We start from the raw sequence: 72,089 nt of genomic DNA on the forward strand, positions 1-72,089 counted from the left end.
CAGCCTTGATGGCAGCTATCCAAATGAAATGTTTGCATAATCAATTTGCCATTAATTCATGAAATTAAAAACATATTCTAAGAAATCAGCATACAAAATGAAATGTTTCTGAGCAATGGGTTCAGTGCAGCAAAAAACAATCTACATGCAAATACTGCAGGGGACAGCAAAAAGGGTAACAATATAGGACAGGCTAGCAAATATTCTCCCAGTGCCATACAACTGAAAAATAAACAAAACATCTCTCTAATATTTTCCTAATAGAAAGCAATTATCAAAATATTTTCCTTTTTTTCTTTTCCTTTCCTTTTCTTTTAGAAAAAGTTAACCTTTAAACCCTTAAAAGTTGAAAGGAGAAAAAAAAAAAAAAAGAGAGATATGTTTTTCACACTTTCTTGGGTAAACACTATTGTGCTACCAAGTGGCAGCAGTGGATAAAGTACAAAATCTGAGTCTCAAAAGAGTTCTTAGGTGTTTTAAAGGTCACTCCCTTTTTGGAGAAAGATGTTTTCCAGGAAATAAAATTCTTACAAGTCCAACTTTCTCAAAAATAAAAGTTACTATTGAAGCTTGTAAGAGTTTTAAAATAATGCACTATGCACTATTTCACTGAAAGCTTTGAGCTACTATTCTCCTTGTAGCCTAGTAGGTTTCTCTCTTCATAGACGAAGAATATGTTTTGTTTGTTCATTTAAAGTTCAGTGCTTAGGAAGTTCTGGCACTGCTTTCAACAGCTAGAGATAGCCAGGCATCATTTTTAGGTTGACTACAATACAACACAAATGTAAACAATAATTTCAAAGCAAAGCTGGAGTAGGGCAGAAATTTTCTGAATAGGTACCCACACGAAGTTGTTTAGAGCAATACAGCCTTAGGAGTATCAGTGCTCAAATATGTATTCAGCCCATCATCTCCTATAAATATTCACAAAATCAAAGCGAATCACGAGGAAAAAAAGATCTTTCAATTTAGGATATGGACCCTTAAATATTTTCTTTTAGTAACTGTTTTAGCTGCTGCTTCCCATCATGCTTCTATGTTGTTGTACTGACTTTGTGTAAATATAAATGCATTTTGAAATAGATAAAACCACGTCCAGAAGCATCTTTAATAGTTCCAGCCAAGAAGGAATTTTTTTTAATGCAGTTATAATCAGTTTAGACATAAGTTAATTGATACTGAAAATACACTGAGTAACTGAGCTCATTTGGCTTGCATGTCCACCTATCATCTAAAATTTTCTTTTCTTTGCTGAAGAAACAAACAATTGAAACCATGAAAAAAGGGTCCCCAAAGCTGTAATGAGCTGTTAGAACAGATTGCTTGCTCTCAGTCAGTACTGTGTCCAGTTCTGGGCTCTGCAGCTCAAGAAAACCAGGGAATTTGTTGTGAGGGTCCAGTGGAGGGCCAGAAGGATGATGAGGGGCCTGGGACATCTCCCTTACGAAGAAAGGCCGAGAGATCTGAGACTGTTTGTTCTAGAGAATATGGGGGGCAGAGGAGAAATCTTATCAATGCTTATAAATATCTAACGGGAAGGAGTCAAAAGGATGGGGTCAGGCTCATTTCAGTGGTGCCCAACAACAGAGCAAGGGGCAACAGGCACAAATAAAAACATAGGAAGTTCCGTATGAATGGGAGAAAAACCTTCTTTACTTTGAGGGCAGCAGAGAACGGAGCAAGCTGCCCAGAGAGGCTGTAGAGTCACCTCTGGAGATATTCAAAACCTGCCTGGATGCCTTCCTGTGTAACATGTTGTAGGGAACCTGCTTTAGCACAGTGGTTGGACTTGATGATCTCCAGAGGTCCCTTCCAACCCCTGCGATTCTGTGATTTGCTGTAACGTTTGGATTATGCATTATGTTTTTGTCAAAATTTATAGCCATAAAGCAACAGAACACTTGATATTACTTCCACCTAATATAATGCTATGCACATATAAAAAGATTACTATTATCACATTACTGTACATGAGTATTTTAACACATTATCTTCATGTAAAGTGTTTACAGATCTGCACAGATCTCATACAAACATATCTTGCTCTTCAAGGTATTACCAATACTACTACTAATCCACATTAGCACCACTAATTTCCTTTACACTGTTATTTCCTCTGTTTTTAAGCTGAGATCAGACAGGGCAGTCAGCAAGTGGGCAACACTTGTGACACCTGGAAGTGCTCTGAGACAACTACAAATTGCTTCTCTAACATGTAATTAGCAGCTCACTAAGAAATTCTAATAGCTACATTAAGACCCGTAATCATCTGATTTTCCCAGATCAAACTTTCATGCAGATTCTATTGACGGGTTTGGTTCCATGACCTTTTCTGTCTTGAGATTTTGTGAGCAAATTTCCCCAGTTCTGAGAGGAGAGCATACTGGTTGCTGCCAAGTGTAGCTGAAAGCTTCTGTCAGTGTGAACATGCTAGCAGCCACAAAGTGAAATGTAATACGGCTGGGTTTTAGAGAGTATTGCAGTCCAGCATTTCATTGTTTTGCCCAAACATGACACAGAATGTCCAATGCCTTTGGCTCTGTTTTCTTGGACCAAAATACTTTGCTATCCTGGTAAGATACTTCATTCATTCTGCAAATCTTTGGTTTTTCACAGTTCTTCCAAAACACAATTCTGTACATTCCACCTTACTTATATATAGAGGATTCTACATTTTCAGTAACTAGAGCAAAATAATTCAAGAATTATTGCACTAAAAACTGTATGTGATTTCTACTATCCATAAACAAAGTTGCTTTTAGCAGAATTGTAGGATTCAGCTCTAAGGTTTATTTTTTGTTTTGTTGTTTTTTTTTTTCTATTCTGAAACCCACTTTTAGCACTTGTGTAACTTCTGAAGAGTAGGACAAAAGAGGTACTGCAGAAATGACATGGAACAGAGCACAAAACTGAAAGATTATACAGAATACTAGACCTTCAATTTCTCAAGTTTCATTCCAAACTGAACTGAACCAAAATACATTTGGACTGTCTGTAGCAGAATATCCCTATACATAAGCAAACTCATTTTCTGCTTCTTGCATTCAATGTTGAAAATACTCAACTCCCATTAAGCAAAACTTTTCAACTGCACTACTTGATATTGCAATTTTGAGCAGAGAAAGCATACTGAAGATTAATGGCAAAAATGGCATTTATCCACACAATCTGTAGTACCAAGGGAGTTAAAAAGGTAAAACTCAGCATCACTTCAGCCCAACAATATAAAAAGCATGAATCAGTGCAGTAAAAATATAGCAGAACTGTAAGTAAATAAATCCTACACAAACTAATGACAGTAATTTCAAAGCCTAGTTTATGTTTCTAAGCACATCGTACAAGGATTCCCTGGTTATTTGGGCCTGATACATACCATGAGATTGTGCCTACTTCCAGTGTAGAAGAGGGAGCAATCATTTCACATTATCATTTTTACTAGTACAAATAATTCACTCAACTCTGCTGAAGGATAACACAAGAAGTTCAAAGTCATAACTGACAAGTTTATTTCAGTTGCTTGTGGGTTAGAGTTTTGTCCTGGTGATTTCAGTGAGGTAGATGATGGTTCCAAAAAAGTTTAAGCATAAGGACATGGTATGTGTATTAAGCTGTACTAATCACATAGTATGAAAAAGGGTCTTAGATGATTTAATCAACCATTTCTTATCTTATGACTCAGAAGTACATTTGCACAGCCTGCTCTAAAAGACTTCCTAAACTGTTGCTTTCTCAGGTTCCCTAAAAAAAAAAAAAAAAAAAAAAAAGTCAATGCTACTGCACTCTTATTGTCAAGCTGTAAGTACTCAAGTCATCCCTTGATATTATACATGTTTTTCATCTTCCATATAACCACTGACAAATCATCTTCATTCCTTGTTGCAGTGAATACCATAGATCTAAGGAATTATCATGAGTCCACTTAGCTTCCACTGCTTTTGCCCAAAAGAAATACTGGTTTTGCTACCTCCAGGCATTCATGAGTTCTATTCTGGACTTTTTCCAATTGATCTTAATCTTTTTCAAGTGTGATGACCCCAACTGAACAAAGGGCTTTTTACCAAAGGTTTATCTAGGTTTTCATTCATGTTCCTATTTGACAGTGTTTTGTTTATGCACTTTTGCCTTTCTTGTGAACGCATATTGTATCATTCTTACCTACTCTCAGTTTCCAGAGCTGAATTCTCCCAATTACTTATGTTCTTATCCTCACGTCCAATAACCTCACCACAATGAATCCTATTCCTGTCAAAACAACATAAAATTCTTCTCTAGATCATTGAGATCTCCATGAGATCTAATCCTATCCTTTAACACTTCAACAGTTAATTCTAATCAATTTGGTATCATCCAAAACATTTAGCATCTACGTTTTCTATTCCATTACACAGATGATTCTGGAAAAAAACTGAGCAAAAGCATGGACAGGACATAAGTTTGGGAAGTCAACTTTGAAATACCCTCCAACGTAGACTCTAACAACTTCTCTTCATCACAGAAAAAGGACAGAAAAGCTTAAACTGATTTTTACTTGAAAAAACTCCCATCATCAGTTGCTTGCTTTCTTTCATCGTCTCCTTACAAACAGCTTTGTGTGACAGGCACTCAGGCAGTTTATCATTCACAAGTATGAATGTTCTTCCACTTCTCTTGCAGGCTGGCCCTATAATCCCCAACAGAGAGGGTTCTGCATTGAGCCACCATTATTTAGACTACAGCATTTAAATTTAAGATTATAAGTTAATGCGTGAGTTCAGAGTCCAGGTAACATGCAGCATAACTAGGCTCTCTAAATTCAGTGCTACAAATAAAAACTAGTTCAAAAAGATAATTTTTCAATATTATGACCATATGAGCATGCTTTCTGATCTATTATTTCAAAACTGATCATTTTATTTACATTAGTAAGTAAGATTCATGAAACATTTTAAGCTACAAGTTTTCCTGCCAATATTTTTTTTAGCACTTGTCAGTTATGCAGATTAAAAACTTCAGGCCTGTGTGAATTGTAAACATCTGAAGAACCAAACAAAACAAACAAAATAATCTAAAGACCTTTAGGTGGTCAATTTTTTCCAATTACACACTTAAAAGTATGATGCAAACACCTTTGCTTATAACAGCAGGAACGCACTCTGTACTGCAAAAGCCAGAACAAGTTATTATGACTTGCTGAGGAAATGGAGGGATATCACAAAACAATCAACTTCCTTTATTGATTTTACACTTAGCTCATACTTGCTCGCTCTCTAAATGTAGTTCAGCTAACACTGGGAAAAGGGAATGTACTTCCGTGACATCATTTTTCACTGGCAAATGCTCATTTGCTGAAAGGTCATTTCTGTATTAAAAACTTGAAAGCAAATAAAAAAAAAACATGATGAAATTTGACACTATCATAAAAACATGCTCAAGGATATAAATGAAATAACGTTTTGTTATTTTTTTTCCTACTATTGTTACAATAAAGCAGAAATTATTAACGCTTTCAGATAAATAGGAATGCATTCTTTAAACTGCTGCAATGGACTTTTATGATTGTGACACATTATTGACAACTAGAATAAACCGGAATCATTAGAGTTAATTCTCCGAATGATAAGAGAAGTGATGATGATTTATCATGCCTTGTGGCAGTGGTGTAATCCAAACCTCAGCCAGTTCAGGGCTATGGAATGCCTGCAATCTAATAGGCATTATAAATGTTCAATATAAAGTCAGTGCTTTAAAATTTCTCAGTGATATTTTATACACAAGCATACTTTATTTTTTTACTCGTCTCGCCAGAGCTTTCTTGCATATAATGGCACTGTTTATAATTTCTTAAAGACATTAAGAAATTCTCTATATATCCCCCAGTTTACCTTTTAACAGCAGTTTGCTAGTAAGTTACTGCTTTCAGGATGGATGATGCTTGGAAACAGAGGAAACTGAGAAAGACTTGGGGGTCTGGTGGATGTAAAGCTTGATGTGAGCCAGCAGTGAGCGCTTGCAGCCTGGAATGTCAATTTATCCTGGGCTGCATGAAAACAGGGGTGGCCAGCAGGGAGAGAGAGGGGATTGTCCTCCTCTACTTTGTATTCAAGAGGCTCCATGTGGAATATTGTGTCCAGGCCTAGGGCTCCAACATAAGGAGGTCACAGAGCTGTTGAGTTGGTCCAAAGGAGGCCATGAGGACATCTAGAAGGCTCTCCTCTCCTACGAAGACAGGCTGAGGGAGCTGAGCTTGTTTGGTCTGGAGAAGAGAAGGCTTTGAGGAGACCTCAGTGAGTCAGTACTTAAAAGTAGCTCATGATCAGAAGAGAAAAAAAAAAGTCTTACATCAGCAGATAGTGACAGAAAAGGGAAGAACAGCTTTAAACTAAAAGAGTGGAGACTCAGGGTAGATGTTAGGTAGAAGTTCTTTACTCAGAGAGAGATGGGACATGCCCCATCCCCAGAAATCCCAAGACCAGGATTGTGGGGCAGCCTGATCTGGTGGATAGTAATATGAAAACAAGACTCTTTCAGAGTTCCTAAATATTAGAAGTCTGCACTTGTTTCATACATTGTGAACATCAGGGCACGAACACATCCTCATTACAAATATCCAGGCAGAGAGTCTGTCTTAGTTCTTATACAAGAGCTGCAGCTTGAATAAGGGCACAGAAACATTTCACAGCAATTCTTAATTACATGCAAACAGAAAATTGAAGTACAGTCAGTAATTCTGACAAACTATGGATTTTTGAAAGTCACACAACTCATTATCCTGTTTTGAAAATCCCATATTGAAGTACCATTTCTGTTTTCTGGTGAAGTCCAATTTATCTCAGCAAAGAATATAATCAAGGAGTGCATTTGATCTGCTTTACTCAGAGAAAAAGTACCCATCTCTGAATATCCTACTGCAGGGGCAGGAGGGGCTGGAACAGGAAGAGCGATTTTAGGCAATAGATCTGTGTGTTGGGCAGTGATTAAATGGACAAGAATCAAGGACTAAATTGTTACGCACTTGCACTTTCTGCTGTCACTGTCCAGTCATCCCTTGTCTAAATCCTTTTGTAAGAGTTCTCTTGTATGTATTTATACACTGCTACTTCTGTCATTTATTTTCCATATCTACTACAGCATACTAGATGATAGTAACAAGATGTAGAGTCTGACATTATTTATTTTAGATACACCATAATAAAAGGAAGCATACTGTATGTCTCCCCAGCCCCTATAAAAAAAGTTTAACATTCAGAGAACTACGCTCAAAATCGTATCCTTAGCTCAGTAACTGGGACACCAGAAATGTAAAAATAATAACAATAATAATCTGTTCCAGTTGTCTTCTATTTTTACTATTAATTGGAACCTATAACCTGCATTGCAAGTAAGAATATGAAAATATTTACCCGACCTTAAAGAACAGCTAAATGAATCAATCAATATATCCTCATCTCCGAACTGTCAAAAGATACAGAATTTCCTTTATAAAATTAGTACTTCAAGAAATAGAGTTTGATCTCCATTTTACTGGTTTTATACTGACACTAGTGCAATAGGTTCAGAAGAGTTATCCCAGGTTAACAGAACCATGAGATCAGAATCTCTTCTTCAGTCTTCTGCAGATATGATGGGAAGTGAAAAGCTTACCTGCGTGGACCAAGCCTGGAGCTAGTTCTTTATCGTTGCAAAGAAATACCATCTTGTATCCAAAGTGTCTCAACTGTCTGAACTATAATGGTGCCAGCAAAAGCTTCTGTATACAACAAAGTCTTCTACATAAAAGCCATAATCTCAGTCCCAGAGGGAGAGGGTTGACTTGTGCCAGCATTTGATGTTTGAAAGAGTAAGAAGGGTTAACTGAGGTCAACTGGAGGAAGCATGTGGTGGACTTGAGGGTTGAGCAGATAACTGTTTGGGATAGACTTCATGCTGACTGTGAGATAACCATCAGCAGCGATCAATAGGCAAAAGCAAAACCACAAGAGTTAAGAAATCATACAGCAGGAGCTTAAAAAAAAAAAAAATCAATTTTTTTTTTTTCCTCCCATCCAACAAACTACTAGCAAGATTATATTTGGGTCAATGTCACTCAAACTTTTCAAATCACTATGGTTTCTTGGACCTTCTGTCATACCTACTGCTCAGGTCCCTGTCATACCTATGGTCTCAGGCCCTGCCTAAAATTGAGAAAAGTTAACAAACCAGAACCAAGCGTAACTCAGTTTTCTTCTCCTCTACCACAGGTTTCACACTACCCTTCACACAGACCCTGACTCTGAAAATGTTTAGATATTTAAGCCCATTTTGTTATAGACAAGATTGCAGAACAAATATGTATTACATTATTTTTTTCTTTGACTTTGTCATTGGGATTGTTACTAGAACAAATTGGCCACTCTCATGCTATCAAATTAAGTAGTTATAATACAAATTGACAATGTGATGTGTCTTTGGAAGAAAAAGTGGTTAGGTCAAATGACCTATGCTAATATAACATGAAACCTCTACAAAGTTCATCTTGTATTCTGTAGTTTCCCATTTATTTCACTCTTCATGTGGTTTAGTAAATCTAAACAAAATACAATACTGGTAAGTTACTAGAAATACGGATCGTGGAAGACTACAGAAAAATAAAACAGGCTGAAAAACATCACGGCTGTGGTGTTCTCCACAATTTCTACATTTAATTCACTAAAAAAAGAGAAAAATTGTTATTTCAAAAGCACTTGTTTTTTCCCCACCAAAAATAATCAGGAACATTCATCATTAAATCTAAGCTGATAGCTGCGTTCACACTGGAATTTCTTTCCTATAATTAAGCGCCTAATCCAGCTGAAATGTGCATGAGAATGGAAGGGGATTTAACCCACGCTATGCCTGAAAAACATGTATGGACACAGAAAGGCCCCCCCAAGTGACAAGAAACACATAGCATATGGTCTTAAAACTTAGAGCTGGAGGCGCTGTGACTCAGGGCACAGTCCTACTGAAGAGCTTTGAAATTTCAGCTGCAGTTGAGACTTTTTCACTGAATTGTGTTCAATATTAGGGGGCATTACAGAGTTCATAATGCACTGTGTAGAAATACGGCTCCTTCAGACAATACCTACATGAAAGGAGAGTGTTTTGTCAGTAAGTCAGAGCTTTGTTTTGCTAAGCGGATCACATAAACCAAGACAGTTTTATTCCTGAATCCACTAAACAAAGAAGCCCTAGAAGGACCTCCTGAGCTCTGGTGCTCACACTCAGTACATGTTACCTAACCATTACTGTAAAACTTGCAAATATCATTTGTTCAAGCATTAGGAAGAGAAAAAAAGATAAAGAAATAAACACCAACATTTTTTCCTTTTCTCTGACTTTTATCCAGATGAAACGAGAAATACTCATAACTCAACTACAGTAGTTTTATCCTACACACACTAAACTTAAAAGATTTTGCAGACATCTTTTTTTTTCACTGAAAATACAGTCAATATTTTCTTATATGCTGCATACAAATAAAAATTCTCTTTACCATACTCATTTATCTTTCACTTGCTTCTCAGATGCTACCCAGAGCACCAGACTCATGATTGGTGGAAAACAAGTTATTCATATATATTATATATATATATATATTTATATATATGATAGTGCATAAATACTCCCTCCCTCAGCTATTACATTATATAAATGGTATCTTTCTGTAAATCACATGTAATAAAAAAAAACCTTATGTCCTGCATTCAGATGTCAGGTATCTCTCAATTCAGTCTCTCTTATTTGATTGCCCTTAGCACAGAAATCATGTTCATGTCCTCTCCTCCACTCTGGCCCTGGTCCAATGGTTTTAGGACAATATGCAGCACAAAACAGGCCCTGAAACAGATGTACATGTACGTGACTAGCTGCCAGACCATCCCCTTGAGATCATGTCTGAACCTCTAAAACCATGAACAGCAGCAACCACGAGTTTCAGAGAAGTCAGTTAAGGCTAGAAAAGACCTCTACAATCACGAAGTCCAACCATCAATCAACACAATGCAATTAATTCCACAAAGATTGTGATGAGATTGAAGTTGCAAAGCAATAGGCCATTTACTTCAGAAAAGTATTGTGTTGTTTTCCCCTAATTAACAACACTATTAATAAGCATATAATGAATAATTAAAAACTAAAAGCCTTTATTTTACTGGGAAAAAAAAATAGTAGTTCTATTTCAGGTATATATTGTAAGCTGTTTTTTATTATTATTATTACTTTGGGAGATGGGGGATAGGGGGTAGCTAGGTTTCCTTTTCTCCTACAATTTTTTATCAGACCTTCTGTAATTATGAATGGTCATGTGTCTGTTAGCTGTATCTCTGACAAATGATTTATGGTGCCTGGAGACCGACTGCAGGTGACTCTCCTCTGCGTGATACTTACTTATTAAAACATAATTTTGGTTCTTTCAACAATTGCAGAGGAAGAGAACAGAAGTGATTTCTCATTTAATTGTTCACTTTGTGGTGAAACTTTCCGTTCTAGGAAGGAGCATTACTTATAGCTATCTGAAGCACCCATATTTCCAAGAGTAGAGGATAGATTTTAGAGTCGTTGCTCAGCTGATAATATTAATAGCATTTGAGATTGAAGTTGAGAAAGCTGAAATAGCTTATACCTCTGATGAAACAGTTGTATGAAGGAGCATAATACTGTAGGAATTTATGCTGAGAAAGAAGCTTTATATACGTGTGCAGAAAAGGTATTAAAAAGACACTGCTTTCATTGGTATTTTTCTATCCATATTCTTAAAATGACTAGCATTCAACTGGCACTGAAAAATAACCATTGAACTGATCACCAATTACTTTAAAGGTTGCTTTCTTCTGATACTAGAAATTTTCTTAGGATCAGTGACTTTAGATCGGTAGCGTTACAAAAGCAGCTTTCTCAGTCTGTGATTAACCATCTCAGCCTGCACGTATTGACAATTTACACTAGCTCATGTTCTGAGGGACATCATCCCTGTAGAGCTGTTCAATAAACTGTTTTAAGGGAAAAAAAAAAAAACCCTCTCCTTAGAATTGTCAACCTACTTTACCTAATGGGGTCCATTTGGCTGCAAAAATAACATACAAGTTTAGCTGGCTGGTAAACAGATCACCAATTTTTAATGCATTCTGGCAAGAAAAAATGAAACAACAACTCAGCACATCAAAAACTTCACAGGAGTTTGTTGGATTAAAATAATGCAGAATAGAAAAGACAGTTGGCCTGGAGACATCTGACCTGGCTACCTGTGAGGTTTCCAGCTCAAGAAAAATGAAGCTGCATTGAATTTATGCCAGGTCATACTATAGCAGCCAGCTCAAACGTAAATGAAATCCTTCAAAAACAATATTAGTAAGGTGGCATATTGATAGCCAGTTAAGGTGGGCTCAAAACATGGGAGACCTTTCATCACTGTGAAAGTGTCACAGATGTACAAATGCAGAAATTGATGCACAATTACACCATAAATTTTTATCCTGAAAGCTCACTTTTCATGAGATTGAATTTTTTTTTTTTTTTTTAAACAAGCAAAATATTCACAAGCAGTTTCTGCAGTAATAAACTTCATTATCTCTGGAAATTGAATATTGAGCAACACGCTTCTTTTCTTGAACTAGCTGACCCAACAAAAATTATGGTTATTTATCAAGTAATTTTGTAATGTTCAAATGAGCAGAAGCTTAGAAGATATGATGCTAATGAGAGAAATTAATAATTTTCTCTCCTTGAAACAATTTTCTTCTAAATGCATAAAGATGCATAAGAGAGCATGTATACACATACATACATTTTCCAACTCTCAGGAGCAGCTGCAAAAAATACTAACACTCAAAACTCAGCTTTGTTTTTAGTAAAATGGTTTGGTTTTAGTAAAATCATTCGAAATTGATAGAGCTGGTGTCAAGATTGCTCTTAATAGGTAACAGTTCAGAAAAGTTACATAACAATATCTCATACATCCCACTAAAAATGTGTAATACTTATGCAAGCATAGGCTGTAAGAGGCAGCGTTTATCAAGTGCACACATGCTATTTCTTGTCAATAGATCAAGTAGAATTTTTCACAATGTTCTTCTTGCATATATATTCTTCACTCACAGAAGTAAAATTGTAACTGCATGAGTTATACAGTCTCCCTTCCCCTCTTTTCTAATGGCCAAAGGAATACTGAGCTCAGTACTGAATGACAGGTGTAACATACATCACCAGAAGGCATTTTTCTAAACGTTTTTTCTCCTAGAAGAGATAATTGCCATGACTATCTGCTGCCAAATTTCTTTGATGTAAAAGGTGGATGGTTTCACCTTTGTTTTGTTAGATTTTTTTCTGGATGGGGTGGGGAATGAAGCACATTGGTTGGAGAAATCGAACAGCATGAAACAATTATTTTAAACAAGTGTTTCAGAAGGACTGATGCCGATCCTAACAGGAATTGTGAAATTGTCCACTTTTCCCACCTTTACAGATATTCAAAGCCTTAACACTTTGTCTAAATCAGTTCATGTTTTGAGCACTGTTGATTTTACTTAAAGAGAGGACCAAGAAATAAATTAGTCCTATGCTCTAGCCCCCCTTCCCCAATTGCTCATTTTGCCAGACAGCACTTCCTAATGACATTTTGGGATATATTGCACTTGCTCATCTTCTTTGCTGTGCAACCTGTACAGACTTCATTTGCCCTCGAAAATTCACGTTTCTTCCAGTTTGAGGCTAATAGAGCAATATAAAGGTCAGTTCAGAGGAAGTTTGCTTTCACAATATTGTAGATCAGAAAGATGTTGACAATGACTTAAGTTCAATTTTATTTCTGAAGGTATGCAGATAAACCTCTCCTTTTAGACCTTACGAATTCCAGCAAATGACCAATATGCCAATCTTACCTGTATTACCTCCTCATGATAGAAAACAGTATTTGTGTTGACCAAACAGTGATAATAAGAGTTCACTCTACAGGGTTGCTTATGGCAAAGTAAACACTACGTATTAAAGAAGTAGATACAAGGTGCCAATTAATTAAAAAACTTAACAAGGGAGCTGAGTAAAGCAATTTTCTCATCCTTTGGGGTCAGGAATCCTTTGTGGATTGCTCACTGGTTGCTCTAGTAACCAGATTGTTGCTGATCACACTTCTTTTCTTCCCTGATTATGTAAGTGGTGATCGCTACTTCCCTCGGTCCCAGACAGCTCAACAAGCAGCACCCACTGCACTACTGCTGTCACAGTCAGGTTTTCCGATGGCAGGAGATACCAAGGGGAAGCCCACCTATGCTCCTGGCTCCCAGCTTGGGAAAAAACTGCCCCAGCAAGAGACAGAAGTGTTCTGCCACTTCTTTAGCAGGGATGTGAACTGGGTTGTCCTATGTGGCTGGAAGATTTGAGAGCCACAGGCATCTGATTTAAAGCTGTCATCTGAGCTGTAAATCCCCCATTAATAGGGGGAAATAAAAACTCAAAATCTCTTTTCGTACATGCAGACAAAGGCAACAGTTAAAAACTTATTAAAATGAAGCACTTAGTCTCAATGTCAGATGGAATTAATAAGCTATGTAGCCATCCTGCATTTCACAAGCCAAGGAAAAGATTCTGACAGCTTCTGGCTGTTGTGTGATGCTATCATATGAACTGAAACACACAGGTCTTGACAAGGTTTGTTACCAGAAAAATCAAGATGTCAGATTTTAAGATCTGATCAGAAGAAAGATGCCATAATCTGAAGGAAATTGATCTACATTCAAGTCAGATCAAATTCTTGACTATCCCATTACAACGACTTCATAGACATGCATTGGTAAATACAACCACAACAAGGACAGGATATTGTTTCTAGCAGAATGTGCTTCAGCTCCAAAATGGAAATAACACTGCTTCTGGTTTTGTTTTTTAAGCTAGAAGTAAAATCTTATTCTTACTGAATGCTTCCACAGAGCAAGGCTTTTTTGGAATTACTCCACATTACAAGGGAAGTTTTCATTTGAACATTTCAGATTTATCCTCTGAGCTTCCACAGACAATCAATTCTCATGTTCATTGCAAGTCAGGTGCTTTTGTTTCATTTGAGTACAGTTCTCAAACAGTTTGCTATATGAATCCTGAGAACAAATAAACATGAAAGGTTTCTGTTCACTTATTTTTGGGATTCTACTTTTGGTAACTGTAGCAAAAGCCATGAGGAACAGTTCCTAATTCATCCCATAATCTCAAAAAACAAAGAGAAGAGAAGATGCACAGACAAGAGTTGTAAGCAACTTCATAATACCTGAGATAAATAATAGAATAGAGTAAGCATTACTATAAATGAGCCGAACAGTAATATTTCATGCTTTTGTGATGCCTTGGAATGCGCAGCATTTTTTTCTCCTCATACACGTGCTCATGCATGTGTACACATCAGCTCAAAGAAGGCTTTCCAGAGGCTAATGATCTTGCTTCAGAATAAATATTTTGATTCTGGAAACTTTTGGTCCACATCTAACTTCTGCAATTCTGTGACTAGATAAGTATAGCACACCAACTACGGAACACCTTCACCCTGCTTGCTAAATCAAGCAGAAAAGACAGTTAACTCTTAACCATTGTGTTTGAGATAAAACTTAGTTCCAATCTAGATATTGTAGTTTCAAATCAGGTACTGCTAGGAAAAATCTAGAAAGATAACATTGCAAGAGGTATCTCAAAAGTAGAGACAATTTCACTAAGCATTTCCTCAGCATTCCTTTATTATTTATTATTTCTATACTAACAGACCTCAAGAAACTGGAGAATTTAAAGTTACACAAAGAATACAATCTTGCAGTCAGAGAAAACTACTACACCTAAATCAATTGCCATGAAAAATAGAGATCACCAGCAACAAAAAAAGAAATTTAATTTAGCTGTAAGAATTAAGGCCTAATGATGATCTAAATTTGGAATAATTCTGATTGTAAAGCACAGAAGAAATAGAAAAACATTTAATCCAAAAAAATTTGCTAGCACTACTGAACTGAAAAAATTGCATTCATATTCCTAAGTCCTGATTAGTGAACACAAAGTAAAGCATTGTCTTATCTTTCCTCAAGGGAAAGTGAATAGCAGCAGCATCCAAAAGTACACCTGTCCCAAATCAACCCCTCTGAATTCCTTGAGTGCCTCTTCCCCATCTCAAGGCTGGTTCAGGTAAGTCACAACAGCCACCTTGATAAGGGAGAGCACATTTACGCATTTCTCTAATCTCTTTAAAGTTTTTCAATAGTCCTAAATTAAATCCCTTTGACCCTTATTGCTTTATCCATCAGAAAATCCAGAGGATATTTGGATTCAAACATCCACTGCAGCAAAGATCTTTCATTACAACACACAAACAAGCACTTTTATTGAACAAGAACCCAATTACTTAACCCAGCTTCAAGTTTCATTCTACCCTGCTGCTTGCACTTCGACATGGAGCTACTAATCTCTTCTGGCAGGCATTGCTACATATCAGTTCTGATGCACAGAGATGATTCCTAACCTCCCTTGCAGTGAGCTACTGATTAAATAAACTGAGATGCCCATCTCAGCTGTTTTGGACCAATGAATAACATCGAGGAAATAAACTTAGAAGACAGAGCCCTTTTTAATATAAGCTGCACTCATAATTAGAAAATAAGGGGGAAACAATTCAGCTTTAAAAAAAAAAAAAAGCATAAATGGATACAGCTAAGTGTTTATATTACCTTATATAAATGATTTATTTATTACATCAGCTACAAGTTAATGTTCCTCCTTTTGTTTCTCTGTTACAAATTTGTAAACAATTTCTTTGCTATTGTAATGGCTAAGTGATGGTATAAGTTCTAAGTGCTTATTTATAAGCACAAAAACTTGAGCAGGCTCTGCGGAACTCCATAGCTTAATTAGCTTCAGTGGTATATGACCTCTGCGTTTTATCTCTTCCCCCAAATGCTGACAGAATCATCACATTCTCAAAGTATAACTACCCTTCATGCACATGGATGAAAATTGGTAGCTGATGAAGTTGGGAAACTAGATTTCAAGTTTGAGTGAAGGAAAGAAAGGAGAACAATCATACAAACAAATGATATGCAAGTCAATTCCTAAAAAAAATAGGTTATTAGATCCAGACTTTCATTAGCTTCAATAGACCCTGGACTCAAACTAGTTGTCATTTTAAGCACTCTTGATAAGGAAAGTACGCAGTATGACCAATTGTATATGAAGTACACTACTGAACAGGAGAGCGTATTCAAATAAAACAGGATCTGAAAAATGAAGAGTCACTGCAAAATGTTAGCAATAAGGAGAAAAATATGGAAAGGTTATAAACAAGAAGAGCTAGGAGAAGAGAAAGCAACAAGAGGAAGATCAAAACAAAGCAAGCAAGATGATTAAATATAAACAGCCATAAAGTAATTATATTGAATATGTGGAAGAGAACTGGTATCACCCAGGCTTCTCAACGCACAGGGAGTTACGAAATATGTACTGGGGACAGCAAGATCAGAGGCTTCTGCAATAACATCTCTACAAACAAACAGTTTAGGATTCGTATTACTACACTGTTTCTTTCTAGTTAAAAAGAAAGAAACAAGACTATTCCAAAAAAATTTAAGAAAGTTTCCAAAAGGAACCCAAACTTAAAAAACATTGCAAAATGACAAGACACGAACAATTAAAACCTAAACTATTTTACCTGCAAAAATTTTTTTTCTGCCCAACAATGCACTAAATACCTATAACATTTTTCAGATGCAACTGTGTATTTCTAATACAACATCATGAAGAACACTTCTAAGAGTTTGTTTCCAACTTTATTGCTCACAACAAACCAGCAATTTGACTTTTCCTGCCCCTATTTGGCTATGTGGTGCAGTCCTGCTCCTCTAAACAATGGAAAATGAATGAATTTACTTAGAGTAACAGGCAAATGTTTTTCATTTAAAAAAATAATAATAATTTAGCCATAAACTTCAGACTGCTGTTTTCAGAACACTCTGCATTCAGTCTGCCTTCTCAGGCATCAGGCCACAAATGTAGCAGCTTCCCTGCCACACCATTTTATTTTTCGCTGCCATGTATAACAAAAAAGTTTGTTATAAGTTCTACTTGCTTCTTCTGTCACTGAATACAGAGCACTAGATTTTTTTTCATTATTTTTGGAAACAAGTGTCAGCACTGGATTATATTAGTTAGATGGAGGTTGATTGATGTCATCAGTGCTAATTAATTATATCAATGTTTCTGTGTCAGGTTCCGTCAGCTAATGCTATGATAGCTAAATGAAGTGTCAGAAAGAACCATTTTCTTTTATTTTCAAGGTTAAGATGTCAATTACACTTTCACATAAATCCATTGGACAGGAGAAAGACTCTCTGAAGGAGGTCTTCTAATTGTGTTCATTACTTTTGACAGCGTAAAACAAATTAAGAAAACAGGGCAACAATCTTCAGAAGCAAACATGAAGCATAAAACAGCTTCTTATCATTACTGCGGGACAATGTGGGAAGCTGCAGACCTATTGGTGTATTTACATCAAAGATGTAACTTCTGTTTGCCCGTGTCAACCAATACACTGCAAAGGTAACCAAAAGTGTCACCCATGTTTCATCTGTTTCTGCAATTAGAATACTTTGCTAATCTACATGGAGCACAGCTGATGTCCATGTTGGGTGAATGCTAAGTGGCTTTACTGCTATGTCACACTCAGATTTTTCCCTTGCAAGAGGCAACTTTCAGTGAAGACATAAGTGAACTGAAAAGTCCTAATAGTAAGATGGATGAATAGGTTATAGTTCATGCAAATGATTTTCCCCTCCAATACAAAGTATTCATTAGCAAAGATCCTGCAAGAAGCCAATCATCTGGAAGCGTATGCACATAACAAGTTTAATTTGGAATTAGTCTCTTTACTACATACAGTAACACATATGCTCTTCAACCACTTCTTCTAGGAACATAAGATCATACGAAACAGAAAGATAAATGCTCTTCCCTTCACAAGAGAAGCAGCTGGCTTCAGAACTTCTGCCTTGCTATAAAGCACAAGTAATATGATAAATATTATGCCTTCTATTTCTATAAGGATGCACAACTTATTTCAAGTTTTATAAGTAATAGGTGATAAGAAAAACTTACTTAAATAGAATTGCTTTACTATAGAATCCTAACAACATCTCACAGCACTGGAAGATACAGCCAGAAGGTTACACTGAAAGACGTGCATGAAATTCATTACACAAGTATGCGCATTTATCACAAAAGCATGGCCATGTATCATAAAAAAATAATCTTCTTTCTGTCTACCACGATTCTAACAATGACAACGAAACATGAACATTTTGGGACTTGCCTTGCATTCTCTGTACCATACACCTAAATATGCCTGTTACACTAAGAGGTCAAATGAAATACACTTTCATAATACAATCACCCATTAATAAATAATTAACACTTTTGAAAGAATTGCAGCTAATAAAGATGTAACATGCCCAAACAGGAAAATCCCACTAGACAGTGTCGACTGAGCGCTAACAAAAAGACAGAAATTCTCACCTAACTACAGTCAGTACTTTAAGTGCAACACAAATACATAAATCAGAAGGTGTGATCAGATGCTCACTTTGGAAACAACCACTTCACCAACTGTCACTGCGGCTTCTTCCAGAGAGCTGGAGCACTGCATCACACGACTACGTCCCGCTCATTTCAGTGGAATCCGTGAGTTATCCTACCCTACTGTGGCAGGCGATATAAATATCAGTCCCCAGCCTGAGCATGTGGCCAATCACACACTGCTAACACAAACACTGTGTTCTGCAGCAGGCATTAGGAGTAAAGCAAGCTAAATGCTACTTCTATTTCTTGTGAGCCGTTCAGGGAAAAGAAAAGGAAAAAAAAGCTATTGCACATTTATAGGTGGTAGCCCTATGCCCGCATATTTGAAAGCTAAATTCCTCTGGATAGAGTAAAGAACATACACAATCATAGTTTGTTTCATAACAATATTTATGATTTTTCTCTTAATAAAAATATTGGTATTTGGGATATTATTTGCCCCAGGTACTAAGAAAAAGTCACAATCTTCCTTGCTTTTTAGACTTTGTCATTACTTTTTGATTAGAATTCAGCTGACAATACAAACCGTAATAGAAAGCACACACAGACGTTGCAGTACAGGGATGTAAAAGAGCAGAAAATAAATAAATAATTGGAGAAAACCTCTCACTTTTGAGAGAAGAAAATAGAAAATGCACACATGCAACTCCTGGAGGAAAAAAAAAAGGCTAATGTTACACAATGTCATATAGTTTTTATGCCATTCAAGCAGTCTCATTTATGTTTAGTGCAGCTCTTTGATTTTCTAACCATCCTATAGATGTTCTTTGAGATGACCCTGTTAGGAATTAATAATTCACAGAGATATCAATGCTTGTTATAGTTTTGAGATTAGATAGCATTAAGAAAATCTATTACAGTATATTGTAAGAAACAATAAATGATTAAAGCATCTTGCTTGTGAATTCATGATCTCCAAGACGCGTGTTTATACACACAGCATTTTAAGAAGGCACCAAGAAAGCAAAAAAAAAGAAAATCAGAATTGGTTTTGTCACTTGAGTAGATTTTAACGTGTAAAAGCTTCTCCAGAAAAAGCATATGTATACTGATGTGTAAGCTTTTACAATCCAAACACAAACTAAATGTTAACTTCTTACCAATATCTCAGCCCTCCAACTGGTTCTAACAGAGCTATGAAATGAATACAAGACCAAGTTGTGAATGAACAAGAAGAAACAAGTATTTTCACTTACGTATTTGTATTAAATACTAGAACAATTTAGTGTTACTACCTACAGGACTGTAATAACAGAAGGAGCTTTGTCCAGAGGCTGACAAGCTGAATACACTTCTTTGTTGTTTAATTTAGTTATTTACAGCTTGAAGTGTAGAGCAGTTGAGTAGAACAACTCATAAACCTTACTAATACCTCCCCTGTGTAGTTATAGCTAATGGCGTATTTTCATCCTTAACAGGAAAATTAGAGGGAGAGAAGATCACATTTACTTCATTCTGTGCATTTGGAAGAGCACAGATATCACATTTAAAGCCTTGCTATTATTAACCAACTGTGAAATAATACCGGTATTCCTAAAATTACCTTGATTTCAAGTGCTTGACTACAAGAACAAGCCTGTTGAAAAGGAAACTAGCCAAAATGCCCCTCGTAAATAAGGACATGGGACTGTCCTTTTATCTTACTCTCAGTGTTCCCAGAGAAATATAAAAAAAATGCTGAGTTGCCCTAATGCCAGGAAGGCTAAACAAACTAGAGGAATCTCCATGCAATGCAACTGTGTTAGCCATTATGCTTCTAGATTTGCAAAACTATCACAGAAATGTCAGAGCAGATTACTACATGCCATAATCACATCTTCCTCCCTAGTTCTCCATTTACTGACATTGAAAAATGATGTTGTAATTGTAGTAGATGGAAGGTAATGTCATTAGCATGCTTGGAAACCAGCGCAGAACCAAACAAAAGAGAAAATGTTTAGCGTTTATTAAAGGATCTACTTGTCAAACACCACGGCATCTAAAAGTTGCATTTTCTGTGCTCGTGGAAATGTGCACAATTCTTCATGTACCACAGGCTTTCCCCGCTGTAGCAGAGCTGTTCAGTAAGCAGCTGTCTCTCCATACAACGCGTGCCCTTCAGAGCAGCTATTTCCACAGCTCTGGTGGGTACATCCAGCTGAGGCAACTGCCATCTGTGCAGGTTGGTGGACACAGAGGAAGTTTTCTTTTGAGTATTCATTGTTCTCTTGAAGCACACTTAATAAGCATCGTTTTTACTTCCTCATCTGAGACAAACTCTAATACTGCGAATTTAGCTAAAGACAGAACAAGCCTGTTGAGTTCATTTCTCCTACAGCTCACATTTACATCACTGCTTACTGGACTACATGTCCATCTGTGAGTGCCCACTTTGCTCTATATGCCTCTTCTCCACAAAGGTCGTTGTGTGAACGCAGCACTCATCCAAATTGATTTGTCTGCACCTATTTTGTCTTCTGATGTTTCAGTACTGGCTTCATACACCTACTGCTTGAGCTCATTGGCAACCAATAAATGCTGAAGTATACTCAAAAGCTCCTAGAGATGCCAAAAGGATGCCAAAAGACCTTGAACAAAAAAACTGAACCAGAATATTTTCCTCTGAAGTGCAAACAGTGGAGAAGCAAAGCAATTTATCTTCTTTTCTTGACTAGACTGATACTGAACTAAAAATGAAAGATTTGCAGTAAATGTCCATTTTAATTAGAAATGGATGCTACAAATTCTAACTTGCCCCTTGTTCTCATGTCTGTTAATACTTGCATAACTCCAGAAAGGAAGGTGCAAAAAGTACCTCTGTTCTTGGAGATACTGAAATCTGGAGGGAAAAGGCCCTGGGCAGCCCTCTGTAACACCAGTGTCAGTCCTGAGAACAGCCAAGGACTCGGCGAGATGAGCTGCAAAGGTTCCTGCTGTCACAGTGCATGGGCAGCTGCCCAGCCCCAGCCAGTGCTGAGCCACCAGGACTACCCCAACAAATAGCATCACAGCAGGTCAAGCAATGCAAGGAAGACTGGTCAGCCTCCAGCCTGCACTGCTAGACAATGTGACCTTCGCATGGAAACGTGCTGAACACTGCAGATAGGAAAAGGAATATACCAGGGACTCGGCTTACAAAAACAAAGAAAGAAGCCCTCAGGTCTTCCTGATTTATTTATTTTTGGTTCTTTATGGTACATTGAGTGCATCTCCTCAAAGAAAACCAGTAATCTAAACAACTGACGATGGTATTTTGAGTCTGACTGAAAATTTGGATGCTGTGGTTAAAATATTTTAACTTGAAGGACTAATTAATATTTGGAAAGGGTAAGTTTTTTTTTTAAGGTTCAGTGCACAGCTACTCATTAAGCACAAAATTGCATCTTCAGTAATTGCTTGTAAAAGCTGAAAAAAATGGTAAACATTTTCATAGTACAAGCAAGAGTACACTGCAAAGCAGGATATGAGATTCTCTCTTCGAAAAAGAAACAAAAAAAAAATGGAGCCAACTATGCAAGGCTTAAGCTCTTCCACAGTTCATTAAGATCTAGTTGTTCTTTGTAGATTCCCTAGCTGAGGCACAAAGCACACAAACAGACCAACAGCTACAAATTTACTGTAGGACGAGGAGGAAAAGGAACCCCAACTTCTTCCCAAACTGTGAGCAGAGGAAGGAGCTCTCCTGCCACACAGCCATCCCAGCCTGCCGGCAATGCCAAGCCCTGGCACCCATGCAGAGAGCCTGGGGTCAGGGAAGGCAGAAGGGGATTCCCACCAGGGCAGGCACTGGCACTAGCAGGCAGAAGGGCACTGGCTGGTGGGGAGGTGAAGTACCTCGCTCAATGTGCCAGGTAGAAGCTCTGCATCCACATTTCTAATGCAGGGCTTAGCTGCAAGAGTTGAGAACCATTTCCAAGAGAGCAGAGACTGAATTCAAAGAAGATAAGCTTTTTGATACAGCCAGCCAGCATATTTGCATGCAAATCATCTCAATCAAAGCTGATTATCTACTTGTATGTATAAAATAATTCCCATTTCCTCATAAGACGTTCTGAAAAAATATTAATTTAACTATGAAATATCCTGTTCCAGAGGGATTTTTTGGCTATAAAAACAAAGTGACCTTTCATATTAACATTGATTCAAAATGATATTTTTATTTCATTTTGAAATGTCATTTTGTTTCTTTTTTTTTTTTTTAAACTACCAAACCAAAATGAAATGACATTTTAACTGTAAATTCAATGAGAAGAACTATGTATTCAAATGCCAAACTAAAACAGGAGTCACTTCTCATTACATTATATCTCCCCAAAACTTTAGAAACATGTTTTGTTGGTTTTGGGTTTTTTTTACCTCAAAAAAAAGAAAAAGTTTTCCGAGATTCCCAATTTAAAATTTATACTGGAAAATAGAAAACAGCTGCTTCCACTGTAATTACAGTTTATCGATAAGAAGAACAATAAGGGCATGGAACATCATAGGTACAAATGGTATAAAATCCAAACTGACAGTTTCATCTCTCCACATGTGGCACAACTAGCTAAAAAAAGAAACAAAAAAAAAAAAAAAAAAACAAAGAAACAAACAGAACACCTCATCCACAGCTCTGCCTCCTGCTCAGCCTGAAGATAAGGAAGAAAATCTAAACATGACCTACATTTTGAGAGGGGTTTTTTCCCTGTCAAAGTGATAAACTTACTATGGTTTATCTCTCACATGACAGTAGTACCTCTTCAGCGATGAAATATCACTGTTTTCAATGACTTTTTTTCTAATTTTCATAAAAAAAAAAAAAAAAAAAAAAAAAAAAAGAACTGAAGCTATGCCTGCAAGGTATTCATTTTATATACACATTCTTACCGTTTTCTGTATTTTAAATAATTTTTCCCTTCAATTAATCAAGCATATAAGGCACATACTCCACTGTCTATGCAGGTATGCAGTGTAACTGATACTAAAATAAAGTTTTAGGATTTAAAAGAGTAACCACACAATGGGAGACCTTCACAGAATTCTGTCAAGCTAGAATTATAATCAGAAATCCTATATAACTCAAATCTCTTGACCTTGGAGCATTTTTCTATTTCAAGAAAGGCCCAAAGCGTCCACTGTATGCTTGGGGTGACAGCCACTGGAGAGCACAAAGCCAAACCATAGGGTCTGTAACTGCCACAATGTCTGAGTTTCCAACTACAAGCCATCCACAGTTGTGGGCAAAGCAGGAAACAGGACTGCAAAGCGGCTGACTTGTTGCAAAGTACTGCAAAAGGTCTGCACCACACACAACCTGGGCTCCTGTTTTCCTTTCCTTACTATGGCCCACCCTAAAAAAATTGTGACAAGCATTATTAAAGTATTTGGAGAAACAAAAAGCTCAGTGAGACAGAGTGCCTGCCAGCTGCCATTCTGCAGGGCCGCAGAGAGGATTATCATCTTAGAGAAAAAAAAAAATAGAAAAATTATAAGAAAAGAGTGGGAACTGGGAAAAACTTCTCTCCTGGAGAGCTAGCTCTCTTACTGAATTACTGCCGAGTTTTGCTAAGGCACAGTGAAAACTAAGTAGGGGAGAAGGGAGGAGAACGAGCCAGGGAAGCGTCCTGCTGTGCGCATGGGAGCCGAGCACAGCAGCGGGCTGCTCCACAGCCCGAGCGCCGGCCCCGCCGCTGCCTCCGCGCGTCCCCTGCCTGCCAGCCCCGCCGCCTCACGCTGCCGGATTAGCAAACACTCGTGCTGTAGTTTTAGAGCTGAATAACAGCGCGGCTAATCGAAATGATAACAACCGCCACCTAACTGATAATTGCTCGTGTTCCCCAGGGAGGATGTGATCCATTATGAGCTATTATCACATCTTTCACAGCCCCCTTTGTTTAGCTCTTACAGGACTGTGATCATAAACGGTTTTAGCTCTTCATTTCCTTATTATTTCTCAGGGATTAAAGCAAATACTTCTCGCTCGATATCCCTTCTTCCCCCACTTCTAATTATTTCTTGAAAATTATTACTATTTTCTTTTATCAGGAAGCATTTCTATGGAATTTAGTCATCAGAAATGATGAAAGTTTTTCATTTTACAGAAAGAACTCTGAAACTATGTCAAACTTATTGAGATGGGATTTTCAAGAGACTAACATTAGCAATAGAAATCCTACTGAAAGGCATTCAACCCGAATGAGTTATGAAGCTGCTCATCAACACAGCATATGAAGATTATTTTTCTTAAAAAGGTTGAAAGTGCAACCCCTTGTCCTGTCTGATGCCTAATACCCAAAAGCATTCCCCTAAATATGACCAGGAACTCATATTCTTGGTAAAAATCTCAAAACTAAAGGCAACTGGGCACTTTCTGGCTCACATAAGAGTGGTAAACATGCACTGCAGCTCCAGTATCCGCCTCACCCTACAGAATCTGAGCTGCTGCTGACTCTTCTGAAAGGAAAAATGCATTCATTTCCTGCATGATTTAAGGAGCCCAGTAAGTACTGGGCAGCCCTTCAGCTTCACATGTAGTTGGCAAGATGCACCTACATATTTACATCCATCACACTGATCACAATAATTCCCTGGCTTTTAAAAGTATGAAAATCACCTTATAATAGAGTTTTTCCTTCTTCCTGTAATTAAAATAGGTAATCACTCTCAAATAACAGGAAAGAAGCACTTCAGAATCAGTCCAGTGAACAACACTGACAATACTGCTCTTAGGAGATGTGGTGCAAGCCACAAAAAGTAGGTCTCTGCCTTGATGCACCATGCTGGGAGCTGCTCTTTTTGTACAGGTAAAGAAGTGCTCACCAGAGAAGAATCAGCTTGGCTTCCAGCTTTATAAAAACTTTCCCAGACTGCCCTGCTGACCCAGCAGGTATTTCCATTAGGAGTTGTCCCCCGTTTCAGCTCCTGTGATACATCTTCAAAACATTCTGGTTCAGGGTATGCATTGCTACTTTATCCATCAAACAGAGGCAGGGCAGAAACCAGCCACATGTCCTGCTTCTGTAACACACCTGTCCCTTGCCAAGATGCTTCTGCATCACTGTTATTTTCTTGTCATTTCAGAGTAGAACCGTAAGTTCTTAACTTTGGTCCAGTTTAATAATTCGCTGAAATGAAGAACAAAAATAGCTAACCTGCGCAAAAACCATTCCCCCCCCATTGGAAAATAGTATTTTGTTTCTATGGAAATGGTATTTTATTCACCACTTTCAATTGAGTGGAGTTGCATCAATCCTGATGTTTTAAGACGGGTTTCTTTTCTTTTTTCCTTCCACAAGTGAAAGAAAACAGTTTAAGACTATAAACACAAAGCTATTGTTTTATTTAGTGGAAGGGTGAACATCTATCTAAACAAACATCTGGACAAACAGGTGCTCTCTCATTCAATATCCTATTAATAATTCCACATTTTACTCTTTCTTGTTAATTCCAAATGATTTGTGATAGATTTAAATCACAGTGGTATAAAATGTCACCTGCTGATATCAACATTTATCTCCAAAGTATCCTAAGCATTTTGGTTTATTCTGTGTCTACAGCTCACCTCAAATATCGTGAGCTAAGTTCAGTCAATACTGGAGAGACTTCAAATCAATACCTGAGTAACGCAGAGGAGCATCAGTTATTTAGCAGGCGATACTTGACTCTGTCATTTGAAAGTACAGTCTCATGGTTGGTACGTGTTAGTTTGGTGTGGTTTTATTTTTGAGGGGGTGGGAAGGACTGACTGTTCATTTGCTTTTGTGTTTGTTTTTTTTTTTTTAAGAAGTAGCACATGAGATTTTGACTATTGTCTGACAAGAATTTCTCCAGTTCCTTTTTCTTAAAGAGCATTATTGATCTAAGCACATCAGCCAAGTGCCAGTACTCATAATTATGTTCTCAGCTCCCTACGTTCAGAATGAAGCTTTGGTTGGACACAGTGATCAGAGAGCACACCACTGAACAGCTGCCATTCCCTGTTCCAAAGGCGACCGACTGAACATCAGTGCCATATGATGTGGCTCCTGCATTTTCCTTACATATCTTACAGAATTGTTCTGCCTTGTGACTGAGTCAGTTCATTGTAATAGTAGGCTGTAGGATGAATGGTGGTGAAGGAGTACAAGATTAATGCACTTACTGAAATTAGAAGAAATACAAACTTCGTCACTGAAATACACTCAAGCCAGACTTTTCTAGACTACTAATTTTGTCAGAGAAGAAAGGGAATAAAGACTTTCTTTTCATAAACTCAACTGCAAGGAAAGCAGTTTATACTGGTTTAAATTAAGAGATATCAGTCTGAACCCTTACCCAAATTTAGTAATTCTGAAGAATTACTTATGTGTTTTTGAGAGGTTATTTCAAGTAAATTATGAATATATATAGTGCTTTCACCACTACTTTTTGCTGTGAGAAAGCATGCTGGTATTTTGGATACAATAGAGATCTTAAATTAAAAAGAAAAAAGAACAGACAGTAAGAAAAAATACATGACTCTCCAAGTAGCTTCATTTATTTTTATTTGACGTTATAGACTTGTAAGCAGCCTGTGACCACTGGTAGTTATATCTCCAATACAGAACTACAGACCAGCTCAGTTCTGTACTGTTCATCAGAAAACAGAGCAAGGATCTTAAGATTAAGTTTTAGCATCTTTCCAAGTGCATAAATGTAATTCCCCCAAACTTAAGATCAGGCACTTGAGCTAATTCTATTGCCAAAGTTACAAAACTGAGAAAAAAGTGTCAAGTTTCCCATTTGTGCCACATTCACTCATTGGATCAAGCTGAATCCTGTTTGAACTTCTTAGAGTAAGAGTACAGTTCAGACTGGCATGATTACTGGCAAGCTGTTCCTTAAAATTTAAGTCCACTGAATTGTACTTTTATGTGAATCATGAGATAATTCAGGTGGGAAAGACATCAGGTCATCCCCAAATGTGACAAAACACAAGCCTTCCCACAGACTAAGTAGGCTGCAGCACCAGTGAGGACAACTATTTGTATTTTTTGAATAAATTGTGAATCTAATAGAAAATGGGCACGAAAATAGAGATCAACCAACACAAGTCAACAAATGCAGTCATTAAAAAAAATAAAATAAATGGAAGCACCTTTTTCCTACACTGACAAATTAGAAAGAAATGGAAATTTTGCTGTCAGTAGCACAGGAAAAATGAAAAAACTGGACCCTCCAACCTGCACATTTAAATTATCAGGTGTTGTTTAGGGTCAGCATCCAATTTCTCCATTTCTGAACACATGAAAAAGCTTCTATAGACCCAGAAAATTAAAAAAAAAAAAAAAAAAAAAAAAAAAAAAGCATTTGGAAATTAAGTAGTATATATTAATTCTCTCCATCATTTCAATTGTAGCCCTTTCAATCTAATAGATAGCATGCTATTTCTTATAAATATTTTCACTGAAAGACCATCACTACCATTTTTTGAACTCCTCTAGTTCAGATTTTATTTACAACAATATCTGGCAGATAGTGATGTGTCTGAAACCTGATTTCATATGCTGTGCACTTGTGATGTACATCGATGTACGTAGGCATGTATTTAGGAGGGAACAGTTCACCTCTCTAAGCGTAACTCCCTTTTAACTTACGAATTCAAGAACTGTTCCCTTCATGGAGAACTGCATGTATGCTTCACAGCTATTTGATATGGGCTTCTGTGAGCCATGATGGCCACCTAGTACTGAATTATTCCATTTATAAGCAAACAGTAGTCAAAAGGAAGAGATGTGTACTATTTCAGAATTCCTCACACTGTTTTTAAGAACTTGAATCAGTAGCTACACTTTGAAAATCATCAATAGAAAATACATAACATCACATATCCAGAACATCCTAGTAACTCTAAAATTCACACCATGTGAATTTTCAACCAAACTCCATTAAATAAACATTGTCAGAATTGGTAAAACACACTGAAGTACTGAACCGCTCAGCAGATGTGCTGTGTAGGAAGTTGTTTTATAGAAAAGGAATTCAGCTAAGTATGAGGGCTACACACTCAGAGGCAGTTCTGTGGTTATGTTTTTTCTGTATAACAGCTGTTTCTGTTATTCAATCAAGTTACTCTTCTGATTCAAGCAACTGAAAGAGTTGAATCTCTATTTGGATTAAACAATGCGATTTTTTAGTATTTGAAAATCAAATAGTAACGAAAAAAAAGAGCGAGTACAAGAATGACAACAGTTACAACCCTTAACTCTGGTAAAACATGACCAAACAAAGCCCAGTCTGTTGCAGGGTCATCCATTACTAATTTTCCCTCAGTCAGACACAAAATTCCCTTGCCAGCTTTCAGCTCTCCAGAGCAAGAAAAAAGTGAACAGATACATCAATACTTCATTTTCACATTACCTTAATCCTCAAGTGCTATTTGCTGCTGAACCATGGCCAAATGCAGTAACACTACACTACACATAAAGTTTACTGCACAAAACGTAGAACAGAAAATAGAACAGATTTGAAAGTAATTATGTCATAAGTGTAAGATGTAATTACTAAGGAACCAGAACTATAACATGCTCCTGAATAGAGAAAGGATCAGACATTACTGAAAAATCCCTGCAGAATGTTCTTTAAATGACAACATCTAGAAGAGTTAGCAAGATGTCTCGTATCTCTTCCTTTTCCATTGCAAATTCATTATTATATTTTGTTTGCTAAGGCAACACACTCAAATTTGACACCACTAATGATGCCAAAAACATCACAGAATGAATAAAGGCACAGAAGGATAAAGAACAGGTAGATCTTGGAACCCCTGGATTTCGAACGCCTCGTGCTGCTTGTAACTGTCTGACAGACTGACTGCAGAAAGATTTATGGAATTGTTCATGAAGAAGTTGCAAAATAAATTCCAAAAGCAGAGGAGATGAAAACAAAGGAACCAAAGGAGATGGGACTGTAAAATGCAGTTAATGAAAATAAAACCTTCTGAATACGTGTCAGATGTCAGAGAATTACATTTTATATTACAAGTGAATTAATCAGATATTCTTACCAGAAGGAGTGCTTTTTGATGTTCTCTGATGTGAAGTAGCTAACTTTTCACCTGAAAGAGCATAAAATAAAGAGTACATTAGAAAATGGGATGCAAAAATGATCAAGTCACAACTTAAGTGTTACTTAGATTACTTATGTAGCATGAGTATGATTCATTCAGGAATAAGAATGTTTATTAATGATAGTATTTCTTTTTCATAACAAGCTTATTCTGTAACAGTATTTTTCCATCAAGTTCACAGGAAGGCAGACATGTGCACAAGGGCAGAGCAGCTATTTTGCTTGCTTACTTGCTGTTTCTGTTGCAGAGAATATAGGATTGCAGCTGTGGACATAAAGCACCTTGTATTAATAACACAGATATAAGAAAGGATAACAGTTAAAAAAAAACAATGCAAAACAAGTGTGTTTACACCATGGAGTTTAAGGTGTTGAGAATTATGGGGGAAAGGAGGGAAGGGGAGGGGGGAATCACTGGACTTGATATCATCTGACAAGAACTCATGTTCCCATTCTAAACTTGTCTGGCTAGTTTAAAACACTGACTAATACATCATTAATGCAGATAAGAAACTGTGTTCCCCATCATACTATACTGTATAGCTATGCACTACCGATATGTAACCTGCAAGTTGAAAATCTTACGGTTTGGTTACATACATGGGTGGTTTGAGCACTCTCAGAGATTAATCCATCGGAATCATCATAGCTTTTCTCCAATTGTCTCTTAAAAAGGAGGTTCAGGCAAGAGACTGCTTTGTGGTCATCAGAAATTGACCTTTTGTTATCATGTCCATCACATGGTAACAGCTTTCATTACCAAATGGCCCAGTTGTTCTGTCATAGCAACAAGTTTAATGAAGCAGTCACATGTATTAATGGAGCATTATACTAAGGTTCACATGCTGCCCTCGCTAACCAGAGGCTGTTCAGTTGCTCTATAAGGTAGGTCAGAAATGAGCTCTTTATGTCCATATTTCCCTTCTGCAGTAACAGCCAATTCTTCTCATGCCAGAGCCTACATTTGACTGACTGCACTAACTCGATCAAGATGTGTCTTCTCTTCAAGCCCTATGACAAGCCATTTGTGAAAGCTGCTTCCGCATGCTAAGCAGTAACTGAATGCAGAGCAATTGCATTTATTTATTTAAAGCAATCCCAGACACCAGTACCATTTCTCACAGCAGCTGAGGGTTCCTAGTTCTGTTTTCAGTGGCTCATCTCAGCCCACTGGCTAACACCATTTTCACACCTCTGTGCAAGTCACTTCCCCACTCCAGGTCTGACTCTCACTCTACCACCACCTGTCAAACTTTTCACTCATTCTCTTTCCAGACTTAAATCATTACAGATAAAACAGAAAAGAAAAACCTAATTGTCTTCTCTCTGCCTTTCTGCTGTATACATAAATATGAAGAAAATTTCAAATAAGATGCCCAAAGTTTACCATAATCATTCATCCTGCTGTACTTGTAGATCCCTCCTATGCTCCAGTGCTGCCTTACATCCCACTGAACTCAAACAAAGTGACAGATTTACCAGCTCACAGTCTTTTTATTTCCATGTGTGACAGCATTATGCTACAAGCTGCATTATACATTAAATAGTGTGACAACACAATAGGCAAGGCGTACGTTTCAAAGAAAAATGAGTATCCTTCAAGTTTATCTGATGGCAGTTAGCTTTTGTTATCGCTGCGGAAAACATGACATTCTAGTACAGGAGCTTACAGCACAAACCATTAAGTGAAATTGAAAGTGAAAAAAGTTCCTGACCCTGGAAACACTGTTTCTTAGCCCATGACAGTTTTGCAAAGAAGATACTCTTAAAGTTCACGCTGACACGCACCTCATTCCCAAAAGCCAACTGAACCCCTGAAGAACCACCAGCTTTTTATGTTACATGTTTGTAACACACAATTCAGAATTACCATCTACACTGTGCCAACCTAACATCAGATTTCACAGAATTATCATCATTTAAATTTTATTCCATATCTTATTTTGGAAAGAGGCCACAACACGAAGGCCTTAGGCTATTATTCTGAATTGCCAGTATTATTCACACAAAGCCTGTGCCATGAACCAATCCTCACTTTGAAAAGTTAACAAATACAAACCCCTATTTAAGCCTGTATTAAAAATTACCTCAGTATGCAGAGAACACAATAATTACAAATAGCTGTTACTAAAGGTTTCATTCACATCTCAATTCTCAGCTGAAACCTCTCCAGAAAGAAATCAGATGAGAAAACCCACCATCTAGGTACAAATGAATCTCTCAATTTCTAGAAGTGTTTTTCATGCTCCAGCAACACAGGCAAATAATTTATTTGAATTATTCAAGGATAAAATCCAGTCAGCCACAAACTGACTAGTGCATAGATGCATTAATCACTAATATTTCTAAACCTCTGTCATTAATGAGATCAACAACAGAAGGATAAGTGTAGTATTTTTCTCTCCCTGAAAGAATACTCAAACTTTGAGAAGGAAAACTTAGCTTCTAAAAACAGGCTTTTTGTTCTTGCAAGCTCTTTAGGATACCTCAAACAATGGTAGGTGTGGGAAATACAGAAGATCAGTGGGGGGGAGGGTTGAAACGTTGCTTAGCAGAGCCTTTTGTTAATAGATTATTTTATTCAATAACAGTATAATTATTTTTTTTTAGTCTGTTGAAGCAGAGAAATTACTATTGTTTGTGTTAGAGTTACAAATGACAGGAAAGCCTGCTTTTGTGCAGCTTCAGTGGTGTGGAATACAGTAAAAGAATGAAATTCTGAAACGCTTCCTAACAACTGCATGCACACTGTAGTTCTGTCAAGTGGACATTATATACATATGAAAATAAAGACAGACATGCACCAGAAACTAAAATCATGTGAAAATGAACTTCACAGTAGTGGATAGTTTCATAACTTACTAAAGATATATATATATAAGTTACATCAAGATAGAATCACACTATTCATAGAGTTTTTACAAAATGGGACTTCTTCCCAGCCAAACACCAAGTTCAAACTTTCTATGTTTCCTTAGAGAGAGGCCAGAAAAACACAGTGGGTGCCAAGTTTTCACCAGGGAGAGCTAAGAATCAGACAATGTAAGTACACACAGCCAGCTCCCTGCCCCTCATGGGAGCACAGCTCCTGCCATGCAGCTGCACTGCTCCCTGTCAGCCAGCTGACCGAGCCTTGGCCATCTCATCCTCAACTCAGAAATTCACCATTCACTTCACAGGAGCAAATTGCCAGCCATCTTCAGAGCTGTTTTCTATCCATGTGAATATTGTTAGACAGATCTCAGGTTGAAGTCAGCCTATCTTGCTGTATAAGACTTATACTAGCACTGTTATTGTGCCACCCTCACTACCTGGTGTCTACTACTGATTAGCTTTATGGATCACTTAATATACAAATAGTAATCAAATAGCTTCAAGACAAAGCAAAGCTTTGACTGTAGCCTTACTTCACTTCAGTCCTTATTTCTTCACCAGGATGTGATTTGGTCGTCTTACCTTACTCAGTTAGTTATTGGTTTGAGGATAATAGGTGACAGAAACATGGCACCATGAAAATCATGAGAAAGTAAAACCTCCAGAGGCAGTAGTAAAGGCTCATTTATCCTCGCCTATGAGAACCAGAAGACAGCAATATGAAATTGAATTATGGAGGATGACAGCAAAACTAGGTGGGTTTTTTTGTTGTTGTTTTTGTTGTTTTTTTTTTTCCTCCATGAACTGAGATCTCTCAAGTCAAGCTCCACACTTCTCTGCAAGCAGCAACACTTTTGTTTCCGGTTAGACAAATAAACCCCAGACTAAAACACAAAATCTAAAGAAGAAAACATTTGCCTACATTAGCAAATTAGAATTTCAGCTAGCTAGTGAGCAGAAATCATAGTGCCGGCTCCGAGCTCCAGAAGTTCTACTGACACAGTGATATCAATACTCCTCCAAAGCCTACTGGTTTAAGGTAAGCATGCAGCAAGACGCTTCCATTCCCTGCTGCAGGGGCCAGACACATCCCCCGCAGTGGCAGCAGGAACTCAGACAAACCCAAACAAAACAGGGCAAATTTGAGACTCTAAGTCACATCCTGAACATAATGTGGTATATCTGAATTCATCAGTAACTGCAGATGCCATTTCACTTTCATCCCAGCTGCTCATCACAGAGTGCCTAACCACTCAGGGCTGCACATGTTCATTTTCCTGACTCCTTGCTAAGTGTCACAGCAATATTTTTCCTGATTCTTTACTCTTGGCTGCTACTGCCTTGCCATCTTCCCTCAGCCAAAGTTTGAATACATTGATGGATTAGATAGCTTTGATAGAAGACTGAGGCTCCTCACGCTTAAAAAAAAAAAAAGAAAAAAGAAAAAAAGAAAAAAAAAAGAAGTGTTTTCTCTGGAAGTCCATCCTTTGAATCTTTCTTTGAATTAAAATTTATCACTGCTAGCTTTTATTCCTTGACTTGACCAAGTCTCGGAACAGCTGGCTCTAGCTGCTTCCTTCAGAGAGCTCTATGTCCTATGGATCTGCAAAAACTTGCAATCAGAAAAGGTGCCAATCTGAAATGGATGATGAGGCAATGCAAGCAATGGCAGGACAGTGTCAAAATAGCTATCTTGTAATGAAGCTTTAGTTCTGACAGTCAAAAAAGGTCAAGACACAGAATAGCCTTTTTACAGAGGACTGGAATCTAACTGCATCTGAAGGCGGCGATTTCATGAGCAGACCAACCTCAATACTAGAATGAGTAGTCTTTCACACAATGGTCTCAGTAAAATCACTTCCCCACAGCAAGCACAAGAATATATTTTTACATTGTCAGTGCAGAAAGACAGCTCTCTCATATTTGAGTATCAACTGACAAAGCACCAAGAGTCAGCACTCACAACAGAAGCCAATGATAAAAACAACCTGAATAGCTCATTTGGGTGCTTTTCAGAAAGCACCTGCACACTCTGCAGGTTGGGGAAGGAGGCAAAACCACTGCCAGAACAGGAATGGAGGTGTCATTAATGGCTTGTCGATTCTAGATTATGAGAACTCTATCTAATTCATGGGTCCTGTAGCCCTGAGACTCACAGGAAGAAAACCTCAAGGGCTTGAAGTTGTAATTTTGCCCACTGGCAACTGAACTTTGGCAAAGTCAAGATACTAGCATGAGCATTCAACAGGTAGTTCGCAGATAAATAAAACCTGAAACTACTTTCAAAGGATGCATTTTCATAGCATGTGTACTACAGAACATTCTCTGAGTCCTTCTTCCAATCCTAACAGTACAGTGGTATGCATAAGATTTCCATAGAACTGACTTATTTCCACATTTGCTTTCACATAGTCACTTAATCTTATTCACATATCTCACTTAATTTTATGCCATTTTTAGGTGTGAAAAAAAAAAAAAAAAAAATCAAACCAGACAAATACTTTTCCATGTCAGACTATCAGCAGATCAAAGCTAAGACATTCAGAGTAGAGCTGTACTGAAATCAACTTAAAGTACTTGCAAGCAATTTTCCTCCTTTATAATGCCTTTGAAAAAATATCAAGCAGCTTTTGTTTCTCATGTAAACAAATTCATGGAGTTAGATGCAATAACTTCAAGAATTGAGAAACAGTATTAAAAAGTTCAAGTCAGTAAACAATTGGATCCTGGAAATTTATTAGAGCAAAGTTAGAGTTACAAGTGTTGTTTCCTATACTAGAAGTATAGTGGATCTCTCCCAAATGGCTGGGTAAAGCCACATACCCTGCCACCATCACTGGTGGAATCTTTGTAAGCAGAAAATTCTTCAGAAATTATTTCATTCTTGTAGAGAGATTTAAGTTATTGAACATTCTGAGTTTTCAAAATCCTGAAGTGAACCAGAATTTTCAAGAAATCTAAACATTTTTATGTAATGCTGCACATAGAGCAAAGGATGAAGACTGCATGACATAAGAATGGTCCTTCAAGGAAGATACATAGAAGCTAAAGTATTTTCCCTCAATTGGCTATTAAGTTTAATAACTGTAAAATGAAACTTAAAATGCAAACACTTCAGTCTACAGACTGTACACCAAACTCCAGCAGTCATAATTGGCATGCTGTCATGCAGGCAGCCTAATAAGGTAACCGTATATGCAGTTACTTATGCCATCTTACATTGGTTCAGTCTAATGAAACTAAAGTAAATCCAAAACCGCACTGGAAGAGGTTGCTTTACGTCAAATAATTATCAACTAGAAAAACAGTCTAGTTTCATTTGATATACAGGAGAATATAGATTAATTTTTTTTTCAAAAATTCCATTCTTTAAGAACTTCAGAGTGCCACATTTTTGATCTTTATATAAGTGACCTTGATGAAATGAATAAATTGAACAAGAGTATCCCCTAGTGGTCAATGAATGCAACGTTTCCTATTTTCTTCCGAGCTCTTCTATTTGCTCTGGAGCTGCTGCTGTTTTGTTTTGTGTTTTGTTTGTTTGTTTTTTGTTTTGTTTTGTTTTACCCCTCCACAGAACTCTGGCAAATGCTAAATCTGCACGGTAATATTGACAAGTACTATATATTCAAGAAATGTCATTGCTCCAATGTTTTATTACACTCAACTTTCCACCTCCACCAACTTAAAAACAACATCAGAAGTCTCAAAACAGTTCTATTAAATCTACAATTTTAATATTCGATCTCTTTACTGAAGGAAACTTAAGTGTTTGCCTTAAAATCTTACTCTGAATTTTTAAACACAATGAATTGTTAAGTTCAGTCAACAGTGCATTTGACCATGGAAAGAGGAAAACTGATAAGATACTCTAAGTAGAAATAAAAGCTATTCCAAAGTGAAAAAAAAAAAGTGAAATAGCTTCATTCTCTGAAGGAGGCACAAATCTAAAAGGCCAGTCAGTGTCAATTCTACAATGAAAAGGAGATCTTTCATTAAGAAGTTGAAGCCCTACATCACTGTACTACTGGTATTCCAAAGTCCACAGGAGTTCTTCTTGCAGCTCAGTGAACTAGAAACTCCACTGACAAAGAGCAAAAGCTAGTGCCAGCCCTAAGGAGCCTACGTGCTACACCTCAGCATGGGTGTTCTACCAAGAATGTTATACCAAGTCTGTATATTTACATCACTGGGGTACAGAGCCTAAGGCTTGTGGGGTTTAATTGGGAAGCTCACAGTGACTTTAGGCTTCAGACAGATTTCTGCCTCAAACTGTACCAGAAGCCTGAAGTGAAAGAAGGTAATGGCTTTTTCTTTCCCCCCTGAATACATTGTTGCTGTTACTAACATTATAAAAAGTTGTTCTAAACAGCTTTCATTTATAATTATGGAACTATCAAAAAATAACTGAGTTTGAAAAGATGAGGTCATCCTGCGGTGGTCCAGAATATTATTAAGAAAAGACTGAGCATGTTTCTACAACACAGAGCAGCTCCTGATCGCTGGCACCTGCCAGCACTGAACAAGGTGCCCATGCACAGCATGGCCCATCCCACTGAAGAGAAAAACTGAAGGGTTCTGAAGTGCCCTTTCACAGGGATGGATGACAATACAACTTGGATTTTTTGCTTTAATCAAGCAAAACACTTATTTCTCATACTGTTCTATTCAAGAAGAGTACATTTGTGAGTTAAATACTTTCATTCCTTTTCCTGCTTAATGTTTTGCATATTATACTGGAGTTGCATAACATTTTCTGTACCACATTTAAGCTGGACGACCATGTCACCTATTATGGAGGATTTGTCCTACAGTAAGAGACCATTTATTTGGATGAACATGTTGTTTCCAGGTTCTAAAGAACCAGTAACATGGACACAACAGGGCTAGAGAACACAAGCAAGGATACTCACGGCTGCAGCAACATTTTATGCTGCATGGTAACTGCACTGAAAGGAATAGGATTTGGCTTCCTCTTACCACTGAGAAATAGTGCAAGTAAGCAGCATCTCAGAGAAGTATCACTATTGCCACCTACCAGCTAATTTGATCTTAATGATGTAAGACCTTATGAATCCCAGAAGAGAAAGGCACTGGTCTCAATCTGGAACTCTAGAAGTAACAGACATCATTTTAATTGCCTTTTTTTCTCTGTGAATATTTATTGTTAATTAACAAGAGGTATATAAACTCCACAAGAAACTAAATGCTTTGCTGTTAGAAGCTAGTTACAGTGCAACTCATTAAATTTATAGTTCAGGAACCTTCAAGATGTTCATCTCTACTGTGATACAAGTAATTATTTTCTACTTCTCTATTTGTTACAGATGAAGGAAATAACATTTTTCAGTAGCTCCTGTGGAATTATGCTTTTTCTTCAAATACTTTTAGCAGACAGAAACATAACTTCTATACAAAGCCAAGTAGAATTTGAAACAATTCCAAAACACTGCTAATTTACTACAAATGATTTGCTGGGCCTGGTTACAAACTGGCAAAAACCCACCCTAGCTTGCTATTCTTAATAGAAAGAATATATTCCCAGATACAATACAAGGTATCAGTTAAAGCACCTCAGTGTACTTTCTGCATCTCCATGCTTGGGCAGAGGTACCCAGTGTGGCACAAGGCTATGATTGGCAGGCCTAGTCTTTAAGTGTACTTATTCCCTACACTAAGTGCAAAGTTGGAATTCCCAAGAGGCAGCAGTCTTGGGAGCCACACTTAAACCTGGAACACTGATCATCACAAACATTCCACACCTTTTCTCCATCCAAATTGATTTTGCCACACTGCTGGTGCACGCGCACGCAGCACTTACACAAGCGGCGCAGATGCATTTCCCAGTTGCTAGAAGAGAGGATCAAGCAACAAGCCTACCACTTTGTTCTCTGCTCTCTGCTGCTGCTCTGACTGACATTGAAAAGAAGAACAGACTTAATACAGAGCAAATAAAAGTATCAGGAGTTGCAAAAAAAACCTCTTCCATTAGGGGCATAATATGGAGGCTTTGGGGCACAAATTTGGGGTCAAATTATTCTGGTTTGGTAGAAGTTGCACATCCAGAAAGCTATGCTGTGGCTGCATCCAAGTTTCCCATCCCACTGGCAGTGATACATCTGCTACATCCATAGCCCTGTGGAATTCACAGCAAGGAGAGATTTAACAAATTAATACCAGAAATAATAGAAGTTGAACTGAAGAATTAGAGGTTTTATTTGGAAAAAAAAAGGGCACAGTATGTATTTTCCTTGCTATTCAACCATGACTGTTCTCCCCTAAACCTTTGACAGCTTGATTGTTTTTACTCAAATTAAAGTTCAGTACTATGCCTCGACCCAAAAAGGTATCAAAGGATTCCTCCTGATAGAACCCAGAAGGTGCCAAATCTTGTGCACATTTACTCCTCTACAACCAAAGGTCCCAGGCACAGCTCATGCCAAACACAATCTTGTTAAAGAGGAACATTTAAGGGTTCCCCAGCATAATATGAAGCTCTATACAAAGTGTGCCAGAAGGACAAGCATCAGCTGCTTCAAATACTGCTCTCACCTTTCCAACACTTCTCCCTGTGCAGATGACAAATTACACACTACTCACCTCTCAGTTGATTAAAAGCACTTTTCTATTAATTGCCAGCAAATAATGACAATATAATGAACCTGCAAACACAAATATCTATGTTCCCTGATAAGTACATCAGAATCTTTCCCCCATCTTCCATGAGTTACATGTATTACTGCTGGAACCAGAATAACTTCAGAAAGGACACACAAGGAATCTCTATTTTCTGTTAATTAATATTCAGCCTACATGTCCTGTGCTAGATTGATCCTCACCAATTCCTGGCCTCTTTTCTTGACTCTGAGATACAAAAAGAAAGGCCCACATCCCATACCCACAAATAACCCACTTCTGTTTGTGGAGAGGGATGTGAGTCACGAACATACAAGGTGCTCATGTATGAATGGCAGAAGAGCAAGAAAGAATACCAGATGGAGCAGGTTACTAGAATTTCTTGGTAGTTCAGCAAGTTGTGTCACGTGAATGAAGACTTAGGGACTTTTAAGTTTCAGTTATTTACTATTTTGAAATACCTCACGGAAGGGATATCTAATTATGACTCAAAAGAATGAGGAAGTGCCTGTCAGACAGCATGGGAACAACTGCATCACAAGCTGCAGCAGGCAGTCCAGACAGAGAAATACTTTCAACTCTCCAAAGAAATGAATACATATATATACATACATAAATACACACATACATATATACATATATATATATATTGACATACATATATACATATATATATAGATATACATATTGCTATATATATATATAGCAAGCTAACTCCCCACTAATATCAGTAGTTTTACAAACATTAGTTTAAAATGATTTCTTGCTTCTTTGTTGTGCCTTAAGTGCAAGTTACTCTTCTAGTCTTGTTTCCTTCACCCATTTACAGACAGAATGCAGTGGGCAGGCTGACAACAAACTTGAACTGTTCAGGTCAGATTGGTCAGTTGCTTTATAAATCTGGAACCTTATACAAAGAGTTTTCAGTAGGTTTTACCAAGAAAGTTGACCTTAACCGTAGCATTGGCTTTATTTCTGGTCACTGAATCACTGTTTATTTATAACTACTGTAAATACCTAACCTTCCTTCTTAAAGGTTGATGCATTAACATCATTTGAATGAATATGAAAGCATTTTGTCTCTAATTATTTGATCTCAAGGACCACCAGAAATATTACATGATTAAACAACACAGTATCTCACACAAATTTAAAACAAGGAAGCATTACCTTATAATAACTCTACCCAAAAGACAACAGGAATTTTTAACTCTTGCTTTATCACAACTTTAGACTAGACAACACTTTCAACAACTGTTTTTCTTTTTAGGATTCCTTTTTAACTAGTTTTTAAATGGTATATTCCTGAAAATACAGACTTCAACACTAGGGAAGCGATAAGATTCCCCACCATAAGAGTAACGAGTTCTCTTGTCATTGTCATTTACAAACATGCTGACAATCTTAATGCAAATAGTAGAGCAAAAGTAATTCTGAAGGTATTGTTTCTCCACTAGCCACAACCAAACTGGCTTAGGAACTAGAGACAGCTGATCCACAATAGCAGACAATTTATGCTACAGGATTTATCATCTTTGAAACATTTTTGCAGCTTCTGCTGAGCTCTGTTCTGCCCAAGAACCTTAATGATAGCCAGCAGGTGCGTATGACTATGCTATACCATTGCTTTCCTCATGTGCGTTGCTAGAAGGATCCTAAAACAGGTGCAGTGGCTCTCAATACCTACTGCAAAATACTTTGCACAGAGCAGCACTAACTAGGTGATGGACATACCACTCAAGAAAGAATAACTGAATTGAAAGAGAATGACGGTGCACTAATAAAGTCTCTTTTTTCTTTCTGAAAAACTCAGATTCCAAGGATCCAGATTGCATTGCCTCAGTGCTCCATAAAAAGCTTATTCCTATTTGATGTTTCCCAGAAGCTCTCACAGCTATCATTAGCTACTGATCTTGCTTTTTCAAGTTTACAGCTGCCTCCTGCAGCACCATTTTTACCAAACCTTGCTACGTTCAAGAGCAAAACTGGCTAGCTCCCTGAGCTCCAGGGAGGAATTCTTTCTCACATTCAGTATGTTTACTTCCATGGTGAGTTTTAATGTGATCATTACTAATATTAATTGAGTTATTTTTTATCATGATATAACAAGTTACAACTAGAAGTACAAATAGATGGTCAGAATGTGTAGCCAATTTCGTACTGATGTTTCAGATACAAAAATATGAGCTGCACTTTTGTAAAATTGAGTTCCTTTTCTTTGATACCATCTGTGATCATATCTGCAGGTGTTAATTACTCTTTTGATAATACCAAAACTAATCCTATTAAGGCTAACAGTAGGAATGCAGACTACGGCAACTTATTACCAAGGTCCCAAAGTGTAAAAAGATGCCTTGTCCCCTTTTTACTCTCCAAATGGTTTAACAACAGCACAGTGTCCAATTCCCTAAGGACGTTATTAACTCAGGCCTGCAGTGTTAAATAAATCAGATACCAGATGAGACAGAATTAGAATAGACAAATTAATCAGAGGACACACAGTACAACATTCAGCTGAACCTAGCTGTATTCATATAGCTGCTAAACTTCTCTAAAGTTTCGGTCTAGTGACAAATTCACTTTGTTCTGCACAGACCAGGAGTTAGTTGACAAATGTGACTGGTGCATTCAAGTGCAATAACCATCAACAAACTGCTGCCCAGTATTAGCACTTTAAGCTACTTGGTAGTTGGAGATTCACATGGCATACCTTACTGTTTTCACTGCAAAAAAAACCTATTTGCAGGCATGTTTCAATGTGACCTGTTTGTAGCCTAATTACTTTGTTAGTCTTTAAGCACTGGTATTTAATTTGCTTGTTAGCTTGTATTATTCTGTTTTCAAACATAAATATTTCAACATCTTACAGGAAGATTTTGCCTCACGAAGCATCTCCTACCACTTCAGACCCAACCACTGTCTAACAGATCTAGGTCTACTCCAGATCTATGAGGTCTGCTCCAAACATAACATCTCTTACTTTATTTTGCTGGCACATCAAGTCAGAGGCAGATGTTGGAAGGACAGCGGTAGAGACTGAACCACCCCACCCATGTTCCATTGTGTTTTGTTGCCGTGAGACAGAGAGCAGCAGAGGGGCAATCTGACATGGAAGTGCAGACAGAGCAAAGGTGTAGAACCGAGTTTTCCATGTGGAAAAAGTGGCATCCACTGACATGCATCAATACTTGCTGAACATTGATGGTGACCTGACACTGAATGTGAGCACAGTGAGGCAGCAGGTGGTATGTTTCAGCAGTAGCAACAGTGGGTCATCCTTGCAAGAGTGGCTTTTGAGGTTTTGTTTGTTTGTTTGCTTTAAAAGAGCATGACACACAGGCTGTCATTCACTGCTGGCAAAAATGCACAGTATCCATAGAAGTAAGTAGGTCACTTAATAATGCTTCCTATGTGAATTGAAACCAGCATCTCATTCACCCAAATCCTTTATTCTAAACACCAAAAATAGTTTTCTACTCTTACTTTTAATCAAGACAGACAGCACAATTTACTACCATGCTTATTAATCAGGGCAAAAATGAGACAGGGAGCCAAACCCACATCAAGTCAAGTTGAAACCTAGAAAAATCAAGTGCAATGGTCTTCCTATTTCAAAACCTTCTCCCATGTTCCAAGGTCATACAAGTTGAAAAAGCAAAATAATGTCAGAAGAGGAAAGCATTGGCTACACACCACATAATGTATAAAGAATTATAGGATAGCTGGGGTTGGAATAGACCTCTGGAATTCCATCACTCCCTCGGAGCAGAAGCAGCTCAACAGATGGCCGTGGGTTGTCCTGCTGGATCTTGAATATCTTCTGAAGAAGATCCTAGAGACTCTGAATAACTTCTTCCAATGCTTCCCAATAAGAGAGATTTATATTTAAATGGAGTTTCTTGTACTTCAGTTTGTGCCAACACTGCCTCATGTCCTGTAACAGAGTCTAGCTCTATCCTCCACACGTGCACAGACAGGTTTCAAATAGATATCACATTTATCACTGGAGTTACTTGCTTACTTGCTTCAATGGGAAGTAGTGCTTTTGTAGGGTAACCATTCTGAGAGAACAACTGCAGAGAAACCTAGTCTAGATGGTGAAGATCACATAATACAGAAAACATCACGATTTTTTTTTCCCCAAGCTTAGTCAAATTGCAAGTGTTTAAAAGTCACTTATGATACTGTTTAGAGAAATTAGACCAAAAAAAGCACTACACTTTTCCTCAGCAAAATATTTCCCTCTCTCCTAAGAAAAATTACAGCAACTGACAGGATTTTCTCAAGTAATGAATCCTCATCAGAAGTTCAAAAACAATAACCACATATATTATACTGAAAATCACTTTCAGCTGCCCCACTAACATCAAGCTACATGGTAAGCAGCTGGGCATCACCTTCCTACCACTCTGCAGAAGACAGCATATTCAAGAGCAACTTAAACCCAATATCATTATCAGCCAAATAAGAAGTCTCTGGTGAACTGTGTGTCAAACCTAATAAAACAGTCTCCCTCAGAATTAAAACAATTACTCCTGGCTGAATTCTGAAAAAAGTATTTGCAAAAAGCTATTAAGTTTATTTTTTCATGTTGCATAAGACTTAACAGGCATGACATCTGAATATGCATTGCCATCTCTAAAGCACTCCAGAAAGGGAACAAAGCAGACCTTAATTTTCATCTCCACAGTTTTCCTGAATAACTAATACATTTCTGTATTCAGGGGGAAGGGAAGGGCATTGGTTGATGTATCTAAGAATAAATGTACTGAAGCAATATCCAAGTCCTTTTCCTTTGAAGCATCTGTAACCTCAAACTAACTGCAGGATATCCAAGATGACAACTTTCCTGATTACCACGCATACATCAGGCAACACTAAAGATGCTTGCACTTGTTTTGGCACAACCAGCAGGGTGTAAAAAAAACCAAACAAATGAAAAACCTGTTAACTGGCTACTTCAAATTCATTTCTACTTGGTATCACACGAGTGTCCTGAAAAATTATTGTACAGAAATGAAAGCCATGACAAGTGCTCTGGAGCATCCAAGAGGTCACTTTCTGATAAATGCTCTGTGAGACATGCAGTACACAGAAAAGGATCTTTGATAAGGTTTGCTCAGGAAAGCAGCAACAGCACATCAAATAGATAAAGAGAAAGGGAAAAAAAAGAGCTTTTAGATTCACCTTTCCTGCATCCTTCTTCCCCTTTCCCTCTTGCTTTTTTACCTGTGCCTTCTATGGAAACATTATCAAGTGAGTTGCGGTGTTCTGGGTTTTATGAAATTAAATCCTTCATTTGCATATATCAACTGGAGTACCAAAAGTCTCACAAGTACTTGAGATCCCCAGCACTTTCCCCATAACAGTAAGATTTGCCAAAGACTTATTCCATTTCAAGAGAGAGCAGTGCAAGATCACAAGTGCTTCTACTTCCCCAAGGATAACATGCAGGACATCAGCACAAAACAGGGTAGTAAGGAGCTGCCAGAAACAGACCAGCTATGGTTAGTTTTTCAAGATGCACAAGCCCTCAGCTTATTTTCAAATCGCTATGGAGACCACAACTACTACATATTTATCAAATTTCTATACACCTCAATCACTGATGGCTTGACTTGGCAGTTTTTGATACCATTATAAGCAATCTATTTTCAATTTTCTCCAAAAGTAATGCCTCCTATTTATATTCATATCAGTAGACAGCAGAAAAACATTACTTGATAGAGCAAATTCTCAGCTACAAAGCACCATTTTTCAGAGTCACCATGAGTAGGAACACAGGCTTTTTTGTTGTTGCTGTTTTTTGGTTTTCAGTTTTGTGTTGTTGTTGTTGTTGTTTTTTGTTTTGGTTTGTTTTTGCCAGTGATAAACAAGACCCTGCATGCCATGCTCATAACAATCTGCACCAGCAGAGGTGATTCAATGCTATTGTCACTACTGGTGAAATGCACCAGCCACTGCCTCGCTGAGCTCACATCCACTGCTTGGTCCCCATTAATGTTCAGCAAGCGTCAGTGAAAGTCAACAAGTGCCATTTTCTTCCACACACAGAGGAATTCAGTGACACGACTTTCCTACAAACTCACTTCTATGTCAGCCACCACACTGCCCAACTGCCCTTCTGCTGCCATCTGTCACACAGCAGTGAAATGCAACTGAATTTTGTTGGGAAAGTTCAACTTGTACTGCCATCCCACCAACCATTGCCTCCAGCTGTGGGCAAACAATGTAACAAGAGGTATTACTTTTGGAGCAACCCTTGTATTTGTCAGTGCCTATAAAGATGCAGACTTCATATACTTCTAGCATAAGCTTCACTGATGATATTGAAGATGCACCTCTGACCACATATCCAGTTAAGGTCTTGAAAACATAATTCCTTTAAGGAGCTTCATGCAAGGCAACTAACTGGTGTAGCATTCCTGCATGTCTGTGCACAGGTCTTGCTTTGTTCAGTTACACTACATTTTACTGTGGATATCGTTGCTACCAAATCAGCTTCCAGTGTGCTGCAGAGGCCTCCCAGATCCACATAAAATTAAGCACTAGTTGTGCTGCTTAATAGAAATGAGGTTTTTGCCATTAGAATTACATTTATTTTTTAATAAAGGGATAGAAGATTTGCTAGATCTGCTATGGTTGTTTTGAAAAGAATTAAAGTAATTAACACTGTGATCCTGAAACTGTAATAGGAACAAGAAAACCTCAAAGATGACATTTTCTCAATCCATAGATTTAAGTAGTTTCTTGTTCTTTAATTTAAAAGGAGCAATTTAATTTTTAACGGATTAATGCAACAATAAAACAAGCTGGAAATCCCATATTTTCCCTCATTCTTCTCTTCAAATCTCCATCTGTAATTGTTTTTCTCAGCTTTTGTTAGGTCCTCTGGGTCTGCAGGACCAAAGCAAGCACATTTTCATTGGGTCATAAACCCTGACTAAATGACAGTTAACCCCAGTATCCAAATTGCTGAGAAAGGGTCACAAAAACATTTATAATTCATGAGTAGTATGTTTGAGTGCATTTCAAGCATTGTTTATGCCCTGTGGCAGTTTTATAGCTCTTCACAGAGAAACTTACTTCTTCCATAAATACCTACAGTTTCCCTGAGGACAGTTTTTTCTCAAGGTGCCTTCATCCTCCAAGTGTCCCCAAATTGAGATCACACAAATGAGACAACTAGTTTATTGAAGTTATCACACCTTTGGTCAATAATTAACCTCACTACTCAGCTATCTATTACTACTGTAAAAGGGCGGTTTTGTCATTCTTTGCCATTGGAGATACTTGTCCTTCAAAAACAAGTTCAGAGGATTTTCTTCTCCAAAGTCATTTTCATGAAACAAATCAGTCCATATCATACTTATAGTACAGAAAGATGTGCACTTGAATATCTAGACTCAGCCATGCAGGTACGTTTGCATTTTTAAGGTAATGCAGACAAGCAACACATTCAGGACAATAAAAAAAAAAGTTATGACCCCATTTCATGAATTGGTTTCTCCACAGACATCTGCAGCAAACTCACTGATCTGTGACTGCATCACTCCATCCTGGTCTTGTCTATTAAGACTTACATCACTTCCAGAAAAAACTGTACAGAAAAAAAGAAAGCTTAAGCCACTTCCACAAGAAATAAGATACTTCCTACTTGCACACTACTTAATGTGTAGGCTATATACCACCACACCCATAACTAGCAAAGGAAGGATAAAATTTAGATAAAAATCTAAATCAAATTTAGATACCAATTTATAGCAGCAACAAGATTTGTTTTCCTCATCCCCCAGCATCCCTTTTGTTTGTTGTTAAGCTTTCACAAGTTAGAATTAGCACAATTGCAACACAGGCAGAAAAAAAAAAAGGGAAAAAGCATTTAAACAAGACAAAATTACAATAGATATTTTCCTCTTTCGAGCCTTAAAATATCTCAAGAATTTCTGTAGAGAGCCAAATTAGGAATCAATGAGAAATAAAAGTATAGAGTGTTCAGTTGAAATGCACAGTGATATATACAAATAGTTTAAATATACATTGAATGGTACTGTTTAACTTCACCGACAGCGCACACACACACCTACAGGAATCTGAAGTAGTTGCAGATTTCTGAGAAAACAGGTTAACGGTCAGATGCTTCACTGTCACCTTCTGTGGACTTGTGCAATTATCACATCTTTGCCTCATTTCCACTTCAAGTTAAAACAGAAGGTTTTTGCCACTATCAAAACATAAAACCTAATTGAACCACCTTCATCACCCTGATATGTGTATTAAGATACCCACAAGGAGTGGTGAATGCAGAAAAGGAACGTGGTTAGAGGGAAAACATGAGAAGTTACTCATTTAAACACAAGATGCACAGTCAAGAGATGGAACATTTTCCTAAAGATGGGAAAGCACATGTTCACAGCAATGTCTTGGCATGCTGGACATATTCTATCAGATTACCTGACCCTAGAGCCATTTAAAACCCAATCACTAGTCACTGCATCCAAACTATATGAACAGCTATCAGATAGCTTAATCAGTTCATGTTTGACAACAGTTTATCCAGATGCTTTTTGTTACTCTATAAGAATTGATTCTCCTTTTCCTGGACAGAGAATCCAGAAGTATTTCATTGTTGTTTTTTTGTTTTGTTTTGTTTTCTTTTTTAAATGGTAAAATTTCATTTCTCTACTTATTAAAAACAAACTGAATTTTGAGTTACATGCACCCTGTTAGAGTACTATCATTGTTACCTTCCATCTGTCTGATGAGCTGGGAGCTTGGCAAGAAGTTTGCACACGTTACATAGTCAGAAACATGTATAGTACACAAACTAATTCTCGTCATTATCTATTTACTTAAAGGTAAAACTAAACCTATTTTTTCCCCCCAAACACATTTATTTTCCTCACATTCAGTTAAACAAGATGCCCGCAAGCTTCCCTTGGGCATGAAGTCCTTGCTAACAACCTGCCAGAATTAACTGTAATATCTTAGAGAATTATTCCCAGCAAGCACATAGCTGTGGCTATATGTACACACAACGATTCAGTTTGTTGGAGAATCACTAAGCTTCACTGCAACACAGTGGTACTTCTTTCTCCTCTGTCCTCAAACCTATTCTGTTTGCCATACTGAATGGAGAAGTCAATTGAAGTTGTTTTAATTGGTCTCATTCTGCAAGTCTAAGCCTTTTCCTAGAGCACAGATTTAACTGCTTGCAGATCTACTTCAGGTCTTACTGAATATAATGTGCCAATGATACAAAACCCTTTAGCAAGCAATGCATTGTTATTGACAAACAGGTCAATGTACTTCTACTGTTTAACAAGAAATTGTTAACATTAATGTCTCAGTTCAAAACTGAACTTGAATTTTGCAGAAATTTCATGAAATACAAATATTGAATCTATACTGAAAAGCCATATTGTGAGAAGTCTCACATCTCACTTGAAATTATCAGAGGTAGCATGCGATGTACATATGCTTTTCATTGTAACAGATTGTACTGCCTGGGCAAGTTGTGTTCCTCATTATCCAGGACAGAGGCTGGAGGATGCTGAGTAGCTTTAAAAATCTGCAAGAGGGGAAAATATACTGACCAGTCTAAGTGATCCTAGTCACTTTTCCTTTTTCCAAGCAGGTTTTCTTGGTACTATTTAGAAACAGTATCATAAAAATAAAGCACTTCTTTCAGATTATAGACCCACGTTATCAATGCGGCAATCGGTCAAGCAGCACTGCACATCAAAATTACTTCTCTAAAGTTCTATTCAGTAGAACCACAAGGAAGCCTAAATATCAACCTATCTGACAGAATATTTCATGGTACAATTCTGCATTTATTAGATTTGCTGTGGCAGTGAGTGTGCTGCTTCAGCCCTGTCCCATGGCACCTCCCTGGGGTACTGCTGCCAACAGAAGCACATCCCCACAGCACACGTCCTGCAAAGAGACCGCACAGGGCCAGCACAAGCCAGCACTGAGCACTCAGGTGCTGGATCTTCATCCTCACCTGGCTAGAATAACACTCTCCTTCCAAAATATGTTGTTTGCAGCAGCTTTGCTAACATTGAAGATACTCAGCATAGAAAAGTCAGTATTCCTGTTTTTAAGTAAAAAATGAGTGTCGTTCATACAGCAGCCTCCCTCTGTGGGATTATCACTAGAAAAAAAAAAAACAAAAACAGGTAGGGAAACAACTGAGAAACTGACCACTAATATCATCAGAAGTTACAACTCCTAACAATGTTCATACTGAAGCCATTTTTTCTTCAGCATCAAAAAGCTGAAGGTGTATTTAGAAGCTTATTTTTACACCAGGAGTGGAAAGCATTATTCAAGCACAAATTTGTAAAATAAACTTTTACAAATGCCTGAGTCCAAGTTTTGTAACATACAGTTTATATAGACTTATGGAAAATGAACAGTCATCTTCAAAGCCTAAATGACAGAGCTGGAGCAGTCACAAGCAGTCTCAAAATCAGTGCCTGCTTCACAGCAGAGACAAGGTACAGCTGTACATCAGTCATAATATGCATTGTATGTCTTTCTTTCCCGTCTCTGTTCCAAACCATCAGAACCACTTCCTCAGTCCACCTAATGAAAAGATCCAGTCTCCTGTGTCCGCCGGCAGTCAGACAAATCCCCTCTCAAAGAAGGTCCAATGAATTAAGGTCAAATAGAATTCAAATGATACATGTGCCAGCTATTTATACTGCAGAGCTGAGTAAATGGACTGTTACCTGAACTCTTATCTTCTTGCTTATTTACAAAGAAGCATTTGTTAGAAAACAAAGCCAGCTTTATATACAGCAATCAGTCTCTCTCCCACAGCTTCAGGAACTGTTTCATACTGATAGTCATAAAATTTATTTTTGGACAAGTTATCCCAATCCATTTCTGTATTGGATATGTTGGGTGTGAAGGCTTTCACTCAGAGGCAGAAGTCCATATCTGGCAACTAGAATCTTGAGACTATCCAGATAGCAAAAATCACACAAAACATTTCAAACAGCACACAAGAAGCTTCAGCAAGGTGGTCAGCAAGACAGGAACCCATAAATCAGTCTGTGGCTACAGCATGGGGACTGGTGGTTATGAGCACATTAAGGGCATTTGGAGATGAGATGGTAAGGAGCCAACTCATTATAATGACAAACAGCATCTAGATACAGAAACATCTGCTCATGGAGCCAGACACCTGCCCTTCCAAACAGCTACTGCTCTCAGACTGCAGACGCTACAGTCACAGAACTGGATAGGCACCCTAGTACAGGGACAGCAGGCATGCTAACTAACACAAACATGAGCACAGCTCAGCCTGGTGGCACATGAGCCCTTCATTGCTCACACTGGTCCCGTGTTCTACAGTAGGAAAGGGAAATATTTTTATTTTTCTTCAGAGGTACTAGAAAAACATAATAAAACTCAGTGTCCCCTTCCCATAATCAGTGACTATTTTTAGTTGGAGCTCCATCAAATCAGTTCTACAGCAGCAGAAATCCTACTGATGACAAGTCAGCCATAAAGCCTAGGAACAGAGAAGCACAGTAAAGGGCAATAAGCAAGCAGCAAACCTGACAGGAGGCCTTGGGTTAATTCAAGCAGAAAACCCAGTGTCTGAAGATAGAGTCCAGCAGTATTAAATGAGACACAGCCCAGAAAGGGCTGAGATTCAGTAAGCTCTGAGACCAGGCCTCCGAGAGGGCTCAAAAACACAGGCAGATAGGTATTGATTTGGGGGAATACGTGTTGCCTTTCGAACAAATGGTGAGTAATGGGGGTTATTAGGAAAAAATGCTCTTCAGTCCTTTAAAAGAGATTTTTAGAAAGTAAAAATATAGAGACTGCACCACTCATTCTTTTAAGTGCTTAATTTACCTAGAAGTGAAAGTAGCCTTACTGGGATCCCATTGAAGGCTAGCAGGAGCACGTGGTTAATCATGCCATTAAGTGAAAGGAGTAGCCTTCCTCAGGCTCCTTTTTCTAATGGGAAGTTGAGGCTCCTTACTTGGTTTTTCAAACTAGATGCCCTAGATTAGGCCAAGCAAATACCCCAAGCAATAAATTAATTTTGTATGATTTAGTAGTCTTCAAGCAAGTAGCATTGGGAAGAGCTGGGCATGCAGATACGGTCTTAGAAGAGCTGAACAGCAAGATAATATGAAGACAGTTACAATCGTGTAAATATAATAGCTACCTATTTCCTAGCGTTTTTTGCAATCTCAAAGGACTTCCCAGTTTTCAGGCCAAGCAGGTTCAGGCACACAGTTAATGCTGCATATGAGAGCAGTTCATTTAGGACTGGGCTATTACAGTAACAGGAATGAATAAAAGCCATCTTCAGCTTCCCCCATGATGACTCCTTGTCATCTAAGGGGATCCAAGAAGCTGACTGTCAGAGCACAGAACCAGCTTCACAGCTGAGATGGCAATTACTGCAAGGTTACTTTCATTAGTGACAAGATCCAGATAGACCTAACTTGCACTAACCACAAGCAGCTATTATTGCATATATTTTCAAATATGGGCACTGCAAGCAGGTCGAATTGTAGCTGCTGCTTCTCCCATTCCAGAGAGACCAGCAGCAGCAGCAAGCAGGAATCCTGAATGAGCTCCCTGCCCACTTTGGGAACTGAATTATTACAAACACAGCATGTAGCATTTTACATTCCTATTCCATTCAACACATGTTCTTAAAATGGAATTATGATTTTTGAATGAAACTCAAATTGTGTTCCTTCCTCTTCCCCCCGCCTCACAATTTCTTAAGTCAACACACAAACTTAGCTTACTCAATCACAATAGAAACTTTTTTTGACAGTGGAAAAAACAAAAAATGAACTTAAAAATAAACCTTGTAGTTTGACTAGGATTTAAAGGGTAGGTCTTAATCTATAACTTTGAGAACCAGAAAGAGCTTCAAGAAATGGCTTTGTTACCACTAAGGAAAAGCTGCAAATGCCGTAAATAAAAGAAATAAAACCCTTTCAGATTACATCCTCCTAAGATTAGCAACAACAGATGTCCACAATTCACAGTCAGCAGGCAAACACAAAGCTAATCAGTAAATAAAATGCCCACATATTTGAGATTTAGATGTGAAGCTTAAGCAACGAAGAACTGACATAGAAAATGAGTTTTACCTTGCCATGTACAACAGAACAACCCAGTTTGTATTTCTGATTACTGTGTTAGAGCTGTTTCCTCTCAAACATCAAGGCCTGGTCACTTTGTAGATCTGCAGTCACCTCAATGAGCATTCCTCATGAATACCTTTGCTAAGTCATCAGAAAGCCTCACTATAAGCAAAGACACACAGTATTAAGTTGCTTCTAAGTTACTGTTAACTCCTTTTCTTCTTCAAACCCAAAAAGCTTATTTCCATTGAACCTGCAGACTCATTTTCCTCAGTAAATCTGCCCATTGGGCTTGTGACAAAAAACTAAACCTAAAATAATATTACAAACAGCTCCACTGAGCTTACAGCAAATTATGACTTTTATAGGTGCAAAGGGAAAGCCATTTTTATGGTAACACTAAAATAACTGGTGGAAAACACTATAAAGCTTGCTGCTCCTTGAAAAGAAGTGCTCTGTATTTAAGAGGTGAAGAAAGGTGCGTGGAAGTGTAAGAAATAGCAAATGGTAGCTTCTAGTTTTTGTAACTAGCTGGACATTCTTAAGGGTGTATTTCTGAAATCATTGAGGATTAGTGGAAAAAAAGAACAAAAAATTTCAAAATCTTCATTCATGCATACGTAACGGAAGTACAAGATACCTGCAATACTTTGCATGAAGTTTGAAAGCCATAATAAAAGCTTCTACTTTCAAACCCACAAGCAAAGAGTTTTGGTGTGGCCAAATCCTTTTGCATAAGCAAAATCCAACACATTTGAACATTAAAACTGTTAACACTCCTTTATTACTCTAAAAGCATTCTGCAACCATCCTCTGGGTAGTAGACAATGAAGTCCTTGGGACTCAGCAATTTTACATCAGTGCTTTTAAGAATTTCTTTTATTATCAACTACCAGCTTCCACACAATTCCAGTTCGGAAAATCAAAGCAAGCTGGGCTCTGCCATACAACAGCATCACTGAAACAGAAAGGATTTTCCACCTACTTGTAGAGGACAAATCGCACACACAAAAAGCAGCACAGACAGACTGCTTCCCTTTGTATCTAAGAAGGTGACTAAGAGAAATACAAAGATGGATTTTGAATATCTTTAACACAATCGGGTAAGTTCAGGAACCATTCTATGAAATTTTATGCCAAAATAATTCCAAGTGTTTGCTGATGTAGATGTCTTTCTTGTTGCATGTCAGATTTGGGTTTTCATAAGGATGCTAATTTAAGGTCGCTCCAGGAAATAATGAACAACAGAATGATGACAACACGTTTCATACTTGTTCTTTCAGCCAGGTTTCTTCACACTTCTGCAATTTTGCACAAATCTGATCAAAACACCTGCAAAGGAAATATCCTTCTTTTCTAACTAAGATTTACGATAGTAAATTCTGAGACTTCAATATATGATGAAAAACACCCCTATTAAACAAAGATTTTCATCTTTTTCTTATTGCGATGCCTTATCTATATTATGCCTTTCTCCTACAATGTTATCTAGAAATAAAGTTGAGGTGGGTTGTTGTGCCATATTCACGTTTTATTCTTTCTTGATAGCTATTAATATCTACTAACAAAGATCAATTGAACAGATGTGCTTCCCTCTTTGTCTTCTGATTAATAAGCGCTTTGCAACTGTATGAGCTGGTCAGTGCTGACTACACCCAGCCCTAGTTCCCTCTTGCAAAATCATATTCTTCAAATGCTGGCTGTGATCACTGCTTGACAGGTATCTATTTTTGGTGGGTTTCTTTGAGGATAAAACATAAGGAATATCAAATTAACTAAATCTTAGAAGAATAATGGGCATTTCGGAGCACTTAAAATTCATCTTAGCCATGTTGCATAATCATTCACTCTGCACATCTGAAATCCAATATTATCACTTACTCCAGCAAGCAGGGTTTTAAGACACATTTTCAGACACAGGTTTCAAGTTTCATACTTCCATTTAATTACGTGTTAGGAGGATCTAGGTGGACACTGAACGCCTGACAGTTCTGCAAAATTGCTCCACACTCTCATAAAAATGTAGTTGCATAGATTCTGATTTAGCTGAGTTATTTCTTTTACCTATGCAAGAAGAGCACAAGACAGGACCAGTCAGCATAAGTAAGAAGGCAGCATGACACAATTACTCTGAAGCAGTTAAAAGGGAAAATTTGTAAGTACACTAAATTGAGCAACATGAACACTGAGTTTTAGAAATGAACAGTGTTACAGGAAGATATATTTTAGTCATGTAGTCCTGGGCAAATCCAAGCCTAAACAGTGACTTGCTAAATTAAAACTGTTACTTTCCATTTCAAAAGGAAACCAGATGCATCACAAAGATGTGGGATCCAGACAAAAAAATGATAGTATTTACTTTACCAAGGATAGTGTCAAAAAAAGCATCTCAAACACCCATGTGCATCTTAGTGGCCATACCATTTGGAATACTGAACTCAACTAAGCACCTTCCAATCAGGTTTTACTTCTAATGATTTAACGGAATTAACAAAGATGTGTGTAGCTTATTTCTACCCAAAGGGCTGAATTAAGATATCAGCAGTTATTTAAGGAATATCACTTAACAAATACCCAATCTGCTCTCTGTTTATTGTGTGTTAGAAGGTAAAGGTAACACAGGTTTTAAAAAAATGGAGCTGCAGGTCAAGGATAAAAAAAACACAAACATTAAACTCCTCAGAAAGTAATACATTAAGCAAATGCATTTTCATGTTACTTATCACAGAAATACAGTACATCCCTCTGAAAACTGGGGAAGTATCCTGCAACTCAAATGTAGCCCAAGTCATTGATTTCTAATCTCTACATTAGAAGAGAGAATAAAGGCAGAACACAAAGAAGAAACTGCTCACATTTTCAGAATGGAGCTCTGCTATAAAATGGCACTTTCAACATACATAAGCTCAGTTAACAACTGCAGAAGATATTACAAGATAAAAATCAAGTGGCTGAATGGTCAAGTTGTAAAGCCCTTAAAGCAACATTCAGTGCTTGAAAACCACACACACACAAAAAAAAAAAATTGCCAGCAATCCATAGTCAACCAGTGTCCTACAATACCACAGTACCTTCTAGGGATTTAATCATTACATGGTTCCAGCTCTTCATTAGAACTGTTTCTTCCATCTATTAAGAATAAAATTTAACTTCACTTTTTTTCCTCCACTTTATCTACCTTCATTTCAATGCACATAGAGAGCTCAGCTCGCACCTATGGCTTTTTCAGAACAGAGCAGCTTGGCAAATCACGTCACTTACAAATGAACTAGAACTTGGCTCAGATGTAGACAAAGATCAATAACAGTTATTATTTATAACAGTATTTCAGAACTGAAGTATCACAGAAATAAGGAGTTCATTAAAAAAAAAAGTAGGTAAGTTTCCATCAAGGCAGAAATCCATGGAAAGCAAGTGCTATGTTTGTATTTTCTAACTGCTTGCTGATTAGGAGACATTTCTTTCAGCCTTAGCATCCATCCTTTGGTTTGGATGCTTCAAGTTGCTGCAAGCAGAGTAACTTCTTAACCGTCTTGCCTGGGAGATTATTATACATAATGAAACAACTCTGGAAAAGTAGAGATGAATTCATCACTACAATGTATTTCCATCAGCATGTCTTTCGGGAGACAGCTTTTTACTCTTTCAGTTGTATGTGCTCATGTTTGAGAATTTAGCTCTAGGGGAAAAAACTTTATTAGATCAGGACAGCATTAGTGGGCATAGCTAAGCTTTTCTCATAACGGAATTAATTGGGGAAAAGGGTGACCTTTCCACAGAAGTCACCTATAAATGTCAAAACAACAATGGATATTTCTATTAAGAGATAAGAATGGTGGCATATATTCTATAATTAATATAATCATTCCCAAGCATGAGGGAAGTAACTTCAAACCAAGCATAAAACCAAGAATCAAACAGCCAAACTGAACCATTGGCTCAACATTTCACAAGGGTTCTGATTTGAAGCATTAACTAAAGGCATTTTACTTCAAATAAAGTCTTATCAAAGCCTGCAACATGTACATGCAGTATACGGATAATAAATCATAAATTAATCTGTGGATTAAATCGTAGATTCAGTTTTGTTGGTTTTTTTGTTTGTTTTGTTTTATTTTTAATACCACTAAGAATCAGAGATAACTCTTTATAAATTATGTCTCACCAGCCTTTTGTGTGAGGCTATGCATTCATACCTTAGAACAGTCTGACACTGCTAACATCCGAAGCAGGAAAATGATACTTGCTCAGTCACAAGGAAATCTGTTGCCATGGGAAACACAAAAATGTAAAATTCAGGAACTGGTAGCAGAATAATCAAAAATCCAGTTTCCAAACGTACAGAGTACAAATAATATTTAGGGCCACGCAACAACTGAGATTTAGTCTTAATTTAGGCAAGGGTATGATCTTGGAATATGGTAACTGCAACTGATCAATCCAGATACAGAGACCACTTGGTTTTTGTTTTTATTGCACATCTTTAAGAAACTCCTTTGTGCTACCCACCCCCAGAGCTGCATATGCAGACCTGCACACTCACCTGTGCGCATTTCCCTACAAAATGCTTACACTAGGTGGGTCCCAATGGATTCATCATAGCAAACATGAAAAAAAAGCATCACTCATAACATACTCGTACTGAAAAAAAAAAAGCTTCTTTTTAAAGAGTTACCTATTTTACCTAGAAAAGGCCTAGAGACTCATAATTTAAACACTAACTACTAAGCAGATGCCAATTGATAATAGTTCATTTCAAGTGATTTCTAACTCATTTTTAAAAGTTGTTGTACATGGTAATTTCTGCAAATCTAATTTCAAAGCGTTGCTGACAAAGCATCGAAGTTAAATAATTCGCAACTTGCTAATGACAAATGAGATGAAATGCAGTGATGTCAGCATAGTAGCTTCATAATTTACTCAATATGCAGAGGATTAAAACTTCATTATGAATCAATAACCCATCAGCCATGGCGTTGTGAAGAACATCTGTTATCGATACGTACATTTCTACTCCAATTTTGAGCGGAAGGAAAACTTGAGTTGTTCTGTTCAGCTTCGAAGAAACGAAGCAGGGATCAATAAAAATGCATCAAAGTGCTTTGTTTTATTCTTACTTCAGTTTCTAAAGGATCCCCAGACACACATAATCTTAATAGTTAAATGCATTGAGGGCCCTTACGCAAAGCTGTGTTTCAGATCATCAAGTGTTCTTACTCATTTCAGATCAGTATGTGTTTTTCTAAACCTATACAGAAAGCGCTACCACTAGCAATAGTCTTTCAGCCTTCCTTATACTCATTTCTAAATTAAGAAAGAAACAAAGATACGTAGAGACAGTACTTAAATTTCAATTCTGTGCTACACTTCCCAGTGTTCTTGGCTTGTTGCCACTGGCACCTGGATTCAAAAGCCCACAAGTGCTACCCTGTCACCATCTGCTGTTGAGAAACCAGCAAATTGCTCCAACGCTGAGATTCTGTTTACCTGTTAGTTTTACAGTTTCTAGGGTTCACAGTCATGTACAAAAATCCTGATGTCTCATACTGTGGAGTTCACCTACAAATGATCAACTCCAGACACTAAACATCTTAAGACCATTAGCAATTATACAATCATCCAGACTCAGTATCACTGCAAGCCTCCAAGTTTCCTCATGAACTAGAAGTGTTGCTGTGCTGAGATCTACCCCCACTCCAAATTAACAGGGAGGAAATAAACATGCAGATTCCTTATTCAACCACAGGCATTCAGTACATTCAGACTACTCCCTCCCCCTTCCCACAACATAATGCCAAAACACATTCATATTTAATAATTGTCAAGAAAAGGTGTACCCTGCAAGACAGATTTTTACAGGAGAAAAAAATTAGCCTAGGTTGGTTTGATTTCCACTTGGTTGCAGAAGTCACTAAGTGTTACAATCCCCCTGAATTGAATCGCTCCCTTGGGAAGAGGAAAGTAGCCACAGCACTAAAGGTGCCTCATCCAGGAATAAATAAAGAGCATGCATTGAGGGGTTGCCCTTAGCAAATATGACAGTATGACTGCAAGAGCTGAGAGTCTTTGAACATGCTGTCTAATGAACATGCTTACAGACTTATCCTGTAACGGCATGCTGGCTGGTAACAAAAGTTTTGCTTGCAGCTTGCATGCAAGACATGCCCAAGTGATCTGCTTGACAGGTAATAAAAGTCTGTGCTATTACCTTTAGCTTGAAGCTGAGTTCTTAAAATATCCTTTCCATATTGATCTGTGTTGAAATTAATTATGTTTTCCCACAAGCTGACATCTATAGCTAAAAACAGAGTCTAATCAAACCCACTGGGGCTATGATGGCAGAAAGGAGCCCTTACAATACAGAACAAGCAAAACCTTCCTCCTGGTCTTTGACAGAGTGGCTTGGCTCCCTGTAGGGGGATAAGGGTTAAGTCTCATCACAAACAGCCAGAAGCCCTTACAGTCCACTAACAAGGAGGGGGGAGATTACTAGGAGCTCCGCATCTGTTATTGACAATGCTGATGAGCCTAATTGGCAACATGCAGCTGATCCCCTTGAAGCAGCAGGGGAGACAAACAAATAAAGAGCGAAAAGGTGGATAAGACACTTTGAGCAAGGCACTTCTGAGTGCTTCTCTGGATAACCTGCTCTTGCTGCAGCTCGCTGGCCCCCTCTAGTAGGGGAGTGACTGAAGACCTGGGATGAGACGACCAAGCTCCACAAACATGCTGAACCACAGACTCACATATATAGGTGACCACAAGATTTGTCACAGAGGAGGCCACTCTCCACCCTCCCTGTCCCACTGGAATAAGCATTCCCTTACCTGTCACCCACCAACTTGTTAGAAACACCTTTTTGACTTACAAAAAAACCCGACGTCTGTGACAATTTAAATATTTGTATTTTAACAATATTCAGTTAAAAAGCATAACCTGCATTTTATTATTTTAAAATATCATCTACTAAGAGCATGTTCTAGTGGTTATACTACACACAAAACAGGGTATTCTTGTTCACTGTCAAAATAGCAATCCCATCTAGCACAGCTTAGCATTGAACAAAGCTCACTCATTGCTCTTTGTTGCTTTCTGCATTGTTAAATCATGGAAGTATCTATCTTAGGAGATGGAGGGATGGGGAATGCCATAAAGCTTAACATCATAAAATTAAGTACATCTCAAGTTCCCATATCATTTACAGAGTATTAGTATCTAAGGAATTTTGACATTAAAACGGTTGCCCATCACAAACAGTAACTACCCTAGCCAATAGAATTCCCATTCAAGACTCTTTCCCAGTGAAATTCCAGTTGTCTAGATTTGCTTTCAGTGGCCATGAAGCGTACCAAATTAAAATATGACTAGAATAGCAATGTCAGCACATGCCAGGAATATGCTAAAAGGATTACTTAAGTGCTTAACTAGTGAGAGATTACAGCTACACAGTCTTTGTCAAGAGCAAAATTAAGTTCAAAGAAAACCCTGAACAAGGAGGTTCAGGCTGAGCACAGCTCACTCTTACACTCTCCCTGACTTACTTTGGCCACTGTGTCAGGCTGATTGATTTCTGTTTTCTAATTAGTTTTAATGCATTTGAAAGGCATTGTAAAGACTCTCTGAAGGCATCTTAAGCTTTTCATTAGCTTCTGAGGTCAGTATATTCTCTGTACTAACAGAACAAAAGGGATGCAATGCAACAAGCTAAATCAGCTTCATACTCCTCTTGGATTTTCCCAGACCTCATATACACCAGGTATTCCTGTATACCTGAACAGAAACTGTCATTTAGTTTTCTTCCCTTTCAACTAAATGTAATCATTAGAAAGAAGACATAGAATTCTGGCATTATGACTGTCATGGTTCTGTCTGGGATAGACAGATTTTTCCTCCCAGCAGCACATACAATGCCTCATTTGGGATTTGTGCTGAAAACAGTAGAGGAAGCACACTGACATGTTAGTTGTTGCTGAGCAGCACTCTCACAGAGCCAAGGACATTCCTGCTCCCTGTTTTGCCTGCTAGTGGGGGCTGGCGGTGCACAGGGAACTGGGAGGGGACACAGCCAGGACAGCTGACCCAGGCTGACCAAAGGGATAACCCACACCATACAGCTCCACGCTCAGCAAGTAAATCTGGGGATATGGATGAAGAGGTGACATTGGAATTGATAGCATTTATCTTCACAATAAACCCTTGTGAATGCTGAGTTTCACTCTCCTGGGAGGGGCTGAACACCTGCCTCTGATGAGAAGCAGCAAATGGAAGCGTGGTTCAGGTTTGCCTGCACACACAGCTTTTGCTTTACTTCACAAGCTACCTTCATCTCAACCCATGTTGAGTTCTCCCACTTCTACCTATTCCTTCCCTCATCCCACCTGTGGAAGAGTGAGTGAGCAGCCGTGTGCTGCTGAGCTGCCTGGCAGGTTACACCACAGCGGCCCACGTTATGATGAACAACTACAAAAACCTGTGCAAACACAATTATAAACTGTCCAGCCAACACATCCACCTCAGCTAGATTCGTGAAGAGTATGGCAAGAAAAGATGATGATGATGATTCATCTGTTGCCATTGAATGATATTTTCAAGCTACCATACTGTTTTCTGTCATGAAATTTAAAGAACTAGACAATTGTCTAGGTAGACATTAAAGGGAAATCCACAGAGAAGTGCACTACCCAGACCTGCTTCTTTAATCAAGAGTTCTCAAGAGCTAATGGAGAAACAATTCAAGAAGGCTCCAATTTATGTCCTAGAACACTTCTTGAAAAGAACCTCTGCACATTCTTCATGGTTTTCTTAACCTTTTTTTTATTAAAAAAAAAAAAAAAAACACCTCACAGTCTGAAGTTCATTCACAAATTCTGTGAAAGCATAACTAATATCCTTCCAGATGGCATTTGTCAGCACATCCTAAAGTGCTGAACTGCCATGAGAGCTGTTGCATCATTTGGGATAATGAACATCCCATCTTAAACACCTCCAAAAAAAATCCCCAGATCAAACTTGAATGCCTCATTTGCATGTTAAATAGCTTTTGATTTCACTTCACATTGGAATGCTTTATTTAGTGAAACAAATCCAAGATTTTAACTGTGTTTAGATTGCAGCCAGAGTTAAAAGAGCACTTAAAAACCAGCCTTGCCAAGAAGCTGACTGCAAGCTCAGCTCCAGGACCCGCAGTAACCTAGTAAGCAATTGCATGGGCTCTCCATACTTCAAAGGGGGATTTGCATGTCACTGAAAACAACAAGCCACTTACGTGTCCCTGCAGCCAAATAAATACAGTTCCTAAAAGGTACACAGCAATTCAGCATTCAGATGCCATTTTAGCTCAAGAGGGCTGCTCTTCAATTCAGGAAGGGAGACAGTGCAGGTCTGTCCTACATTTGAAATATCCAAGATCTCACCTACCTCTAAAGATAGAGAATCAGACTGTTCCTGTGTTGATAACATCTCCAAATCCTCTTAAGGCAGCAACATAAAGAAATACCTTGACAAAACAGGTTTACAAGTGGACATTTTTATTCTTACATGCATTTAATTGAATCCCTTACCAATTCATGTGGCATGTAATAGATTTGTTTTACATCATCAGGAAACAAGCTTTTAAACATGTACTGTGCATTAAACATCCCATATATATTCAGCAGGGAAAGAGAAACATTTCCGGAAGAAAACAGTAATTTTACAGTCTCTGATTTCTAATAAATTTTTACTGCAATCCTAAACTGCATTAGCAAGATCAAGTTTATTGTCAGGCTTCTGCACAACATCCCTCAATGATATGTCAAATCTCTGTCAAGGCAGCTGAACTCCTAAAGCTGCCCTCATTGGCAGGAAACTTGTCAGATTAAATTGCCACCTCTTGTCAAGCAAAGATATATGATCTGATATCCCTCTGCTGATGATGACTCAAACTGTTGTTTCACTCTGGACGGATTAGGAATCTCTAGTACCTCCCACTATGAGCAAAGACGTAGCTCACGTTGAGAGGGGAAATATTGCTTGATGACTTTAAACATGGCTTCCTGTAAGAAGAGAAAGCAGCTCTGGATATTGGATCATTTTACTTAGCCAAATACACCAAAATAACATAGAAAGAATTTAACTAGGGAATACAACTGTAGAAACATTTTCATTGTCTCCTTCAAGTGCTATAACCATAATCTGTTGCCCAAATGCTTATTTACTGTTTTCAAACATTTTCTTAGTGTTAGTACTTTGTTAGTGCTACTACTTACAAGATCCTAGCAGCAGATCACTGTAAAAGAAGTGAACTGTTGCATGTTCATTACTACATATTACAAAGATGATGGAATACAATATTGAATGGAACAGAATTTGACTCTGTGCAATGTCTTTTACAATTGCTGAACAGCCAACTGTTTTTGCAAGTTAAAGGAACAAAAGCAGACAAAGCAGCTGAAGCTTGCAAATCTGTTGTCTGTGTTCAAAAGCATTATATGAATACGTAATGCACCACAAATCCAACTAGGACCATTTCAAAACACCTGAGAAGTCCGTTGGAACTTTCAGTGCGAGATGAAAGTTCTCCACTACCATGAGCTGACCTTTTCCATTTAAGAGTGTTCTAAGCTAGGAAGCATCAAGTCTGGAATGCATACACCTGCTGCATCCACTCTCATACTTCGAAAGTTTTTGTGACTCTGCTCTATGCAAAATCATGAGAAACAGATGCACAGCACTCATACAGTGTTTCTGGTAGCCCAATACAGACTTTTATTTGTGGGGGGGGGGGGGGGTCAGAGTCTGGGTCTCCTAGAAAACCCCCAAGCCTTTAGGAGAACAGAAATAAGTAGCATGAGCTTGTGCAAGATTATTCATTGAAGTTTCATTTCAGTGTTTTTTGTCATGTTAGTGTTTTTCCAACCTACAAAATCCTATTGTTAGCTTACTTATTGAAAACATACTCTCATGAGTCTGATACCTAGGGATATTCTAATCAGAGTCCTTAGCTCACTTTGGTGCACATAAAATGAAAAATGAAGTATTACTGACATATCTATATGAAGTCTGGAGGAGATCAGTAAAGCATTTCTCTGTGACCCAAAGTTCAGTGATGAGGAAGACCTGGAGAAGCTGGCAGCATTCAAAAGGTGAGAACTAGTTTTCTTTTCTCCCATTTGCTCTGAAGAGATCCTTTTCTTCAGCGCTTCTCCCTTCCCAGCTGAGATTTTCTGCTGAAATTTAGAAAGAACTAGAGCAGATTGAAGAAACTTTGAGGGAGAAAAACGCTCATTCTTAATAAATTGCACTTAAGCTCAAAGAACTTGTTTTGACACTCCCAGTTAAAATAAGAGACAGAGAACCCAGAGATCTTTACATTAGAAATGCAGAAATTTTAGACTTTTTTTCCCATTTTAAAAAGAATTCGTGTCTCTAACTAGAGGGAAGATAACTAAATTGCACTTGTACCTACAGCTTTAGAGTTCTAAACAAGGAGTTACAAGAAACAGCTAATGGCTACGGAAGCCACAGGAAAAGAAGTTCATGGTGACCTGAAAACACTGCAGACCTGTGTATGCAGGGGGTGAGAACTGTTTAAAACAGAAAATCCTAATAGAATAGAAAACATTTCCTCAAGTACTCTGAAGCACTAGAGCTGATTAGCACTTGGTTTTTGTCACCTGCTTCAGGAACACAGAACTTTTACTGTTTTCATCACAGACTGTTGTGATTCCTGGTAGTGATTGGGAGCATAATTTCAGCCAAATATGCACCAGAGAAAGCTGTTGAGAAGCCTGAGCTAATTCTGGACTGAATTCACAGCTTCTCCAACCCAGACCAATAGATGGGTTGTATATGAAGATCGATAGACATCAGATTTAAAATGATACTGCAATTTTATTTTAGAGTTTTACGAGATTCTGCAAGCTCCTCCAAGGCAGTCGAATGGAAGTTAAAACTGCAAACAATCAACCTAGATCAGAATTTAAAACCAGTAAAATTATATGTCAGGCAGTCATTTTAGAAGCATTCCAATTGAATTTAATCACTGAAGTGCTTTTCTGTTTGGTTGGGGTTTTTCTTCGAAGTTATCACAAAATGCTCAAGTATTGCTATTTTTTATCCACTTATAAATCTTAGCTAAAATGATCTCTCTCAACTAACCTATCCTGTGATCCTAGACCTCAGTGTAGGTGATCCCATTATGATCTTCAAGGAATAAAGATATTAGGAAACAGAAGCTATAGACTAACATCACCTTATTAAAATCCTATTTACAAGGAATTAACATAAATACAAGTCAGTAAACCATATGCTATCACATCTGCTCCTCTGTGTATTAATAACAAGACTGTCCCCTATAGGGCTCTGAAATTAATATGTATTAGAACATATTACAAAGTATTTGGATTCCCTTGACAATATAATTTGTAGCTAGATTATTTGTAAGCTTCTAGCCCAGAATTATTGCTGTTGCAATATGCATCAGCTGCTTCTTCTAGTGTGATTAAAGTACAACACCTGGCTCTTTTTTGCTATTAAAACTTTATGGAATTCTATCAATTTGCAAATACTCAGCTTGTTATATTTCAAGCATTTTTGGATTACAAGTCCCAGAATATTTTAGCTCTTCACCAACCACAGCATCGTTTTGGAGCTTTGTTCTCTGACTTGCAGGATACTTAATATGTCAGACATCAGCAGTGTTTCCTAATTTTATTAGGAAAAAAAAAATAGAAAAGACAGCCACAGAGTGCAAAGAGTTCTAACTCTAAAACTTGATGAGAGACGCATTCAGTTACAATGGACAACTTTCTCCAAATATGTTTCCTCCTTACAATGAAAGTAACAGATGGCTGCTTGCACTGAATATAGCAGCTGACCATGCTCTCTCTTAAAAATTATGCTGCATCCAATAGAACACAGCCCTGGCTCACTGGGAGCAGTACATGACCACTGCTTTTTTGAATATTTCTCTTAATTTTCACTCATACTTATTGCAACCAACATGACTAAACATGGGCAGCCTGGCCTACTATTGAATGTGAAGGTTGGTGGCCCTGCATGCGTCGGGGGGCTGGAGATTCATGATCATTGAGGTTCCCTTCCAACCCTGGCCAGTCTGTGATGGCTTAAAATGGATTTATTTTTTTTTTTTTAAGCATAAAATAAACAAAAGAGCCCCTACCAAGCAATCCTATCTCAGCAGAATCAAGGATCATACTGATATAATGCTTTCAGTGATTGAGTTTTACTATTCCACACTATTACAGGCTACATGAGAAATCACAGCTCAGGACGACTTTCAGAGGGTTATCACAACCACCTTCTCTACCCCACACCAAACAATGAAACAGCTCCATTTTCCTACTTGCAAACTTTAAGTCATCCCAACACACTCAGAGAGGGCAGTAAAAAAAAGACCAAACAAACACGCAGCTCCACTTCAAATGAGACCAACAGCATTCTGATTGTGGTCATGGTCAGCAAAGCAGCTGCTTCACACCCGTTACTGGAGAAAGAAAGGCTTTCTAAATGCCAACAGTGAACTGATGTCTCTGAGCATGAGTCTGAAGTTGCCCTCTTTATTCTTATTTCCATTTGTTATAAGCACAAGATAAAAGAATTGGATACATGTAAACGAAGCTTGAACACACATTTGCAACACACCTGCCTTCCATAGAACAGAAGACCTTCATCTCCACCACTAAAGTTAAATTAACCCTATCAAGTGTCTATTTCATGAGATCAGGAATTTTTTTTATTTTCTTTTTTTTTTTTTTTTTTTTTTTATAATAAAGACTACCCTCACAACACCACTATTCCCTCTTTTATAAAGTAAAAAGAAAAAAAAAAAAACACAACAAAACACAGAAGAGGAAAAAAAAACAATTCCACACCCATGTGAGCAGCTCACTTAGGCCAAGCCACAGTACAACACCTCACCGACTGCGAGGAGCACCCAGGCCACAGGAGCACCACCACACTGCGAGCAGCCATTTTGACGGAAGGGAGCCACAGAGAAAACCAATGCCAGCATGGACCTAGAAAAGCCACACTAGCCTACATGAATACAGATGAGCACATCAGGTTAACTAGGGTATTTTCTCCTGCTATGGCAGGATGTAAACATGGCTGCATGGAGACAACCGCACCTGACAGCCTTGCTCCTTTCACATCCATCACCCTCCAGATCTCTTTTTTCATGTTTTTTATTAAGCTCTCCAACAAGTAAACCAAACGCTACAAAGAGATAACAAAGAGATAATTAAACTCAGCATTAGTCACGCTGTCTCACACCCTACCTGTGCCTCAGGCACACACTGGGCTGCCAAGAGTGGGAACCACCCCCATGCAGGCTGCACACCAATGGGTAACTCCATTACCAAAACCCTGACTTAATTTATTACACAAAAATAAAACAAGAACTGAAGAAAAACAGTGACGCCCCTCCTAGAAGCATCTTTTAAACCAAAAATAAACGCTAGTAAATTAAACTGGAACTAATCATCATCATTGTTTTTACCTGAGCAATAGGGAGCTATTTAGGTCTTCTTTTCCAGACCAGCACTGCCAAACTAACACATCAGTTGGGGTCTCACCATGCAGGCCAATGCAAGGTCACACCCCCAGCCCTGGGGCTTAGCAGTCCTACAGCCCCTAAACGAGGGGCAGGCTGCACCAGAACCACACTGAGGGCTACCCTGCTTATAGCCCTCCTGGTTTGAGAAGATAGGCCAAAATAAACTAAACTGGATCTCTTTTCAACTGAAGACAAAAAATTATTTCTACCAAGCTGCTTATATAAAGAAATGTTCAGCTTAACACTGAACACCTGCTGCTCCACACTAATAGCACACCGTTGTCTGCCCCCTCACACACCTGTGGCTTGTTTGCTTCCCAGCTGAAGGGAGAGTCCTTTCAGGTTTTCTTTTCGTCTCTGAAATAGTACAGTAAAATACTACTATAGATTTCTGCTCTGTGGTTGATTTTAAAGTTGAACTTCATCATTTCTGAGAACAACAGCTGTGTACTTATAAATAAGGACTATGTTTTGTTGTTGGGATGTTTTAAAGTTCACAGTTCCTGAACATGCTTCTGAAAAGAAAGATTTAAAATGGCACAGATGTTTTGGATAACTGTGAATGCTTCACATCAAGAGCAACATTTTTTTATACTAGGCATAAAATGCTTTACATGGAGGTCCTGTGCAGTCTCTATTTACAGCTGGGGAAGAGGAGGCACAAATGGCCTCATCCCCACAAATGCTTTTAGATAGTAATAGAGACAAAAATACGGGATTAATTACTTTGTTTTTCCTGCTGTATGTTTGGACGTACTTTTGTTCTGCCACATCTCACAACTGAGTTTCTACTAATGCTTCAGTGCCAGATGATTGACTATATGATGATTGCAAGAATTCAAATGTAACTTATGAACAGACACTCCCTTAATGCTTTAGAAGAAATACTAGGAAGTACACTGGAGTTTTTCTCAAATGCAAATAAAAATGAATTATAAAGAAAATATTATTTTAAGATTGTACTTACTGTATTGTTTTACTTTCAGAGTTCTAGGGCCTGACTCTTTAATTTTAAATTTTCAGATTCTGCTAACACAAGAAAGTGTGCAATGTCTTTTTTCTTTTCTTTTCTTGGGAGCTATTGGGAATAGGTGAACGGTTGGACTGGATGATCTTTTAGGTCTTTTCCAACCTTGGTGATTCTATGATTCTATGATTCTATGATTCTTTTTCTCTTCTTTTTTTTTTTTTTTTTTTCTTTTTTGCAAATAAGTAAGAAACACTGATGGAAACTTTTCTCTCAGTGCCTTTTTTCCTGAACAGCTGTGTAACTCTGAGGCAAATCAGGCACTAACTAAGGAGCCAAGTGATGGAAAAGGTAAAGCACAGCTTTTTCTATTTCTGCAGTATCACAGAAACATTAGAATTTGTCATTAATTGAGCAGCGCAGACCTGGCACATGTTATTTTAGGTGTTAGACACTGATTGCACCTTTTCTAGGATCAAAGGAGCTTCAAGATTAGAAAAAGAAATGCAACTGAACAGACCCAAGCTTGTTCTGCACTAGGTCTTCTCAAAGCTTAAATCCATATTGTTTTATTTTCAGCTCATACAGTCTTCTGCCTGGCACTCCACTGAAAGCTGAAATGGTGCCTTGCAGGACACAGTGTGTACCATGTCATCTCCTGAAATGAAAAACAGCCTTAAAAATAAAAATCATTATAAATATTAACTAGTGTTAAGTAACAGAGGAGGAATTGTTATATTCAGTATCAGTTGAGCAACCTGAGGATTGGAAGGCCTGCAGACATGACTTCAATGTTTTTTTAAATTTGGAACTGGAATTATGATGCTTCTTGATCATGCACATTATGTTAGGTCCCATCATGGATCAGATAGCTGCATAAAGTGTTATACAAACACATGAGCTCTAGACCTTCTGATGTGCAATTTCATGTTGCCTTCAAAATTTCCTTGGTTTTTGCATGCTCATTGTTTGAGTTTTTATGGCACTAAGTTCTTAAGTCTTTCATTATTTTCTAACTTAAGGCACACATCTAACATTTTTTTCCAGTCAGGATTTTTTTCAGATCAAGATTAACCCCACTGAGCTCTGAGGTTCAATGTAGTGATCACTACAGATCACTCAGTTATAGACCAGTGACCCTTTTAAATAGTATCCACATGTAATTAATATAAGCACATCTTAATAAACCATATGCTCATTCAGCTGTTCTCTGCTGTATTAATAACAAGGCTGTCCCCTAAGGGACTCCAAAATGAATGTATATTAGACATATGTATCCTATTAACCAGAAGGTAACACAGTTGTACTTCATTTATGTTAGAGAAGTATTAAATACAACATTATTTTAATGGCTTTAACAAAACATATGTGCCTGTCCACTCAAAAAATGCAGTTTATGGAAACTGAGGATAAGTTGAATATTGGTATAATAAAACCTGTACAAATGCCCTTCCCTTCCATTATAGTAAGAAGTGGGATTCATGGTAGTATGTTTTTCTAAAATGGTGCAAGTCCTCTTACCACAAGAAAGGGAAAATGGCTGTAAGGCAAAGTGCAGAATAAAATCTCTGAAAACATCAGATCATTTCAGATTTCACTTGCTGTTGCTCATTACTTTATGACACGGATTATAGCAGGGCACAGTTCTTCACAGTAAACTTTTGCTATATGCACACCTAGTACTTCCTTCAGCAGAAGGTCCTTTAGAGATCTCTGCTACATCCGTGTCCATAGCTATCCTGTATGTAATGAACCTGGATGAACGATTCCTGAATAACATTTTCTTATACTGTTGTCAATTACTGACTTCTCTTTCCAATGCCATTTTTAAGTACAGACACACACTGTTTGTGAAGTCAACAGAAGATTAGCTGCTTTTTGTTTTGTTGGGTTTTTTTTGGCTTCGCTTTGCTGCCATGTATAATGAACATCTATGTACTGAGCAATAGAGAACCTGTAAGAGTATATCGTAGAATCTGCAAATTCATGCTTGATGAAACTTGCAATTATCATTCCACCCCTTATATAGCTCTGCTAAATATGATACAGCTCACAGAAAAGCTCAAAGTTACAGCTCCAGTACTCTGAGCGGATGTGATCCCCACCTTACAAGATCCACTGGTAGTTACAATACACTTGTTGTTTTGCATCAGATAAAAAACAGCTGTTCTTTAACAGCTCATTTAAAAAAAAAAAACAACATACTGTTTGGCAACAAATGGTAATTAATTGTTAAAAGGGGAAAACTGTGAGCAGTTCTCCAGATAAAATGCTTTTGTTTAATTTATAACAATGGTTGCAAACTTCAGATGAAGATGCAAGAGTCACACAATAATGACGCCTAACTATTCTGATCAAAACTGCAGCAGGTTAAACATCTCCACTGGGCTAACTTAGCTGAATTGAAATGTCTGTTCTCAATTGCTTGTTTCTGTGTTGTGCTTTCACCAGCTGACATGAGGTAACTTCTTTTCCTGAAGAAAGACAAAACATTTCTGCCAACTGAGGTGACATTGTGTTCATTCAATAACGATACAAGGCCCTAAGGTTCTTCGGCAAGAAAGATAACAAAGAAAATCCTCATTAACTAACTGCAGAAGAATGAAGGTCAACTCACAGAGAGAATTGCATGCTCACATGTCAGTTAGAACATTTGTTCTTCATTAATTCTTTAAACCCAAGCTGGGATATCATCTAGCAGCATTTCAATGTCCTATACTCCAGCAGAAACAACTCTTAGAATGTTGTTTTCTTTGTACTATATTTAACAGGCCATTTTTGTAAGCATTTAACTTCACATCACTGGGCACTATTAATGCTTTAGGATTGTTACATGACTGCATATAATACAGAAATAAAAATTTGCATATTTCCAGATGAAATAAATTAGGACTGCTGTAATATACTCTAAGAAACTTACTATATATGGACACATAAAGATACTACAACTATTTGTGCACTAGTATGTTATAGTCTTGTTTTTAAATGCTTTGTGCTGAATCAAAACATGATTTCTGTCAAAAGCATATTCCTCACAGAACAGTATCTTTTCATGCAAGATACAGTATTTTCAAATATAAATCAATGAATTTTACGAGCAAAGCCAAAGGAACTATTCCTTATTGTTTCCTATAGCACTCACAAAATTTTATTTTGTGTTAAATTTCCAACAATTTTTAGCCAAATATTTCTATTAGCCACATATAGAAAAGTTTATTATACTATTTTTCATTAGGCTTAACAGTAGTAATTGCTCAGTTTTTCACTGGAAATCAGATAATACAAATTACTGTCAGAGATCACATTTCCTTCAAATCAAGATGATATGTAGATCTCAGAGTACTTAAAGCAGAAGTTATTATTCAGAAAACACTTAATTGTTTGAGTTCAGAGGGCCTCATATTTCTATATACAAGGAATTTGGATTCATTTGGGTGTGGGTTTTTTTTCCTATCTCAAGATGCTTTTTTAGTGCTAGGTAGAACTTTCTCCTCCAAAATTCAGCAGATTTTTTATGCTTAGAGCAAGGTAGATTCCTTCTCAATCATACATGGCTACTGCTAATTCGTATGCAGATCTTCATTTTCATTTAATTAATGCAATATATTCTGGTATTTGTGGTTGGGTTCTTCAGACACAGACACATGAACAAGCTAATCCACAGGTCAGACTGCCTAAAATTCTTGTTTAAAAAATGCAATCTTGGTGATTCCAATTGCATTTGTCATTGTTTCAGATGCCTGTCTTTCAGGGCACAACTTCTTAATTTCCAGACTTCAGAAACACTGTTTGGTCAACCACAGTGCAGGGTGGCTTCAAGCTTCTATGTGTAGTTTGAACACCTGATTCAGTATCCACAGCCATACCCTGTAGAGTTGGAATAAAACTTCATAGATACAACTGTGAGTGTTTAGGTCTATTTAAAACTGTATTTGGAGGTGTACTGTATCACACATCACTTAAAAGCTAATGATCACAGCCACAATCTATTTTCCTAGTGTCCACCAAATTTTCACTATAAAAAGATGGCTTGTGGTTTAATTCTCATTTTCCCCTTCCTGTGACAGTCACAAAAAAAAAACCCAACCTTTTACTTCTCAAAGAAGTAAAAAGAAATAACACATAGGATATACAGCTTCTGCTCCAAAAATAATGCTTCTTATTTTATTCTGTTGGCCCACGACATCAGAGGTGGATAGTGGATGGATGACAGTAGAGATTGAAATTGATTACCAAAATTCAGTTACATTTTCTTGCTGCGTGACAGATGGCAGCAGAGGAGCAGACTGACACA

The 72,089-nt window shown here is 37.7% G+C and overlaps 2 long non-coding RNA genes across 2 annotated transcripts; both read right to left on the reverse strand.

The window, feature by feature from the left end:
- Positions 1-3,689: 3,689 nt before the first annotated feature.
- On the reverse strand, positions 3,690-29,591 carry LOC122185073. Its single transcript, XR_006180716.1, has 3 exons — positions 29,564-29,591; positions 4,156-4,242; positions 3,690-3,738 (listed from the first exon to the last, which is right to left on the reverse strand). It is a non-coding gene; the product is annotated as an uncharacterized LOC122185073 (long non-coding RNA).
- A 32,688-nt stretch (positions 29,592-62,279) lies between these two features.
- LOC122185072 lies at positions 62,280-66,816 on the reverse strand. The gene is made up of 3 exons (XR_006180715.1): positions 66,772-66,816; positions 63,297-63,478; positions 62,280-62,305 (listed from the first exon to the last, which is right to left on the reverse strand). It is a non-coding gene; the product is annotated as an uncharacterized LOC122185072 (long non-coding RNA).
- Between the last annotated feature and the right edge of the window lie 5,273 nt (positions 66,817-72,089).

This window comes from Lagopus leucura, unplaced genomic scaffold (assembly GCF_019238085.1).
Source record: "Lagopus leucura isolate 7727_CA_CO unplaced genomic scaffold, USGS_WTPT01 Super-Scaffold_100027, whole genome shotgun sequence".
Taxonomy (NCBI): Eukaryota; Metazoa; Chordata; class Aves; order Galliformes; family Phasianidae; genus Lagopus; species Lagopus leucura.